General features: G+C 33.6%; 3 protein-coding genes and 1 long non-coding RNA gene across 4 annotated transcripts; all 4 read right to left on the reverse strand.

The window, feature by feature from the left end:
• Positions 1-18990: 18990 nt before the first annotated feature.
• On the reverse strand, positions 18991-19518 carry LOC114171162. The gene has a single exon (XM_028056369.1). The coding sequence runs from the start codon at positions 19516-19518 to the stop codon at positions 18991-18993; it is 528 nt and encodes a 175-aa protein (XP_027912170.1).
• Positions 19519-31543: 12025 nt separating this feature from the next.
• LOC114171163 lies at positions 31544-32194 on the reverse strand. The gene has a single exon (XM_028056370.1). It carries the CDS (start codon positions 32192-32194, stop codon positions 31544-31546), a length of 651 nt encoding a protein of 216 aa, XP_027912171.1.
• Positions 32195-32435: 241 nt separating this feature from the next.
• Positions 32436-33146, reverse strand: LOC114171164. The gene has a single exon (XM_028056371.1). It carries the CDS (start codon positions 33144-33146, stop codon positions 32436-32438), a length of 711 nt encoding a protein of 236 aa, XP_027912172.1.
• Positions 33147-67823: 34677 nt separating this feature from the next.
• On the reverse strand, positions 67824-68077 carry LOC114171146. Its single transcript, XR_003601363.1, has 2 exons — positions 67993-68077; positions 67824-67926 (listed from the first exon to the last, which is right to left on the reverse strand). It is a non-coding gene; the product is annotated as an uncharacterized LOC114171146 (long non-coding RNA).
• Positions 68078-72089: the final 4012 nt, after the last annotated feature.

The raw sequence follows: 72089 nt of genomic DNA on the forward strand, positions 1-72089 counted from the left end.
AATTGTAATCTTGATATCACCCTCAAACCAAGACATAACATATATGATTTAAAAATAGAAGAGTTTCTCTCTTCCTTTCCCTCTTTCTTTGATTGGATGGAGAGGGAGAGGATGACATCAAGTGAATTACAGTGTGTAGTTTGTGTTGTTCACTTTTAGTGGATTAAAGGTCAAAGTGGGTAGATTTAGAGTAATGTTTCTTAAAGTTTATGAGTGATTTGTTGGATGTGATAGATTCAAAATTATATTTAAATCAGCGAAAAAAAAGATTACCAAATTTTCCTTTATTTTAAAAATAATTTAAAATTATCATTACACAAGTTTGATTTGCCGAAGAAAAAATATTAAAATGTATAAATGAAAGTAACATATTTTAATAAAAAAATATTTACAAAATAATTTAATAAAAAATTTAATAATTAATAATTACTTTTTAAACCTTATTTTAGAATAATTTTAAAATTTTCGTTATTAATTATTTTTGTAAAAATAATTTCAAAAGTCATATTTTTACATCATTTTCATAATAAAGTTGAAAAATAAACTGCGGACATAATGGTAATCTTGATATCAACCTCAAACCATTGCATAACATAGATGATTAAAAAATAGAGGAATTTCCCACTTCCTTCCCTTTGTCTCCCTCAACGTTTTTTAGAGGGAGAAGGAGAGGATGAATTCAAGTGGATTAGAGTGTGAAGCTTGTCTTTTTCAATTCAAGGGGATTAAAGGTGAAAGATGGTGGAGTTAGAGTAATATTTGTTAGAGTTTGTGAGTGATGTGATGAATGTGATAGATTAAAAATAATATTTAAATCAAAGAAAAACAAGATTACCAAATTGTCCTTTATTTTAAAATGATTAAAAATTATCATTGTATAAGTTTGATTTGTTGCAGAAAAAAATATTAATATGTATGAATGAAAATAAAATATTTTTTAAAAAACTATTTATAAAATAATGTAATAAAAATTTTATAATTAATAATACTTTATAAACCTTATTTTAGAACAATTTTCAAATTTTTGTTATTAATTCTTTTTGTTAAAATAATTTTAAAAGCCATATTTTTACATCATTTTCATAATTAAGCTGAAGTATAAATTGCGGATATAATTATAATTTTCATATCACCCTGAAAAAAAGACATAACATAGATGATTTAAAAATAGAAGAATTTCCCTCTTTCTTCCCCTCATTCTCCCTCAAAGTTGATTGGAGGGAGAGGGAGAGGATGACATAAAGTAGATTAGAGTGTGAAGGTTGTGTTGTTCACTTTAAGGGGATTAAAGGTGAAAGTGTGTGGATTTAGTGTAAAAATGTTGAAGTTTATGAGTGTTTTGATGAATGTTATAGATTAAAAGTTATATTTAAATGAAGAAAAAACAAGATTACGAAAGTGCCCTTTATTTTAAAAATAATTAAAAATTATCAAGATACAAGTATGATTTGTCGTAGAAAAAATATTAAAATGTATAAATGAAAGTAAAATATTTTAATAAAAATAGTTATAAAATAATGTAATAAAAAAATTTATAATTAAAAATTATTTTTAAACCTTACTTCAGAAGAATTTTCAAATTTCCGTTATTAATTATTTTTGTAAAAATAATTTTCAAAGCCATATTTTAACATCATTTTTATACTTAAGATGAAAAACAAATTGCGAACATAATTGTAATCCTGATATCACCCTCAAACAAAGACATAACAAAGATGATTTAAAAATAGAAGAATTTCCCTCTTTCGTCCCCTCTTTCTCCCTCAAGGTTGATTGAAGAGAGAGGGAGAAGATGACATCAAGAGGATTACATTGTGAAGTTTGTGTTATTCACTTTAAGTGGGTTAAAGGTGAAATTGGGTAGATTTAGAGTAAAGTTTGTTAAAGTTTATGAGTGATTTGTTGGATGTGATGGATTAAAAATTATATTTAAATCAAAGAAAAATAAGATTACCAAATTGTCCTTTATTTTGAAAATAATTAAAAATTATCATTATATAAGTTTGATTTGTCGTAGAAAAAATATTAAAATGTATAAATGAAAGTAAAATAATTTAGTAAAAAAATATTTATAAAATAATGTAATTAAAAATTTTATAATTAATAATTACTTTGTAAACCTTAATCTAGAACAATTTTCAAATTTTCGTTATTGATTATTTTTGTAAAAATAATTTCAAAAGCCATATTTTTACATCATTTTCATAATTAAGTTGAAAAATAAATCGTGAACATAATTGTAATCTTGATATCACCCTCAAACCATTGCATAACATAGATGACTGAAAAATAAAGGAATTCCCCTCTTCCTTCCCATCTCTCTCCCTCAATGTGAATTGGAGGAAGAGGGAGAGGATGAATTCAAATGGATTAGATTGTGAAGCTTGTTTTGTTCAATTTAAGGGGATTAAAGGTTAAAGTGAGTGGATTTAGAGCAAAGTTTATTGAAGTTTGTGATTGATTCGATAGATTGATAGATTAAAAATTATATTTAAATCAAGAAAAAATAAGGTTACCAAATTTTCCTCTATTTATAAAAAAATTTATTAAAAAATTTTGTAACTTATAATTACTTTTTAAACCTTATTTTGTAACAATTTTAAAAATTTCGTTATTAATTATTTTTGTTAAAATATATTCAAAAGCCGTATTTTTACATCATTTTCATAATTAAGCTGAAAAATAAATAACGGACATAACTGTAATCTTGATATCACCCTTAAATCATTGCATAATAGAGATGATTGAAAAATAGTGGAATTTCCATCTTGCTTCCCCTCTCTCGGTCAAGGTTGATTGGAGGGGGAGGGAGGTGATGAATTCAAGTTGATTAGAGTGTGAAGTTTGTGTTGTTCACGTTAAGTGGATTAAAGGTGAAAGATGGTGGATTTAGAGTAAAGTTTGTTAAAGTTTGTGAGTGATTTCATAGATGTGAGAGATTAAAAATTATACTTCAATCAAGAAAAACAAGATTACAAAACTTTCCTTTAATTTAAAAAAAAATTAAAAATTATCACTATACAAGTTTGATTTGTCTTTGAAGAAAATATTAAAATGTATTAATGAAAGTAACATAATTTAATAAAAAAATATTTCTAAAATAACGTAATAAAAAAATTTATAATTAATAATTACTTTTTAAACCTTATTTTAGAACAATTTTCAAATTTTGGTTATAAATTATTTTTGTAAAAATAATTTTAAAAGTCATATTTTGACATCATTTTCATAATTAAGCTGAAGAATAAATTGCCGACATAATTGTATTCTTGATATCACCATCAAACAAAGACATAACGGAGATGATTTAAAAATAGATGAATTTCCCTCTTCCTTCCCCTCTTTCTCCCTCAAGGTTGATTCGAGGGAGAGGGAGAGGATGACATCAAGTAGATTACAGTGTGAAGGTTGTGTTGTTCACTTTAAGGGGATTAAAGGTGAAAGTGAGTGGATTTAGAGTAAAGTTTATTGAAGTCCGTGAGTGATTCGATGGATGTGATAAATTAAAAATTATATTTAAATCAAGAAAAAACAAGGTTACCAAATTTTCCTTTATTTTAAATATGATTAAAATTGTCATTATAAAAGTCTGATTTGTTGTAGAAAAAAAATTAATATGTATGAATGAAAATAAAATAATGTATTAAAAAATATTTATAAAATAATGTATTAAAAAATTTTATAATTAATAACTACTTTTTTAGCCTTCTTTTATAACAATTTAAAAATTTTCGTTCTTAATTATTTTTGTAAAAATAATTTCAAAAGCAATATTTTTACATCATTATCATGATTAAGCTGAAAAGTAAATAAAGGACATAATTTTAATCTTGATATCACCCTCAAATCGTTGCATAACAGAGATGATTGTAAAATAGAGGAATTTTCATCTTCCTTCACCTCTCTCTCCAAGTTGATGGGAAGGAGGGGGAGATGATGAATTCAAGTGGAATAGAGTGTGAAGCTTGTCTTTTTCACTTCAAGGGGATTAAAGGTGAAAGAGGTTGGATTTAGAATAAAGTTTGATAAAGTGTGTGATTGATTTGGTGGATGTGATAGATTATAAATTATATTTAAATCAAGGAAAAACAAGAATACCAAATTGTCCTTTATTTTAAATATGATTAGAAATTACCATTATATAATTCGATTTCTTGTAGAAAAAAAATTAATATGCACAAATGAAAATAACATATTACATTAAAACAATAATTATAATATAATTTGATAAAAAATTTAAAATTAATAATTACTTTTTAAATCTTATTTTATAACAATTTTAAAATTTTCGTTATGAATTATTATTGTGAAAATAATTTCAAAACCCAAATATTTATATCATTTTCATAATTAAGCTGAAAAATAAATTGCGGATATAACTGTAATCTTGTTATCACCCTCAAATCATTGCATAACAAATATGACTCAAAAATCGAGGAATTTCTATTTTCCTTCCCATCACTCACCGCCGAGGTTGATTGGAGGGAGAGGGGATCATGAATTCAAGTGGATTAGAGTGTGAAGTTTGTGTTGTTACTTTAAGTGGATTAAAGGTGAAAGAGGGTGGATTTAGAGTAAAGTTTGTTAAAGTTTGTGTGTGATTTGATGGATCTGATAGATTAGAAATTATATTTAAATTAAGGAAAAACAAGATTACCCCATTGTCCTTTATTTTAAATATATTAGAAATTATCATTATATAATTTGATTTGTCGTAGAAAAAATATTAATATGCACAAATAAAAATAACATATTTCATTAAAACAATATTTATAAAATAATGTAATAAAAAAATTTTAAAATTAATAATTACTTTTTAAATTTTACTTTATAACAATTGTAAAATTTTCGTTATGAATTATTATTGTAAAAATAATTTCAAAAGCCAAATTTTTATATGATTTTCATAATTAAGCTTAAAAATGAATTCTGGATATAATTGTTATCTTGATATCACCCTCAAATCATTGCATAACATATATGACTCAAAAATCGAGAAATTTTCATCTTCCTTCCCATCACTCACTGCCGAAGTTGATTGGGGGGAGAGGGATGATGAATTCAAGTGGATTAGAGTGTGAAGTTTGTGTTGTTACCTTAAGTGGATTAAAGGTCAAAGAGGGTTGATTTAGAGTAAGGTTTGTTAAGGTTTGTGAGTGATTTGATGGATATGATAGATTAGAAATTATATTAAAAACATGGAAAAACAAGATTACCAATTTGCCCTTCATTTTCAATATGATTAGAAAATATCATTATATAATTTTATTTGTTGTAGAAAAAATATTAATATGCACAAATGAAAATAACATATTTCATTAAAACAATATTTATAAAATAATGTAATAAAAAAATTTTAAAATTAATAATTACTTTTTAAATTTTATTTTATAACAATTTTAAAATTTTCGTTATGAATTATTATTGTAAAAATAATTTGAAAAGCCAAATTTTTATATCATTTTGATAATTAAGCTTAAAAATGAATTCCGGATATAATTGTTATCTTGATATCACCCTCAAATCATTGCATAACATATATGACTCAAAAATCGAGAAATTTTCATCTTCCTTCCCATTACTCACTGCCGATGTTCATTGGAGGGAGAGGGGATGATGAATTCAAGTGGATGAGAGTGTGAAGTTTGTGTTTTTACTTTAACTGGATTAAAGGTTAAAGAGGATGGATTTAGAGTAAAGTTTGTTAAGGTTTGTGAGTAACTTGATGGATCTGATAGATTAGAAATTATATTTAAATCAAGAAAAAACAAGATTACCAACTTGTCCTTTATTTTGAATATGATTAGAAATTATCATTATATAATTTGATTTGTTGTAGAAAAAATATTAATATGCACAAATGAAAATAACATATTTCATTAAAACAATATTTATAAAATAATATAATAAAAAATTTTTAAAATTAATAATTACTTTTTAAATCTTATTTTATAACAATTTTAAAATTTTCGTTATGAATTATTATTGTAAAAATACTTTCAAAAGCCAAATTTTTATATCATTTTCATAATTAAGCTGAAAAATAAATTGCGGATATAATTGTAATCTTGATATCACCCTCAAATCATTGCATAGCAGATATGACTCAAAAATCGAGGAATTTCCATCTTTCTTCCCATCACTCACTGCCGAAGTTGATTGGGGGGAGAGGGATGATGAATTCAAGTGGATTAGAGTGTGAAGTTTGTGTTGTTACTTTAAGTGGATTAAAGGTCAAAGAGGGTGGATTTAGAGTAAAGTTTGTTAAAGTTTGTGAGTGATTTAATGGATGTGATAGGTTAAAAATTATATTTAAATCAAGGAAAAACAAGATTACCTAATTATCCTTTATTTTAAAAATTATTAAAAATTATCATTGTATAAGTTTGATTTGTGTAAAAAAATATTAATATGTATAAATGAATATAAAATAGTTTATTAAAAAATATTTATAAAATAATGTAATAGAGAATATTATAATTAATAATTACTTTTTAATCCTTATTTTATAACAATTTTCAAATTTTCGTTATTAATTATTTTTGTAAAAATAATTTCAAAAGTCATATTTTTTCATGATTTTTATAATTAAGCTGAAAAATGAATTGCAGATATTATTGTAATCTTGATATCACCTTCAAATCATTGCATAATAGAGATGATTGCAAAATAGAGGAATTTTCATCTTCCTTGACATCTCTCTGTCAAAGTTGATGGGAAGGAGAGGGAGATGATTAATTCAAGTGGATTAGAGTGTAAAGCTTGTCTTTATCACTTTAAGGGGATTAAAGGTGAAAGAGGCTAGATTTAGAGTAAAGTTTGATAAAGTTTGTGAGTGATTTGATGGATGTGATAGATTAGAAATTACATTTAAATCAAGGAAAAACAAGAATACCAAATTGTCCTTTATTTTAACTATGATTAGAAATTATCATTATATAATTTGATTTCTTGTAGAAAAAAATATTAATATGCACAAATGACAATAACATATTACATTAAAACAATATTTATAAAATAATTTAATAAAAAATTTTAAAATTAATAATTACTTTTTAAATCTTATTTTATAACAATTTTAAAATTTTGGTTATGAATTATTATTGTGAAAATAATTTCAAAACCCAAATTTTTATATCATTTTCATAATTAAGCTGAAAAATAAATTGCGGATATAATTGTAATCTTGTTATCACCCTCAAATCATTGCATAACAAATATGACTCAAAAATCGAGGAATTTCTACCTTCCATCCCATCACTCACTGTTGATGTTCATTGGAGGGAGAGGGGATCATGAATTCAAGTGCATTAGGGTGTGAAGTTTGTGTTATTACTTTAAGTGGATTAAAGGTGAAAGAGGGTGGATTTAGAGTAAAGTTTGTTAAAGTTTGTGAGTGATTTGATGGATCTCATAGATTAGAAATTATATTTAAATCAAGGAAAAACAAGAGTACCCACTTGTCCTTTATTTTAAATATTATTAGAAATTATCATTATATAATTTGATTTGTTGTAGAAAAAATATTAATATGCACAAATAAAAATAACATATTTCATTAAAACAATATTTCTAAAATAATGTAATAAAAAATTTTAAAATTAATAATTACTTTTGAAATTTTATTTTATAATAATTTTCAAATTTTCGTTATGAATTATTATTGTAAAAATCATTTCAAAAGCCATATTTTTACATCATTTTCATAATTAAGTTGAAAAATAAATCGTGAACATAATTGTAATCTTGATATCACCCTCAAACCATTGCATAACATAGATGACTGAAAAATAAAGGAATTCCCCTCTTCCTTCCCATCTCTCTCCCTCAATGTTAATTGGAGGAAGAGGGAGAGGATGAATTCAAGTGGATTAGAGTGTGAAGCTTGTTTTGTTCAATTTAAGGGGATTAAAGGTTAAAGTGAGTGGATTTAGAGCACAGTTTATTGAAGTTTGTGAGTGATTCGGTAGATGTGATAGATTAAAAATTATATTTAAATCAAGAAAAAATAAGGTTACCAAATTTTCCTCTATTTATAAAAAAATTTATTAAAAAATTTTGTAACTTATAATTACTTTTTAAACCTTATTTTGTAACAATTTTAAATATTTCAATATTAATTATTTTTGTAAAAATATATTCAAAAGCCATATTTTTATATCATTTTCATAATTAAGCTGAAAAATAAATAACGGACATAACTGTAATCTTGATATCACCCTTAAATCATTGCATAATAGAGATGATTGAAAAATAGTGGAATTTCCATCTTGCTTCCCCTCTCTCGGTCAAGGTTGATTGGAGGGGGAGGGAGGTGATGAATTCAAGTTGATTAGAGTGTGAAGTTTGTGTTGTTCACGTTAAGTGGATTAAAGGTGAAAGATGGTGGATTTAGAGTAAAGTTTGTTAAAGTTTGTGAGTGATTTCATAGATGTGAGAGATTAAAAATTATACTTCAATCAAAAAAACAAGATTACAAAACTTTCCTTTAATTTAAAAAAAAAATTAAAAATTATCATTATTCAAAGTTACAAAATAAGTCCAAAATCAAGAAATTCTGGAAAAGAATAAATCAGGAGCTAAATGCACCCCCAGATTTTATTTGCACACTCCTTCTAAAGTGGACCAACAAAAACCTGTTCTGCACCCCCATTTTTCACTAAGTTGCACCCCTCCTACCACTTAAACCTAACTCACTCAGATCATGCCATGTGGCAATCCTCCACTTATTAAATTAACCAACCAGATAAAGACATGTGTCATGATCTAGCAACTCAAAATTCAGCCAATAACATGTTGCCACGTCATCACCTTCAACCTCCCAAACCCTAGCCTCCATCTCCTTCCATCACCATGGCAGCCGTCGCCGCCATCTCCTTGCCAGCCACCACCAATCTGCAGCAGCGGCGGCGCCACCATCTTCCTCCATCAAATCGCGACCATCTTCTCCGCGTTTTTGAGCCTCCGTTCCAGTAGTTCTGTGCAGCCACCGCGCCACCATGCCATCTCCATCGCAGCTGCAGCAGTGCCGCCACCGTTCTCGCCACCATCGTGCACCATTTCTGCGGCCACCACGCACCACCATCCGCGCGAACCAGCGCCGTCACGCACTCCGCCACGTTCTGCGCAGCAACAGCCACCGCGGGCCACTAGCGCATCTCCATCGCAGCTCCACACACCTGCAGCGTTCCAGCCATGGCAGCCGCATCCAACCTCTGCAGCATCTTCGTCAATCACAGGAACACCAGCACCTCCATCAGTTCGCACCTCCACCACTTGCCGGAAAACACAGAACCTGCATCACCGTGAGCACACAGCAGCCAGAAACAAACCTGCACCTGTTCGCAACACCGTCGCACACCACCAGCGCGAACCTGCGCAGCTCCGTCACGCACAACAGCCTTCACCGGAGAAGAAGACGAACCTGCACCAGTTTGCGTCAACCATTGCAGACGCGAGACAGCTTCACCATCTCTGCAGCAGCTTCAACATCCAACCTGCACCAGTGAAACGCGTGCCAGCAATAACCACCTCGCCTGAAAACGGCAGCAGCAGCCGTCATTGCACCTGCGCAGCCAAGGAAGGAAGGAGGAAGGAGCAGCAAACCCTAATTCTGGAGAGAGAGTACTCTGCGCCTCGTGTTAGCATCTGATAGGACAGTCAAACTGGTCAACTCTAGTCAACTAGTCAGCTCTGGTCAACTGGTCAAAGTCAGCAGTCAACTCTGGTCAAAACTGCAAATATGGTTAAATGAGAGGGACAAAATTGGAAATTGGACAGGAATTAAGTTGCTAATTAATTAAATAAAAATAAAAGATTTTAGCAACTGACAGATGAAGCCCAATGTCCAGTGGAAGCCTATATAAAGAGACTTAAGGGAGCAGAAGCGGGACAACTTACAACTTATAGCTTAGACACTTAAAACTCTCTGGTTTTGGCAGATACCTTCTCCACTACATCTCTCATTCTTTCTTTTATTTTGTTTCCTTCATATCATCATGTATTCCATCAAAGCCATGGAGGGCTAAGCTTTTAGGGTTGATTCCACTGTAATTTCTTAAATGGATTCTGAGGTTAGATGAATTTATGTGTTTGTTATTTTGATTATTGTTGTGGTTTTTGTTTATCTATGTCCTTTGCTTCTTAATCGAATAGAAAATAATGATTTTAAATCTACATGCATGCTAATCATATGAGTTAAAAGGTTTTTAAATTAAATTGAGACTTTACTTTGATTTTGTTTAGAAACTTTCATTTGATTAAATAAGTTTTTGCCAATAATTGAGACTTTAATTTGATTAGAGGTAATTACTTTAACTAAAATTAGTCAAGACTTTACTTTGATTAATTAAGTTTTCTATTTGGTGAAGAAACAAAGGAATAGACATGATTAGACATAGTTAAATTAATTGAGACTGTACTTTGATTGAATTTACTATGGATAATCTAATAATTCTCACTTTTAATTGAGACTGTACTTTGATTAAAAGTGAGGATGCCAACAAATGAATTGAGTCTTTACATTGATTGATTTGTAAATCAACAGCAATAATTAATTTAACAATAATCTAAGATAATCAATGAAGAATCTTATTTAGAAAAAGCAGTGGAATTGACCTATTTACTATTACTGTGTTTACAATCTTCCGTGTCATTTTCTTTGCATATCAAAACCCCCCTATTTTTATAGTTGCTAGTTTTAATTGCATTTTTAAGAATCAAATATTTGAGATCAATTTCGTATTCGTTGTGAGACGACTCAGGGTTATCTTAACCCTAACTATTTTGTTCACTACTAACTGCCAATACTGAAGTTGCTAAAGTAGTGGTAATTTGATCGCCTAACGACAGCGATATCAGTCCGTGAGTGATTCGATGGATGTGATAGATTAAAAATTATATTTAAATCAAGAAAAAACAAGGTTACAAATTTTCCTTTATTTTAAATATGATTAAAATTGTCATTATAAAAGTCTGATTTGTTGTAGAAAAAAAATAATATGTATGAATGAAAATAAAATAATGTATTAAAAAAATATTTATAAAATAATGTATTAAAAAATTTTATAATTAATAACTACTTTTTTAGCCTTCTTTTATAACAATTTAAAAATTTTTGTTATTAATTATTTTTGTAAAAATAATTTCAAAAGCAATATTTTTACATCATTATCATGATTAAGGTGAAAAATAAATAAAGGACATAATTTTAATCTTGATATCACCCTCAAATCATTGCATCACAAAGAGGATTGTAAAATAGAGGAATTTTCATCTTCCTTCACCTCTCTCTGTCAAAGTTGATGGGAAGGAGAGGGTGATGATGAAATCAAGTGGATTAGAGTGTGAAGCTTGTCTTTTTCACTTCAAGGGGATTAAAGGTGAAAGAGGTTGGATTTAAAGTAAAGTTTGATAAAGTGTGTGAGTGATTTGATGGATATGATAGATTATAAATTATATTTAAATCAAGGAAAAACAAGAATACCAAATTGTCCTTTATTTTAAATATGATTAGAAATTACCATTATATAATTCGATTTCTTGTAGAAAAAAATATTAATATGCACAAATGAAAATAACATATTACATTAAAACAATATTTATAAAATAATTTAATAAAAAATTTTAAAATTAATAATTACTTTTTAAATCTTATTTTATAACAATTTTCAAATTTTCGTTATGAATTATTACTGTGAAAATAATTTCAAAACCCAAATTTTTATATCATTTTCATAATTAAGTTGAAAACTAAATTGCGGATATAATTGTAATCTTGTTATCACCCTCAAATCATTGCATAACAAATATGACTCAAAAATCGAGGAATTTCTATCTTCCTTCCCATCACTCACTGCCGAGGTTGATTGGAGGGATAGGGGATCATGAATTCATGTGGATTAGAGTGTGAAGTTTGTGTTGTTACTTTAAGTGGATTAAATGTCAAAGAGGGTGGATTTAGAGTAAAATTTGTTAAAGGTTGTGAGTGATTTAATGGATGTGATAGGTTAAAAATTATATTTAAATCAAGGAAAAACAAGATTACCTAATTACCCTTTATTTTAAAAATTATTAAAAATTATCATTGTATAACTTTGATTTGTGTAGAAAAATTATTAATATGTATAAATGAATATAAAATAGTTTATTAAAAAAATATTTATAAAATAATGTAATAAAAAAATTTTAAAATTAATAATTACTTTTTAAATTTTATTTTATAACAATTTTAAAATTTTCGTTATGAATTATTATTTTGAAAATAATTTCAAAAGCCAAATTTTTATATCATTTTCATAATTAAGCTTAAAAATGAATTGTGGATATAATTGTAATCTTGATATCACCCTCAAATCATTGCATAACAGATATGACTCAAAAATCGAGGAATTTTCATGTAGATGATGAATTCAAGTGGATTAGAGTGTGAAGTTTGTGTTGTTACTTTAACTGGATTAAAGGTGAAAGAGGGTGGATTTAGAGTAAAGTTTGATAAGGTTTGTGAGTGATTTGATGGATATGATAGAATAGAAATTATATTTAAATGAAGAAAAAACAAGATTACCAACTTGTCCTTTATTTTAAATATGATTAGAAATTATCATTATATAATTTGATTTGTTGTAGAAAAAATATTAATATGCACAAATGAAAATAACATATTTCATTAAAACAATATTTATAAAATAATGTAATAAAAAATTTTAAAATTAATAATTACTTTTTAAATTTTAATTTATAACAATTTTCAAATTTTCGTTATGAATTATTATTGTAAGAATAATTTCAAAAGCCAAATTTTTATATCATTTTCATAATTAAGTTGAAAAATGAATTGCAGATATTATTGTAATCTTGATATCACCCTCAAATCATTGCATAACAGATCTGACTCAAAAATCGAGGAATTTCCATCTTCCTTCCCATCACTCTTTGCCGAGTTTGATTGGAGGGCGAGGGGATGATGAATTCAAGTGGATTAGAGTGTGAATTTGTGGTGTTACTTTAAGTGGATTAATGGTGAAAGATGGTGGATTTAGAGTAAAGTTTGTTAAAGTTTGTGAGTGATTTGATGGATGTGATAGGTTAAAAATTATATTTAAATCAGGGAAAAAAAGATTACCAAATTGTCCTTTATTTTAGAAATTATTAAAAATTATCATTGTATAAATTTGATTTGTGTTGAAAAATTATTAATATGTATAAATGAATATAAAATAGTTTATTAAAAAGATATTTATAAAATCATGTAATAAAGAATTTTATAATTAATAATTACCATTTAATCCTTATTTTATAACAATTTTCAAATTTTCGTTATTCATTATTTTTGTAAAAATAATTTCAAAAGCCATATTTTTACATCATTTTCATAATTAAGCTAAAAAATAAATTGCGGACATAATTGTAATCTTGATATCACCTTCAAACCATTGCATAACAGAGATGATTGCAAAATAGAGGAATTTTCATCTTCTTTCACCTCTCTCTCCGTCAAAGTTGATGGGGAGGAGAGGGAGATGATGAATTCAAGTGGATTAGAGTGTGAAGCTTGTCTTTTTCACTTTAAGTGGATTAAAGGTGAAAGAGGTTGGATTTAGAGTAAAGTTTGATAAAGTTTGTGAGTGATTTGATGGATGTGATAGATTAGAAATTATATTTAAATCAAGGAAAAACAAGATTACCAAATTGTCTTTTATTTTAAATATTATTAGAAATTATCATTATATAATTTGATTTGTTGTACAAAAAAATTAATATGCAAAAGTGAAAATAACATATTACATTAAAACAATATTTATAGAATAATCTAATAAAAAATTTTAAAATTAATAATTACTTTTCTAATCTTATTTTATAAGAATTTTAAAATTTTTGTTATGAATTATTATTGTAAAAATAATTTCGAATGCCAAATTTTTATATCATTTTCATAATTAAGCTGAAAAATAAATTGCGAATATAATTGTAATCTTGATATTACCCTCAAATCATTGCATAACAAAGATGACTGAAAAATAGTGGAATTTCCATCTTCCTTCCCCTCTCTCCGTCAAGGTTGGTTGGAAGGAGAGGGAGATGATCAATTCAAGTGGATTAGAGTGTGAATTTTGTGTTGTTCACTTTAAATAGATTAAAGATGAAAAAGGGTGGTTTTAGGGTAAACTTTGTTAAACTTTGTGAGTGATTTGATGGTGCGATAGGGTAAACTTTGTTAAACTTTAGGGTAAAATATTATTATATAAGTTTGATTGATCGTAGAAAAAATATGAAAATGTATAAATGAAAGTAACATATTTTAATAAAAAAATATTTAAAAGATAATGTAATAAAAAAATTTATAATTAAAAATTACTTTTTAAACATTATTTTATACAATTTTCATATTTTCGTTATCTTTACATCATTTTCATAATTATGCTAAAAAATAAATTGCATACATTATTGTAATCTTGATATCACCCTCTAACCATTGCATAACATACATGATTGAAAAATAGAGGAATTTCCCTCTTCCTTCCCTCTCTCCCCCTCATCGTTGATTGGAGGGAGAGGGATAGGATGAATCCAAGTGGATTAGAGTGTAAAGCTTGTCTTGTTCACTTTAAAGGGATTAAAGGTGAAAGTGAGTGGATTTAGAGTAAAGTTTGTTGAAGTTTTTGAGTGATTTGATGGATGTGATAGATTAAAAATTATATTTAAATCATAATTTTTTTTTATCAAATTCTACTTTATTTTAAAAATAATTAAAAATTATCATTATATAAGTTTGAAATTTTTGAGTGATTTTGATGAAGGATTGACCCCAACCAAGGATGCAGGCACATGCTTAAGAAGACTAAGCATGTTTAGAAAGGAAGTTCACTAATCCTTCATCCCTTTCATTTGTGTTTGTTATTTTTGATTCCCTAAGTTGACTTAGTTGAATCAACTTTAGTTGACTTGTTGACCTTTGACTAGGTTTGACATGTTGAATATACTTGATTTTACTTAAGCCAACATGCTAATCTATGTTTATTTGCTTTGTAGGTTAATTAGGAGTAAGAAAGCAATGCTAGGTGGTGCATGGTGATTGGGGAGCATAAATCATGTGGAGGAGAGAGCAAAGCAAAGGCATAAAGCATAAAGTAAAAGGCATAAAACAAGTGTACCTATGTACCTTTGGTCTCCTTTGTTTTCTGCACACTTTGCCCACTTTTTTGAGACATATGAGACATATTCTTTGTCTTCTTTTTGTGCTAGGACAAATTAGCCTTGCACACACCATAGTTAGCTCTTTTGTCTCTCATTTTTGTAACGTTATTTGACCTAGTTTCTAGAAGCTAGGGTTAGGTTTTTGTAGAGACATCCTTAGTTATATTTTATTTGCTTAGAGGCCCCTAAACTCTTCTATATAAGGGGTGCTCCTAGACATGTAAAAGGGTTGAACATTTTAAAGTAAAAACACTCTTATGTTTTAACCATTTGTGAGAGTTTCCTCCGTAGGGAGTGAATACTTTTAAGCCTTATCTTGCAAAGCAAGTGATGACACACATCCACCCATTTTCAAGGTTGTCATGGCTTCTAGCCTAGCCATGTAGTGGCGTGCTTCTCACATTTTTATCATTTCTTTCCTTCCATTATATGTTTTCTTCTTCCTTTAATTGTTCTTAGTTTTCTATGGTTTATGTGCTTTCCATTTCCTTTTTGTTTGAATCAATCCATCATCTTCTTGTTTTGAGCTTTGTGAAAGGAACCTTCACATCTAGATAGCATGCTATCTTAATGTCCAGTAGGGATTTCACTTAGTTTTCTTAATCGACTCACTCCATATTCAATAATCTTAAAAAGAAACAAGATAATCCTTCATCATTTGGTATCTAAAACCTGGGTTATCTTGAATATGGTGTTTTTCATGTGCTAACCTTGTCTTGTAGTAGGTATCTTTGTATGGTTCGAATCCACTTCCATTCCACACAAAAAACAGTGTTAGCAGAAAACTTGACCATTTTAAAACATTAAACTGCACCCGCTCATTGGTCCAAAAATTACATTTTTGGTGTCAAAAGAAAGCTCTTTGAGTCTAGTTTCCAGAAAAAAAAGGACCAACCCATTTGAAGTTCTGTGGAGAAAGTTATGATCAAATTAGTGAGCAAAGGTCAGATCTGCCAAGAATACGTGAATCAGCATTTTCAGGTTCTATTGTGGTAGTTTGGCTACGGTTTTTGCACCTCTTTAAGCTCCTAAATGTGGTTGGATAACATTCTCTGGATGCTTAGTCTTGAACCTCAAATCCATGAGTTTAAATGATAGCTACATGTTTGTGTCTTTGTGTATGTCATGTTGTCTTTAAATGTGCCTAACTTTTGTTACCCTTATAAAGGATGGAACAAGAGCTCATAAAAGGGAGGTGCAAATCCTCCCCCAAATCAAGTCAAGTTTCATCTACAAAGGCTTAAAGAATTTATGGTCAAATTCCCTCCAAGGAGGGGAGGATGATGAAGGATTGACCCCAACCAAGGATGGAGGCACATGCTTAAGAAGACTAAGCATGTTTAGAAAGGAAGTTCACTAATCCTTCATCCCTTTCATTTGTGTTTATTATTTTTGATTCCCTAAGTTGAGTTAGTTGAATCAACTTTTGTTGACTTGTTGACCTTTGACTAGGTTTGACTTGTTGATAATAGTTGAGTTTACTTAAGCCAACATGCTAATCTATGTTTATTTGCTTTGTAGGTTAATTAGGAGTAAGAAAGCAATGCTAGGTGGTTGATGAAGGATTGACCCCAACCAAGGATGGAGGCACATGCTTAAGAAGACTAAGTGTAACATCCCTAAAAGATATTACCTAAAAAAATATTTAACGATATAAAAAGAAGCTTGAAAGTCGCAGCTTTATTAATTTCCCGCCACGGGAATAAATCAAAGTATAATGTTCAATACGTCAATCATTTAATAATTATAAATAATTCCAAAAGTAATTACATGTTCCAACAAAAGTTTAAAACATCGTAAATCCCTAGCTCTAATTCCCAGCTAGTCCCTCTCTCCATCTCGAGTGTTAGCAGCATTACCTGTATCATCAACTGCTCCCGTGTAAAATTACACGATCATCGTCAAACACAGACAGAAAGGGTGAGCTCGACAATAAATATAAAATCACATAAAATTAAATAATAGAAACCACCCACTCTTATTATCATAATTATATCTTGGTTACATTCTCAACATACCCCAAGGTTTTTCAACCACTAGCATACAACAAAGTTAGTCATGGACTCAGGATTCCTGATGCTCACACGAACCTGCCCGCTCGTGGTCCTGCCTCTACGAACCTCCCCACTCGTAGTCCTACTCTACGGACCTACCCGCCCGTAGTCCAACACATGTGATTCATAAGCTACGTACCTCCCCGCACGCAGCATCTCTCAACTGTGAGCACTGAACATACGAACCTACCTCGCTCGTATCCCCACAGGAGAGTAATCGAGTATGAACCTCCTCGCTCATACCATCACATGTTATCCACCATCAATGAACCTACCCGCTCATGGCACAACATCTCCTGATCCACGTTTCATCAAAGCGTACAACCAATACACACAAACTGCACTAAATTCGCTTGGGCTAGAAGCCTTAGCTTAAGCGATCAGGCCTGTCTCGCTTAGGCTAAGCTTCCTCGCTTGAGCGAGCGTGCTGCCAGGGTTCACGTGCAAAGGCTCGCTTAGGCGAGATGGCCTCGCCTGGGCGAAATCTCTGCTTCGCTCAACACAAAACACTCACCTAGGCGACGAAATATTAGAACACACCCTCCTTAGTTGTGATTTCTCACTCAAGCGAGTACCTCTCGCCTGAGCGAGGTAGTCTGTCGCTCAAAACATGGGTTCCTCGCCTGAGCGAGATGTGTAGACACACCCCAAAACTTCGTTTCTGCTATTCTCGCCTAGGCGAGCCTAGTTAGCTCGAGCGGGAATAGCAAATATTCTCCCTGTCATGCGCGCAGAAACCTACACCCAAAAGCCCTAAAACCCCATTAAACTATGTCCAACAATACATCATATGATTCAACATTTTGTGCATGAATTGAACATCAAATTGGTCACTCTAATTGTGAAAACAGACCCTCAACACAACAGTACAGTAAATTCCCATAATTCCCATACAATGCATACAAATTGACCAAACCCGCATAGCAACCATTTCACCACTGATTCATACCATAAGAAGCACAAAAATTCATGATCAAACCAAATCATACATACAATCTCAGAGTATACGAAATTCATAAACAGAAAAACACACAAAGGAACTCCCCTAACCTGGAAATCCTTACTTCTAGTGGTTGCTCAACTTTGGCTTTGTGGTACCCAAAACCTTTTATTTTCTCTCCAAAATAAAATGCAGTTTTACTCACAATTCCCAACTCACCTTTTTCCCTCAAGTTCGTGCTCCTTCCCTCTCTCACGATTTTCAGTCTCCAAAACCCTCTAATTGCTTTGTTTTTACCCTTTTATATGACCCCTAATTGTGACTAATAAAAAGGAAACGAAAATTAGACTTAGTGATGCTTTGATTGCTACTCAAGGCCCATTACTTAGTGACTTTTCAGCCCCTCTTGGATGCCTTTTCTACTAGGGTTTTCTATGCCCTTTCACATGCAACCCACAATGATATTTAGCAAAAATAAAGGGATTAATTTCGTTTTAAACAGGATTTGAACACACACCCCTGAAATTCCAAGATCAAAGCATAACCAATTTAACCAAGTCATGTTCGTGTTAATTCCTCAAATTCTATAAGTATGTTATCACTAACATAATCCTACATATTAAAATTAATATAACTCAAAGAACACACAAATAGCATACCTAGGACTTGAACCCAAGTCCTTTCACACAATCAAGTACTCTCAACCACTTGAGCTAGTAGTTTTCCACATACAACAATTAGCATTAAATGCCATAAAGGCTTCTACTAATTACTAATTTAATTATTTAAATTTCCCGGGTTTTACATTCCCCCCACCTTTAAAGATTTTCGTCCTCGAAAATTGCACTTACCAGGAAAAAAGTGTGGGTAAGATTGCCTCATGCTATCCTCCATCTCCCAAGTCATCTCCTGAGTGATTGCATCCCAGAGGACCTTCAATGTCTTTATTTCATTTCCTCGCAGCTTTTTCACTTGCGAGTCAAGGATCCGCACCGGTCCAGCGTTCACCGTCAACTCTTCCCTGATATGAATATCATCTGACTCTAGTACGTGGGATGGATCTGCTATGTATTTTCGCAATTGAGACACGTGAAACACATGCAGATTCGCCAAGTGCGGTGGCAGGGCAATTTCATAGGCTACAACACCAATCCTTCTCAGTATCTGATAGGGCGCAACAAACCTCAGAGTTAACTTTCTTGATTTGATAGCCCTTCGTATTCCTGCCATCGGTGTTACTCGGAGGAACACATGATCCCCAGCTTCAAATTCTAAAGGCCTCCTCCTCTTGTCCGCATAGGACTTTTGCCTGCTCTGAGTTGCCTTCATTCTCTCCCGAATAGCTTTGACCTTCTCAGTAGTTGTTGTAAGAACTTTGGACCCAACTAAGCATGTTTAGAAAGGAAGTTCACTAATCCTTCATCCCTTTCATTTGTGTTTGTTATTTTCGATTCCCAAACTTGACTTAGTTGAATCAACTTTAGTTGACTTGTTGACCTTTGACTAGGTTTGACTTGTTGATTATAGTTGACTTGACTTAAGCCAACATACTAATCTATGTTTATTTGCTTTTTAGGTTAATTAGGAGTAAGAAAGCAATGCTAGGTGGCGCATGGTGATTGGGGAGCATAAATGATGTGGAGGAGAGAGTAAAGCAAAGGCATAAAGCATAAAGTAAAAAGCATGAAGCAAGTGTACCTATATACCTTTGGTCTCCTTTGTTTTTAGCACACTTTGGTCACTTTTTGGAGACATATGAGACACATTCTTTGTCTCCTTTTGTGCTAGAACGAAATTAGCCTTGCACACACCATAGTTAGCTCTTTTGTCTCTCATTTTTTGTAACCTTATTTGACCTAGTTTCTAGAAGCTAGGGTTAGGCTTTTGTGGAGACATCCTTACGTATCTTTTATTTGCTTAGAGGCCCCTAAACTTTTCTATATAAGGGGTGCTCCTAGACATGTAAAAGGGTTGAACATTTGGAAGTAAAAACACTCTTGTGTCACAACCATTTGTGAGAGTTTCCTCCCTTGGGAGTGAATACTTTTAAGCCTTATCTTGCATAGCAAATGGCGGCACACACCCACTCATCTTCAGGGTTGCCATGTGATGAAGATGTGACCACCTCATCAAGTTCCAAGGAGGCCAACCCTAGGAGGATCACTAGGAGCATGACAAAAGGGAAGGCATTATCCTCTCTATCTTTATTTTGCATTTCTTTAGTTTCAATTTCTTGAAGTTCGTTGTGGTTGACTATTTTGAGTTGACTTGTTGACCTTGACTTAAGGGTGGACTTGTTGACCCAAGATTAGCTTAACCTTAAACCAACATGCTATTAAATTCCTTAATTTACTTTTTGTAGGAATAAGAAAGGAGGAGGACTACATGGGAGACACTTGGCATCCTAAGGAAGAGAGAGAAGGAACAAGACTTTCTAGAAGCATCTAGAAAGGGGAGGCCCACATGTCTTGGACACCAGGTCTTCTAGAATGTTCTAGAACCCTCCTTTGGGAGCCTTGGCCATGAAGACTTGCAACCTAGGAGACTTGGACGAAATTTCTCCCATACCCTATGTTGACCTACTTTATAGAACATGCTAGGTTTCTTTTGTAACCTTCTACTTTGTTGTTTTCCTAAGGGCCCCCTAGACTTGTCTATTTAAGGGGACCTCTAACACTTGTAGAAGGGTTGAACATTTTGGAGAAATTATACACTTTGTGTTTCAACCTTTTGTGAGAGCATTCCTCCTTAGGGAGTGGATTTCTTTCAAGCCTTATCTTGCCTTGGCAAGTGTCGACATACACCACTCATCTTCAAGGTTGCCATGGCTTCTGCTAGCCTAGCCTTGTAGTGGCGTGAATTCTCCATTCCTCCCCTTTCCCTTACTTTTCATTTTATGTTTCTTTACTCTTCTTGGTTTATATTGTTTCTATTATATGTTTTCCCTTTTGATTTCATACTCTCCATCAATCCATTCTCTTCCTCTTTGGAACCTTGGAAAGGAACCTTCCCATCTAGATAGCTTGCTATCTTAATGTCCAGTGGGGATTTCCTTGGTTTTCTTAATCAATCATCACCATATTCATTAATCTTCTAAAAGGAACAGGATAATCCTACATCATTTGGTATCAGAGCCTGGTTGTCCTTGAATATGGTGTTTTCATGTTCTAACCTTGTCTTGTGTAGCTATCTTTGAATGGTCAACATAAAAACAATGCTGGCAGAAACTATTCACGATTTTAAAAGATTAAACTGCACCTGCTCAGTGGTCCAAAAATTACGTTCTTGATGTCAAAATAAAGCTCTGTTAGTCTAGTTTTTAACAAAAAAAGAACCAATGCATTTGGAGTTCTGTGGAGAGAGTTATGATTAAAATATTGAGGAAAGGTCAGAACTGCCGAGATCACCGCGAATCAACGTTTTTCAAGTTATGTTGGGCAGTTTTGGCTACTGTTTTTGTTACTCTTCTTACTCCTAAATGTTGTTGGATAACATGTCTTTGTGTGCTTAATCATTTACCTTCATTTCCAAAAGTTTAAATGCATGATAGCTACATGTTTGAGTCTTTAAATGTGCCTAACTTTTGCTTGAGTCATATGTCATATGTTAGCTTGAAGTTTTCTTGTTCTTGTTATTCTAAGTATTTGAATATTGCATTCACCTTATGTCTTGTTTGATGTATGCTCCTTGAACTTGATTTTTGGCCTAAAAATTTGGGAACTAAGTGTCCAAGCCACCCAAAACACCTTTCTCATCATTTTGTGAAACTAGTTTTTGAAAGAAGAAAAATTTTGGTACACTTTTACAATCTTACAGAGAGAAATATGGCTCTTTGATGAACCAAAATTGTGTTTCCACTAAGTGTTATGCTACTAGTTTTCATATTTGGGTGTTGGGTGATATTGGCTAATTAGTTCCATGTTTGATGAAGGCGTGACCACCTCCTTAGAAGCTCCCCCAAGAAGGATCACTAGAAGCATGTCTAGAGGGGAGTCTTCTATTCCATCACCTTTATCTTTGTTTTGCATTACTTTAGTTTGAATTCCCTAAGTTGGTTTCTAGTTGACTTATTTTGGTTGACTTGGTTGACTTTGATCCAAAGTTGACCTTTGACCAAGATTAGATTAACTTAAACCAACATGTTAATCCTTGTTTGTCTTGTTTTATAGGTAATTAAGAGAAAGTAGAGCATGGCTAGGTGGCACTTGGTGATTGGAGCACTTGGATGAAGTGGAAGAGAGAGGAAAGCAAAAAGCATAAAGCAAAAATAAAAGTAGACATGTACCTTGTCTCCTTTTGCCTTTGTGGTTTATGCCTTAGAAGGTCACTTGGTCTCCTTCCTCTTTTGGCCTAGAATCCTCATGGGAATGCCTCCACCAATCATCTCCCTTCACTTGGACAAGACTCACTCTCACATTAGGTTTAGGGTTTGCTAGTTAATCCTTTTTCATGTTTTTGTATTTGCTAAAGGACCCCTATCAACTCCTATTTAAAGGGTGCTCCTTGTCTTGTAAAAGGGTTGATCATTTTGTTATAAACTTTGTGCATTCAATCACCAATTTTCGTGAGCTCTCCTTCCTAGAAGTGAATTCACCTTTGCCTTATCTTGCTTGCAAGTGGCGGCACCATCACTCATCTCTAGGGTTTTGTTGGCTTAGATCCCCCCTATGAGTGGCGTGTTTCTTCCATTCTTCATCTTCTATGCTTTCCATTTTTAATTTTTCTTCTTTCATTTTGCTCTTTAAGTGTTGTTATTGCCGTGTGTGTTTAAGCTTGAATCCAACTCTCTTCTTCCTTTCATGAGCTTGAGAAATGAACCTTCACATCTAGATAACATGCCATCTTAAAGTCCAGTGGGAATTTTCAAAAAGCTTTCTTAAACAACTTCACCATATTCATAACTCTAAAAGGAAACAAGATAATCCTTCATCATTGCTTAAAACTTGGTAATGATCTTTCTTGGTATATGCATGATTTGAGACTTGGTGATGCATAGTTCAAGTATTTTTCCAATAGAGTCTTTTCATGTGCTTTTCTTGCTTGTTTTGATTTAAAGTTTTCTTTGTTTTGTCTTAGTAGTCTTCTTCCTTTGCTTTCCTTTGAGTGTAGTGGCCAAGCCACTTGAACTTGTCTTGAAAAGGTTTCCAAAAACTTTGAAAGCATTTCACTCCTTTTTGGTGGATTTGAGTGTAGCCTTGCCTTGTTGCTTTGGGGGAGAGTGATCAAAACACTTGGGTTGTTTATTTTGACCACACTTGGTCACAAGTTTCTTATCATTTATTAACAAACTTCTTTACTTGTCTCGAATTTTTGGAGTTGTTTTATAGGAAAACATGGATTTGAGTCCGGTTTTGGAGGATGTAAGAGAGGGAGAAGGTTCGGCTTCTCCATACTCACCTCAAGTGGTGACTCCCGTGGCACATCAAGGGACCATCATTGATGTCACTAGCCTCCTCGAACAAATGGAGCTTAAAAGGCAAGAAGATAGGGAACAACAAGAGAGAGCCTTTCAAATGTTCATGCAACAACAAATGCAACAAATACAACAAGTGCAACAACAAATTCAACAAGTGCAACAACAACAACAACAAATCCAACCAAGAGAGGAAAGAAGGGCAAGGAGGTGATCTCCTTCCGTGGACTCCTATGGAAGTGAAGAAAGAAGAAGAAGGCCCGAATGGGGTGGAGAAAGAAGGCACCAAGTGCAACATCAAAGGCAACCTCCTCCCATCAAAATCCCAAAGTGCAAAGGAGAACATGACCCCAATGCTTACATGGAGTGGGAACACAAAGTGGATCAAAGTTTTAGCATTCATAGAGTTAGTGATCAAGAGCAAGTAGACTTGGTAGTTTTAGAGTTTGAAGAGTATGCCATGACTTGGTGGCATCAAATTTGTATGGACAATTATAACCAAGAGCCACCCGCGGCTTCTTGGATGAACATTAAAGTTAAAATGCGCGAATGTTTTATACCTTCCTATCATAGGATGAAGACTCTTTTGAAGCTCCAAAGGCTTCAACAAGGGTCTATGTGTGTGGAAGAATATTTCAAATTGATGGAGTCCATGCTCTTAAAGGTAGGACTCTATGATGAGCATGAAGAAGAGAAAGTCACTAGGCTTGTGAGTGGTCTAAGGAGGGAAATTCAAGATGTAGTTAATAAAAAAATATTTAAAAGATAATGCAATAAAAAAATTTATAATTAAAAATTCCTTTTTAAACCTTATTTTATAACAATTTTCAAATTTTCGTTATTAATTATTTTTGTAAAAATAATTTCAAAAGCCATATTTTTACATCATTTTCATAATTAAGCTAAAAAAATAAATTGCGGACATAATTGTAATCTTGATATCAGCCTTAAACCAAAACATAACAAAGTTGATTTAAAAATAAAAGAATATCTCTCTTCCTTCCCCTCTCTCCCTCAAGGTTGATGGGATGGAGAGGGATAGGGATGTCAAAAAAATCCGTACCCCTTGGTATCCGCGGATAAAACCCGTAACGGGTAGGAAATGGATTTTAAAAATGGATACCCGCTACCTGCGGGTACGGATATTTTTGATACCCACATGTTAACGGGGCGGGTACGAGTATCATAGTATCCGTACCCGTGGATACCCGTACCCGCTAAACTTTAATTCAACAAAGTACCCTCATATATATATATATATATATATATATATATATATATGTATATATATATTAGTAAAAAGTATTCTAGCCTCATTTTTTTCTAAGTTGAAAATCTTGTCTTCATTCTTCAAATTTCAAGTATTGATACGTTGTCTTCTTCCAAGTACACCCTTGACATTCTTATCTTTCCTTTATTTGAAATTGGGCATATACATCAAATCCAAGATAGACAATGACGTCTATGATATGCTTGTTGTCAAATGATGGAATCAAAATAAGAATACTTGGCACATGGCAATTGAGGTTTATTATTTGTTTATTTTGTTTATTTTTTAGGAATCAATTGGAAAAATTGGACTTTTTGATCTAAACATTAATTAAAGAACTTTCATTTTGTTGAACGTCATTTTATATTTACTTTTATAATTATTTGGACTTGTATGAACTTGAGTTTCTTTGAACTTTATTTAAAATTTATGACAGTGATGTATTTTATTTTATTTTATTTGAATTTATGATTAAATATTTGTTTTTTAAATAATTTTGTAAATACCCGTGGGTATCCGTGGATACCCGCGGATATGAAAAAAATAGACGGGTACCCGCATAATGGATACCCGACGGATATGGGTATGGGTACGGGGCAGATATTTATCCAGCGGGTAGGGTACGGGGGAGCTACTACCCGTATCCTACCCGCCCCGTTGACATCCCTAGAGAGGGAGAGGATGACATCAAGTTGATTAGAGTATGAAGTTTGTGTTATTCACTTTAAGTGGATTAAAGGTGAAAGTGGGTGCATTAAGAGTAAAGTTTGTGAAAGTTTGTGAGTAATTTGATAGATGTGATAGATTAAAACTTATATTTAAATCATAAAAAACAAGATTACCAAATTGTACTTTATTTTAAAAATAATTAAAAATTATTATTATATAAGTTTGACTTATCGTAGAAGAAATATGAAAATGTATAAATGAAAATATCATATTTTAATAAAAAAATATTTAAAAGATAATGTAATAGAAAATTTTATAATTGAAAATTACTTTTTAAACCTTATTTTATAACAATTTTCAAATTTTCGTGATTAATTATTTTTGTAAAAATAATTTGAAGAGTCATATTTTTACATCACTTTCATAATTAAGCTGAAAAATAAATCGCGGACATCATTGTAATCTTCATATCACCTTCAAACCAAGACATAATGTAACATCCCGTTAGGATATAACGGTTATATAAATGAAATGAAGAAAAATAAAATACTCAGCGCATTTAATAATACCTCGTTTTCCCAAAGCGCGGGAAAACTCAAATTTTATTAAACGATCGAATAAAGTTTATTAACATCTACTACAAAACCAAAATCATAATGTTATAAAATCACCCATCAGGGTTTACAACTATTTTCAAAAGTAGTAAATAAATGTAAGAGTTTCCCAAGTCGAACCCCTCTCCGCGACTAAGTTGCACCTGAGCCACCTGCATCATCAACATCTGCTCCCGTGTACTACGTACAAGATCATCGCCAAACACACGCAGATAGGGTGAGCTTAGCAGATAAATCATATATACAAGGCTACAAACATATATATCAACAAACACACGTATCACAGTACTTAACTTAACTTCCAATATTGTTCTACACTTTTATTCCGACTATCTGACCCTCAAATCGGGTTATTCGTATTCTACATCGTTTAAGGATTACTTGAAGGTGACTTGCTGCCTCACCTATCGGCCACAACCGATAGAGCATGTGCATGAAAACATGCTACGGATCATACACCGCAACGCCAGGTAGAGTTCCCATATACGAACATAGTCCGTATCGTCCCAAGACTACCAAACTCGTCAGCCAACAACTGAGGAGGGCAATCTATCTAGACCCATCTGTACTGGCCACAACCAGTACACTCACAACTCAAGAGATGCTATTCCGAGCCACAACTCGAGGAATACCACGTGTTTAACCCCTATCCCGAGCCACAACTCAAGGGATACGTTCCGAGCCACAACTCAATACAACAACACTCCATTTGAATTCCCTATCATGAATATTCATGGTTCACAGATTCTAGCTCCCAATGCACTTCTCACTAAATGAATCATAACAATTCTCATAGACTTGACTAGTCACAATGTACCTGCATCACTTAGAGTACCTTACTTGAAACCATTTTCCCACTCTAGATTCACGTACTCTTATTGCAATTTAGTATAACCCACCCTTTTCGCTAAACAGTACCTATGTTCATACGATACTTGTCCCCATTTCCTTCCCCTTTTATAACTTACTTAAATATACAAGTTTATCTCGCTATATTTTATAAACTTATTTCCACTATACTCAGATTTACATTACCACCTTCCAACGAGACCTTTCAAGATCCAATATTGCACTCACACAGTTTTATGACTCATACCAAAACCTCAATTACAATTATCCCTTGTTATTCTAATATACTCATACTCGCATACCCTATCCACCGTCTATGTAATTTCATTTCATAAACTCCCCATCCCTATGACTCCGAACTTCAACTAAATGCACTCATTCTCACACCAAGCTTCCACTGACCCTCAACTCCCGCTCGATCACGAAAAACACCCCCTCTGCACTGTCGCCGACGTCGCCTGGCGGTGCATCAGTTCTAGAACTTCCCAAACTCCTGCACTACACCAACCAGACTCCAAATCTCGCCCACTTCTTGCAATTTGACATTCATAACGTCCCTTATTTGACTTTACCGATTCCATAGATTTTCCTTTCAGAATTTCCACACAAATGAACTTTACATTACCAGATTTCCCAATTTTATTATCTTAGTACCTAGCTGCACTGTTTCATTACTTATACAGATCATTCAAGCCGAAAATCAACAAATACCACTTCTACCATCTTATAACTAACTTTCCCCACCTTATTCATCTATCAGAAATCTCCCAGAAAGCACAAAACCAGAAAATCGAGTCAGTAGACTCGCGTCGCCTGGCAGAAATTCATCACCGCCAGGTAGCTCATAAAAATAAACCCAGAATTTCATCCTTCATTTGCCTCACCTGGCAGTACCGGGTTCCACCGCCAGGCGCTGCCCCCAGAAACACCCCAAACAGACACAGTTGGCATGAGCCGCCTGACGGCTAAGCATAGCCCGCCAGGCGGTTTCTAGAAATTTTCCAGAAATCCGAATTTCAGAATCAGAACAAGAATCATACATCACTATCATCATACAGTTCATGGGATTTAATAAAAACAATAAGGCAAACGGAGTCCAGCTCCCCTAACCTGGATCCTTTCGCTTAAACTTCGACAATTTGTAAGGTTCACCTTCGATCACCCACCTTCCTCGCTTCCTCACAATTCAGCACCGCAACTCTCCCTCAAGTCTCACAACTCAGATTTTCGTGCTTTCTCTTTGGTATGCTTTCCAACTTGTCAAACCTTAGCTCTTAACCTAATTTTCCCTTTTAAAGTGTGCCTAAAACTAAGTGATTAATACCAAAACGAAAATGGCATTGAATAGGACATAATGTGCCATTCAACTCCCCCTACGGCTGCCTTTCCAGCCTCCTTTGGCTGCCCACTCACTTAGGTTTCCTTTCCACCTTTCCATATTCAAGTCAAAGCCAAAAATGCCCAAAAAAATATAAAGCTTAATGTAAATTCTCCAAGGCTTGAACCCATAACCATGCAATCGCCAAATCAATATCAAACCATTTAACCAATTCATATTTCATGCTAGAAATCACAATTCAATCATCATATCATACCAGAACATGTTTTCATAGAAAATAATAAAACAATAACACAAAAGTTAGCATACATAGGACTCGAACCCAAGTCCTCTCACACAATCAAAGTACTCTCAACCACATGAGCTAGCACTTTTCCACATCATACCAACCATAATTTAATGTCATAATTATTTCCCCTCCCGAATTTATTAATTAATTAATTATTTAATTAATTAAATTCTACGTGTCTTACAATACTCCCACCTTTAAAATTTTTCGCCCTCGAAAAAGAGAACTTACTAGGGAAGAGATGAGGATAGGACCGCCTCATGACATCTTCCATCTCCCATGACATCTCCTTTCCTCTGAGCTTTTTTATTTGAGAATCCAAGATTCTCATTGGTCCGGCTCCAATGGTCAAGTCCTCCCGTATCTGCATATCACCATCCTCCAGAACATGCGTAGGATCGGCTATGTATTTTCTCAGCTGTGACACATGGAAAACATTATGCAAGTTTCCCAAGTGTGGTGGTAATGTTATCTCACACACTGCAGGACCAATCCTCCTCATAATCTGATATGGTCCGATGAATCGAGGTGTCAACTTTCTCGATTTAAGTGCCCTGCCAATACTTGTAGTAGGAGTCACTCTAAGAAACACGTGGTCCCCTGCCTCAAACTCAAGCGTCCTCCTCCTCTTATCTGCATAAGACTTCTGCCTGCTCTGAGTCGCGCGCATCCGATCCTGAATCACCCTTACCTTCTCGGTGGTCTGCTGTAAGAATTTTGACCCAAGAACCACTACCTCGCTATCCTGCTGCCAACACAATGGTGTCCTGCATCTCCTACCATACAGGGCCTCGTAGGGAGCCATTCCAATACTTGAATAATAACTATTATTATAAGTGAATTCTACCAGCGGCAGTACATCACTCCAAGTACCCTAATGGTCCAAAACACATGTCATCAGCAGGTCCTCCAACGACTATATAGTCCGCTCAGACTATCCATCTGTCTAAGGATGATAAGCGGAACTCATTCGGAGCTGAGTACCCAGAGCGTTCTGCAATGACTGCCAGAACCTCTAGGTGAACCTCAGATCTCTGTCCGACACAATACTCGCCGGCACTCCATGTAACCTGACAATCTCCCAAACATACAAATCCGCCAGCCTATCCATATTCATCTTCTGATTAATCGGCAAAAAATGAGCACACTTCGTCAATCTGTCTACTATCACCCAGATTGAGTCGTGCCCTCTCACCGATCTCGCAAGTGTGTGACAAAATCCATGGAAAGGTTATCCCATTTCCACTGTGGAATGTCCAGAGGCTCTAACATACCACCCGGTCACTGATGTTCTATCTTCGCTTTCTGACATACCAAGCAAGAAGCTACGTAATCAGCCACTTTTGTCTTCATACCCGTCCAACAGAAAGAGGCTTTCAAATCTTTATACATCTTAGTCATACTAGGGTGTATGCTAAGACGACTCTTATGCCCCTCATCTAGGAGCATCTTCTTTAGAACTCTGCTGCTAGGAACACACACTCTCTCCCGAAACCGTAGGATCCCATCTCTGCCCATCCGAATATCCTTCCTCTTCTCAATGCCCAACTCACCAATGATTTGTTGTAGCTCCTGATCCTTACCCTGTTCCACTCGAAGCTCATCTAAGAACTCATTCGTGATCCTCAGCATACTGCATCGTATCTGTCCAGGCCCCATATCCAACCCCAGATTCATGTCCCCCAACTGCTCTATCAACTCTAACTCTCTAATCATCATAGCTGATACATGAATTCTCTTCCTACTCAGGGCATCCGCTACGACGTTAGCTTTACCAGGTTGGTACAATAGCTCAAAGTCACAGTCCTTTAAATACTTCATCCAACGCCTCTGTCTCATATTCAGCTCCTTCTGATTAAACAAGTATTTTAAACTTTTATGATCGCTGAATACCTGAAACTGCGCCCTATATAGATAATGCTTCCATGTTTTGAGAGCAAACACGACTGCCGCTAACTCCAAGTCGTGTGTCGGGTAATTTTTCTCATGAACCTTCAACTATCTCGATGCATAGGCTACATGCCGTTTATCCTACATCAACACACAGCCTAACCCCTGATACGAGGTCCCACGGTACACCTCAAATATTTTAGTCGTGTCAGGGATTGCCAGTATCGGTGCGATGGTCAGTCTTCTCTTCATATCCTCAAAGCAAGCTTCACACTCATCTGTCCATGAGAAGGGTTGATCCTTTCTCGTCAACTGTGTAAGGGGTTTCACCATTTTGGAGAAACCCTCCACAAATCGTCGACAATACACTGCCAAACCCAGAAAACTTCGCACCTCTGAAACTGTCTGAGGCCTCTCCCACTTCACCACGGTCTCGATCTTAGCCGGATCAACTGCAATTCCTTGGGCTGAGATCACATGGCCCAGGAATTTTACCTCCTCCAACCAGAACTCACATTTTGATAACTTGCCATACAACTGGTGTTCTCTGAGAATCCCCAACACCACTCTTAGATGCTCTGCATGCTCTTCTATGCTCTCAGAGTAGATCAGGATATCGTCGATACACTACCACAAACGGATCTAGATATGGCTGGAAAATCCTATTCATATAGTCCATGAATATAGCTGGCGCATTGGTCACCCCGAATGGCATCACTACATACTCGTAGTGGCCATAATGTGACCTAAAGGCAGTCTTATGGACATCCTCTGGCCTGACAAGGATCTGATGATATCCAGATCTCAAGTCTATCTTCGAGAACACCGCAGCTCCCCTCAGCTGATCCAACAAATAATCAATCCTTGGCAGCAGATACTTATTCTGTATCGTTAACTTGTTTAGCTGCCGGTAATCAACACATAACCTGGAGCTACCATCTTTCTTTTTCACTAGCAGCATCGGTGCTCCCCACGGTGATGCACTCGGTCGGATGAACTTCTTCTCAAGTAGATCCTCGATCTATTTCTTTAGTTCGGCTACCTCAGCAGGTGCCATCCTGTACGGTGCCTTAGAAACTGGCTCAGCGCCAGGGATGAGATCAATGGAGAAATCCACATCCCTGATAGGTGGCAACTCTGAAATCTCATCCGAAAATACATATGCGTATTCCTCCACTATCGAAATCCTGCTGATTTTCTCTGCTGTACTCATCTTCTCCGCATGAGCCACTATCATATAGCATGTAGCCCCAGCCTCAATCTCCCTCACTGCCTGATTAGACGAGATAAGTTCCAACCCCACTTTATCTGGAAACACTACCCTGCGCCGTCCACAATCAATGACAACATCGTTGCTCGACAACCAGTCCATGCCCAGTATCACATCCAGACCCTCTATCGACACGCAAATAAGATTCAGAGTGAACCTGCGGCCTGCCACCTCCATAGGACACCCCACGCACATAGAAGTGGTGGATACCTCTCCAGATGCTGGCGTAGCGACTATCAATTCGCATTCCAGCTTTCGCATAGCAAGTCCGAGCCTCCCCACGCATTCATTAGACACGAATGAATGAGTGGCCCCCAAGTCAAATAACACCACCACCTCGTGGTCACACAACAAACACATGAACTCCAATAAATTACCTGATTGGGTTGCCTCTGTAGTCATCAAGGCGAACACACGCCTTGGTGCTCTAGGCTGATCTCATAGAGGTTTCTTAGTTGGCGCACCTCCAGCTGGTTTTCGGTTAGGACATTATCATGCAAAGTGTCCAGTCTGATCACACACGTAGCACTTACCAGTGCCACTGCCTCCACCTGTACTACTGGCAGGGCTCCTACAATCTCTCCTCAAGTGCTCCCCGCCACAATTATAGCACTGTAGCCTCCTGGAGGAAGTCGGTGGCCTGCTATAAGGTTTCTTCTGTTGACGAGTGTCTGTCACAGCCTTTTGTGGTCGTGCTGCTCGGCTGGGCCCCAATGTCCAGCTGCTCAACTGTTTTGGCCTGTTCGACCAAAACCGGGAACTCTCTGATTCTGAGAGGTACCAAGAATCTGCGTAGCTCATGTTTTAGTCCCCCCTCGAACTTCCTACACCTCCAATCCTCAGTGACCACCAGAGTGTAGAAACGTGCAAGGTACTCGAACCTCTCAATGTATGCCTCCATAGTCATGGTTCCCTGCTGCAACGTGAGGAACTCTGCTTCCCGCTCATGCCTCGCACTGTCCGAGAAATATTTCTCCAGGAACCTCGTCCTGAAGGTAGCCCAGGTCACCTGCTCCTCATGGATCTGCATCAACTGCTGCATCCCCTGCCACCAGTACTCCGCGTTTGCCACCAGGAGAAATGTGACAAACAACAACTTCTGCTCATCCGTGAATTCCAACACCCGACAGATCTTCGCACACTCCCGCATCCAGGCATCTACCTCATCAGGAGTGACCTTGCTAGAGAACTTGGTCGGTCGGTGTTTCATGAAATTCTCCATAGATACCGGCCTGGTAGGTGCCACTACAGCTCTGGGTGGCGCTGCTATGGGCTGCATCGCGTCCACCATACGATGGATCGCCTGAGCTATGTCGTCAGCTCCAACGGTGTTCCTCCTCCCCCTGTTAGCCATAGCTTGTGCGCGCCACATATTATAGCTATTCACACACACAGCTCAAATTAGGATTTCATATCCAAAAATAAAATAATAACACAAATAGTTAGTCACGCAAGCGTAACACGGTATGCTCACTCCCCATAGACCCCAAAAATCATTTTGAAAACCATTGCTCTGATACCAAATGTAACATCCCGTCAGGATATTACGGTTTTATAAATGAAATGAAGAAAAATAAAATACTCGGCGCAATTAATAATACCTCATTTTCCAAAAGCACGGGAATAAAGTTTATTAACATCCACAACAAAACCATAATCATAATGTTATAAAATCACCCATCAGGGTTTACAACTGTTTTCAAAAGCAGTAAATAAACGTAAGAGTTTCCCAAGTTGAACCCCTCTCCGCGACTAAGCTGCACCTGAGCCACCTGCATCATCAACATTTGCTCTCGTGTACCACGTACACGATCATCACCAAACACACGCAGATAGGGTGAGCTTAGCAGATAAATCATATATACAAGGCTACAAACATATATATCAACAAACACACGTATCACAGTACTTAACTTCCCACATTGTTCTACACTTTTATTCCTACTATCTAACCCTCAAATCGGGTTATTTGTATTCTACATCGTCTAAGGATTACTTCAAGGTGACTTGCTGCCTCACCTATCGGCCACAACCGACAGAGCACGTGCGGGAAAACATGCTACAGATCATAGACCGCAACGCCAGGTAGAGTTCCCATATACGAACATAGTTCGTATCGTCCCAAGACTACCAAGTGAGTGAATTTAGAGTAAAGTTTGTTGAAGTTTGTGAGTGATTTGATGTATGTTATAGATTAGAAATTATATTTAAATCATAACAAAACAAGTTTACCAAATTGTACTTTATTTTAAAAATAATTAAAAAATTATCATTATATAAGTTTGATTTATTGTAGAAAAAATATTAATATGTGTAAATGAAAATAACATATTTTATTACAAAAAGATTTATAAAATAATGTAATAAAAAAATTTATAATTAATAATTACTTTTTAAACCTTATTTTAGATCAATTTTCAAATTTTCGTTATTAATTATTTTTGTAAAAATAATATGAAAAGTCATATTTTTACATCATTTTCATAATTAAGTTGAAAAATAAATTGCGAACAGCATTGTAATCTTAATATCACCATCAAACCAACACATAACATAGATGATTTAAAAATAGAAGAATTTCCCTCTTCCTCCCCCTCTCTTAATCAAGCTTGATTGGAGGGAGAGGGAGATGATGAATTCAAGTGGATTAGAGTGTGAATTTTGTGTTGTTCGTGGATTAAAGGTGAAAGAGGGTGGATTTAGAGTAAAGTTTGTGAGTGATTTGATGGATGTGATAGATTAAAACTTATATTTAAATCAAGGAAAAACAAGATTACCAAATTGTCCTTTATTTTAAAAATTATTAAAAATTATCATTGTATAAGGTTGATTTGTTGTAGAAAAAAATATGAAATTATATAAATGAAAGTAACATATTTTAATAAAAAAATATTTAAAAGATAATGTAATAAAAAATTTTATAATTAAAAATTACTTTTTTAACCTTATTTTATAACAATTTTCAAATTTTTGTTATTTTTACATCATTTTCATAATTAAGCTGAAAAATAATTTGCGGACGTAATTGTCATCTTGATATCACCCTGAACCCAAGACATAACAGAAATGATTTAAAAATAGAAAAATTTCCCTCTTCCTTCCCCCTCTCTCTCCCTCAAGGTTGATTGGGTGGAGAGGGAGAGGATGACATCAAGTGGATTACAGTGTGAAGTTTGGGTTGTTCACTTTAAGTGGATTAAAGGTGAAAGTGGGTGGATTAAGAGTAAAGTTTGTTAAAGTTTGTGAATGATTTGATGGATGTGATAAATTAAAAATTATATTTAAATCAAAGAAAAACAATATTACCAAGTTGTACTTTATTTTAAAAATAATTAAAGATTATCATTATATAAGTTTGATTTAACGTAGAAAAAATATGAAAATGTATAAATGAAAGTAAAATATTTTAATAAAAAAATATTTAGAAGATAATGTAATTGAAAATTACTTTTTAAACCATATTATATAAAAATTTTCAATTTTTTTTATTTTGACATCATTTTCATAATTATGCTAAAAAATAATTTGTGGACATAATTGTAATATTGATATCACGCTCAAAATAGACATGATTGAAAAAATAGAAGAATTTCCCTCTTCCTTCCCCTCTCTCCCTCATCGTTGATTGGAGGGAGAGGGATAGTGATGAGTGTGTATTTTTGCCCTCATTTAATGTTGAATTCTAGGTATTTTAATTGAATTTGTGTGCTTAAAGATTGATTTAATTGGGATTTGCTATAATTGGGTTTATTGAGCATCAGATACAAAACCATGTTAAAAATAACTTTTTAGTTGCATAAATGTTCTTGGGATATTTTGAGGTGTGTTAGTGCAGTTGCATCTAACTTGAGCTTATGGAAGTGTGAAAATAAATTGCTTAAAGCTTCATGACACCTTAAAGATAAATTTAAGAATAGGAAATTATCAAAATCACAAAAATCCAAGCTAATCATTCCATGAAGACGACAAGAAAAGCTTGAGAAAGTGAAGAAGTTTGGCTAAGCCAAGAAGAGAGCAACAAAAATTGGACCTTGCGGTTTGCTTGATCTTTATGATAGAAGATAATTTGGGAAAACTATATCTTAGATATTTTATTTGCTATTTTTAAATAATTATCTTATTTAATTATATCATAAAATATTAAAAGATAATAACTACCAAATCTTTTTAAATATGACAAGATCTTGTTGAATATTTTTAGTTCCACAACAAACAAATATATCTTCAAGATACTGATATATTTAGAAGATAATTTAAGGAGATTACAAAGGGTTGATTTGGAAAATTAGTACAAATACTATTTGGTGATAATTTATCATATATCTTTAATTAATTAATGAATTTAATTATATTAGATATTGATATTATCAACCAATTATATTTGTCAAATAGTCTATATATCTCCAAATATATTTAAATATTTATCTTTAACTTTATTTTAAAATATATTTGAGAGATTTTATCAACAGAAAAGCCCAGTCCAATTCCTATATAAAGACACCAAGTTCGGGAGTTTGGAGTTTAGGAACCTTTAAGGGGCCTAATTTCGTTTCCTTTCTCTCTCTATTCTTCTTCTATTTCTATTTTGTATTTCATGGAGTTCTAAACTTCTTGGGTTGATTCCATTGTAATTTCTTAATTGGATTCTGAGGTTAGATCAATTAATTTGATTTTTCTTTTGATTCTTGTTGAGATTTATTTTCATCTATGTCTTTTGGTTCTTAATTTAGTAAAAGTAATGATTTCTACGTTGTAGCAAGTTAGCACGGTGTTAAATCTACATAACACAACAATCGTAGGAATCCAAGGATTTTTAAATTTTAATTGAGAAGTTACTTTAATTAATTTTAGAAACTTTCATATGATTGAAGGAGTTTTTGCTAATAATTAAGAAGTTACTTTGATTAAAGGTAAAAACGTAGATTAGAATTAATCAAGAAGTTACTTTGGTTAAGTAGCTTTTTACTAGATATAAGAGGTAAAAGAATGGAGATGATTAGGATTAGTAATATATAATTGAGAAGTTACTTTGGTTAAATTTACCAAGCTTAATCTACAAAGTTCTTGCTTTTGATTGAGAAGTTACTTTGGTTGAAAGTAAGGACGACAACAAATTATTTGAGAAGTTACATTGATTAATTTGAGGTCTTAAACAAGAAATCAATAACAATAATCTTTAGGAAACCAATGATGAATCCTATTTTGAAAAAGCAGTGGAATCGACCTATTTTTCTTTACTATTGTTACTATCTTATTTTATCTTTTTATATTTATCTTTCATATTTTTTTATTTTATTTGACTAACTCTTTTGTATAGATATTATAAGAACTAACTTGTTAAAAATCAATTTCGTGTTCGTTGGGAGACGTCTTAAGGTTAACTTAACCCATACTAATTTTTTATCTACTTTCTTAACAATATTGAAGTTGTTATAGATAAGTAGTATTAATTTGATCGCTTGACAACAACGTTATCAAATTTGGCATCGTTGTCGGGGATCACGGTTAGAATTTTTATCATTTTAGTTCTTATTTTGTATTATTTTGATTTTTTTTTGTTTATCACTAACATTTTTTTTATCTCAATTTTTGTTTTCTAACATTTATTTTATTTTTTTAGTTATTTTCTTTAGTTACTTTATTTTTTTGAAGCATAATTTTTGTTTGAGGATTTTTGTTGGGAAATTTGTGAAACTAGTTGGGAAACACTTTGGCTAAGGAAAGACAAGGTACTTAAGTTGTCCATTGAGATGCACCTCTCTTTCCTGGAAGTCTACTCAACAAGGTTTCAACTTATTTCTTTTCAGAAAACCTCTTTCAAAAATGAAAAATAATTTTTCATATGAAAATAATCAATAGTGTGATTTTCAAGTGAATTATAATTATTATCCACAACAACCACATGATCCATATAATTATCAGCAGCAAATTGTTGCACCTACTTCTGAACCTGATTTAAGTAGGTTAACTATACGTCAACTGAATGATCTATATCTTAGATCATCTTTTGTGGAATATGAGCAACCATCATACCATGAGCAGCAACCATATTCTGTGTGTCCACTCCAACCATTATATGTTCCATTTGGTTCTCAACAACAACAACATGCACCGTCACAACAAGTTGCAGTAATCAATGGACCATCCTATAAGGAAGTTGTGTTATTAATGGATGGACTGAGAGAGAAATTAGACACCACAAATGAAAGGTTGCGAGTTGATTAACGATGCAAAGATATTAAGCAAAAATGGTATGGAAATGATAAAGTATTGTATGACATAATGGAGGATGCAAGTAACAACAACTCTTTAGAATTACTTTGTATTGTCAATACCACCCTCCAATGCCATCCAAGATTTGCTGAAACCTTGGAATTTAGAGCACTTCATCATGAAATAGAAGATATGCTTCTAAGGTTGGCCATTAGAGCTAAAGAAATGTCAGAAGATTTAAGTCAGCTAATGAAAGACAAAGCTATGGAGGCCACCTTAGAAAAACATATGAAGACGATAGTTGAGTAAAGGGATGAATGATAATGTTAAGGAGCATGAATCAAAGGATGGAACAATTGAGCACTGATGTGAACGAGTACACGATTCAAATGTTAGATCAACCAACACCAGAATCACATCACACTGATATATCTGCTGATAGATATAATGATGCTCATAGTAATATGTCTACTGATGAACATGTCAATTTTGCTAAAGATGTTGGTGATGAAGAAATTGAAGATTCTCACACATACATATCTACTGATGGATATGTTGATGATGCTCAATGTGAATATAAAGTTTTATTTGTTGAAGATGTTATGAGTATAGATGATCTTTTTGAGGAGCAAATTTGTGAGAATAATACAATGAAGGAACCAAGTGCAGTTGAACAGCCAACGATATTCGAAGATGTAGCTGAAGCATCAACTATTGCAACTTTCTTGGTTAATGATGAAGCATCAGATTCAACTACTTCAAGTGCAGATTTTTGCTCACAAGGTGAGATTATGAGGATTACTGATGATCTTGTTAACCATCTGAATGCACCTGATGATGCTCAAATTGAGTTGAAGTCACACACTCCACACATCAAGTTTGTTGATGTGAATGATGGAAATAAGTTTTCAGTGGTTATCTTTGTTGACATGGCTGCAGAAAAAGAAGAAAGGTTGCTGCAACAGGAAAAGAGGTTAGATTCAAAATTCTTTTGAAATCATTGTTGATAAAAAAGTTAATTTGCATGCATGTTTGTTTTTTGTTTCTGTTTTTAATTTTAAAAATATTAAAAAAATTTCCAAAATATATGTTTTTGTTTTCTTTAATAAAATTGTACAAGCTGACTTGTACTTTATAAAATTAAAAAAAAAATTTGACATATGGCCAGATGAGCCAAAAGTCACAATTTTTCGTTTCCTCCCCAAAATAATTCCATCAAAGACATTTTTTTTTGAAATAAGTGTGGGGGAGACAAATTGTACGTAGGATTTTTCTTTTTTTTTTTTTCAATTTTTTATTTTTGTTTTCATTTAAAAAGAAAAAATATTTGTGATTTCTTTTTGAGAAAATTGTGAAAGTATTAACTTTTTACTAAGTGAAAATTTTAAAGAATATGTCTCATAAGAAATCCACAAAAAATATTTCCCTACTTTCAATAAAACATATTGACATTGGATTTTGGGATTTAATTCAGTAATTGGGATGATTATAATTCTGGAAAAATAAAAATCATGTTGATATGGGTGTATTGTTTCAGTGATTTGCTAATTGAGTTGATTTGAGAATTTCTTGATTAAATCTTTTGTGAAAGAGTTTTGACCTTGTGAGTCTTGAGCCTTAATGCAAAGGATGGATTGCCATGTGTCATTCCTATTTTTTCTTGAGTGACTTGCTCATGTTTGTTTATACTCCAATGTTTAGCTTGATTCTTTTGTTTTGCAACTTAGGTGAATATGCATGATTTGATATGACCGAGGTATTTCTTGTTTTTAGCTACTTGGCCAAATAAGCCCACGTTGGTATTAATCCATTGGTAGCCCCTTTGAGCTTTAAACCTCTTTTTTCTTGTTTTAAACCCATTATAAACCCTTAAAAAGAAAAAGACCATGTTTTTCCTTATCTTAGGAAGGAAGAAATGAGCTAGTTGATTATGATAGGATTGGTTGAGAAATAAAGTGTGTGGGTGAGTACCTCACCCACAAATTAATAAAAATGGCAAAAGGAAAATTTGTTGATGAAAATTTGCAGACATAATTGTAATCTTGATATCACCCTCAAACCAAGATATAACAGAGATGATTTAAAAATAGAAGAATTTCCCTCTTCTTTCCCCTCTCTCCCTCAAGGTTGATGGGATGAAGAAGGAGAGGATGACATCAAATGGATTACATTGTGAAGTTTGTGTTGTTCACTTTAAGTTGAATAAAGGTGAAAGTGGGTGGATTAAGAGTAAGGTTTATTCAAGTTTGTGAGTGATTTGATGGATGTGATAGATTAAAAATTATATTCAAATCAAGAAAAAACAAGATTACCAAATTGTACTTTATTTTAAATATAATTAAAAACTATCATTATATAAGTTTGATTTATCGTAGAAAAAATACGAAAATGCATAAATGAAAGTAACATATTTTAATAAAAAAATATTTAAAAAAATGTAATAAAATATTTTATAATTAAAAATTACTTTTTAAACCTTATTTTATAACAATTTTGAATTTTTTTTATTTTGACATCCTTTTCATAATTTTGCTGAAAAATAAATTGCGGACAGAATTGTAATCTTGATATTACCTTCAAACCATTGCATAAAAGAGATGATTGAAAAATAGACGAATTTCCCTCGTCCTTCCCTCTGTCTCCAACATCATTGATTGGAGGGAGAGGGATAGGATGAATTCAAGTGGATTAGAGTGTGAAACTTGTCTTGTTCACTTTAAGGGGATTAAAGGTGTAAGTGAGTGGATTTAAAGTAAAGTTTGTGAGTGATTTGATGGATGTGATAGATTAAAAATTATATTTAATTCATGAAAAAACAAGATTACCAAATTGTCCTTTATTTTTAATATGATTAAAACTTATCTTGAAATAAGTTCGATTTGTTGTAGAGAAAATAATAATATGTATAAATGAAAATAACATATTTTCCTAAAAAAATATTTAAAAAATACTATAATAAAAAATTTTATAATTAATATTTAATCTTTAAGCCTTATTTTATAAGAATTTTCATATTTTTTTTATTTTGAAATTTTTCATAATTATGCTAAAAAATAAATTACAGACATAATTGTGATCTTGATATCACCCTCAAACCATTGCATAACAGGGATGATTGAAAAATAGAAGAATTTTCATCTTCCTTCTCCTCTCTCTCCATCAAGGTTGATTGGCGTGAGAGGGAGATGATGAATTCAAGTGAATTAGGGTGTGAAATTTGTGCTGTTCAATTTAAGTGGATTAAAGGTGAAAGTGGTTTGATTTAGAGTAATGTTTGTTAAAGTTTCTGAGTGATTTGATGGATGTGATGGATTAAAAGTTATATTTAAATCAAGGAAAAACAAGATTACCAAATTGTCCTTTATTTTTAAAATAATTAAAAATTATCATTATATAAGTTTCATTTATCGTAGAAAAAATATTAAAATGTATAAATGAAAGTGACATATTTTAATAAAAAAATATTTATAAAATAATGTAGTAAAAAATTTTATAATTGAAAATTACTTTTTAAACCTTATTTTACAACAATTTTCAAATTTGCATTATTATCTATTTTTGTAAAAATAATTTCAAAAGCCATATTTTTAAATCATTTTCATAATTAAGCTGAAAACATAATTGGGGACATAATTGTAATCTTGATATAACCCTCAAAGCATGGCATAACAGAGATGATTGAAAAATAGAAGAATTTCTTTCTTCTTTCCCCTCTCTCTCCCTGATGCTTGATTGGAGAGAGAGGGAGAGGATGACATCAAGTGGATTATAGTGTGAAATTTGTGTTGCTCACTTTAAATGGATTAAAGGTGAAAGTGGGTGGATTTGGAGTAACGTTCGTTAAAGTTTGTGAGTGATTTAATGGATGTGATAGATTAAAATTTATATTTAAATCAAGGAAAAACAAGATTACCAAATTGTCCTTTATTTTAAAAATGATTAAAAATTATCATTGTATAAGTTTGATTTGTTGTAGAAAAAAAATATTCATATGTATGAATGAAAATAACATATTTCATTAAAAAAATACTTATAATATAATGTAAAAAAAAAATTTACAGTTAATAATTACTTTTTAAACCTTATTTTAGGCTAATTTTCAAATTTTTGTTATTAATTATGTTTGAAAAATAATTTTAAAAGCCATAATTTTACAACATTTTCACAATTAAGTTGAAAAATAAATTGCGGACATAATTGTAATCTGGATATCACCCTCAAACAATTACATAACAGAGATGATTGATGTAAGATCCTAGAAAATGGCGTTTTAAAAGTGATAGTGGTTTAAAAATAGTGAGACTCGATTATTTTAATATTAAAAGGTTTTAGTATAAATAGAATTGTTATAAACGAGTTTCATTATTTTAAAACACACCATCTCTCTAGAAACCACTTTTCTAGAGTTCTTTGACTTCTCTCTAGAGGTTCTGTCTCTCTGGTCATCTGATTGAAGAACCGAGACCGTAGGATTGATCCTTTCGGCGAGCTCTTCAAATTGGGCCGATCATTTCTCTGTTCGCGTAAGTTGAGTTTCCGCTCTTTTTTTTAGTCTTTTTCTGTTTTCTGTTGCATGCAAGCCCTCTTCCGCTTGCATGCGATGTTTTAATCATCAGTATGAGTCTCTGTTGATCAGTGATCATAACGGTATGTCCTGATTGTTCTTGTGATGTTTCTATGTGTAGATAGAGTAATCTGTGGAGTTAGAGGTGTTGACGTTTTTAAGGCGTTGACGTTTATAAAGTTGTCTAAACAGGATAACAGGTAAGGGAAGTTAACTGTTTTACTTGAATTTCATCTAGAAATCATTCTAATGACTTTGAATTGCATGATTGATTGTTGTATGAGTGCTTGAATTGTGTAATTGAGTGTATGCTTGGATTGTGCTAGATTTCTTTACTGTTGCATGTGAGAATAGATTGGGAATCTGGTATTTTCGCCTAAGCGAGCATCTCTCGCCTGAGCGAGAACACCAGAAACTCATCCCCTGTTTCTGCGCGAGATGTCGCCTAGGCGAGCCAGTCTCGCTTGAGCGAGAGTCACTCTCATCTAAGCGAGACATCTTAGCCTGAACGAGAATTTGCCCAAAGTTTGGGTTGTTCTCTGTTTTGAGCCTCGCTCAGGCGAGAATGACTCGCCTAAGCGGGAGAGCCTTTTTGCCTAGGCGAGACCTTCTAGCTTGGGCGAGAACCCCTACAGTTGAGTTTTATTTCTTTGTTTCTAATGGATGAAGCTATGTTTGAATGTTAAAATATGAACTTAGTTATGATATGCATGAATTGTTATGACTAGTAATATGTGTGGTGAAATTGCATGAAGTTGGAATATGAGAAGAAGTGGTTGAACTAGGATTTCAAGGGAAATTCTAAGAGGAATGTTTTAGTGTATGTAAGGACATAAGGACTCAGTTTTGGTTGGTATCCTGAGGCTCCTAGTAACCATTAAGACTCATGTAGAGTATGATGGATTACATCGGGGAGAGTAGCAGGAGGTCCTGGTCTATGAACCTGATCCGTCATAGAGGTGATGGGACTTACCTTGGGAGTGGTTGGGTGATAACCCCTTGTGTCCAAACTCTGCAGAGTTTGGGAACCATCGCAGGTGCAAGCCACCAAGAGATCCGATGTCACTTACATAATCCAGATATTGAATCTAGAGTCATGTATATGTGTTATGGTGGTCTATATGATTCTAGTGATAATGAGAAAGATTGCATGGTTTCTGTTTATAATTGAACTGCATGATTCCTTAATCAGATTAACTTACCCTTGCTTTTTGTGTTCCTGTCTTGTGTTGTATGTTTCCTTTTGCGATGATCACCTATTCGGTGGGAGCAGATGTGGTTGCAGTGTCAAAGGCACTTCTGGAGGATGAAGAGCCATCGTGTTAGTGTTGAAGAGGAGGTTTCCAGTGGGAGCTTTAGTAGTGGTCAGTAGTACAGAGTTTATTAGTTTAGTTTAAGTGTATAAGTGATATATTTTTATAGTCATACCTTTTGTAAGACTGTATTAATATATTATGTACACTGCATTATCTGTTTTGGAACTATTATGAAACTCCCTATTTTTATTAGTTTTAAGCTGCAGAAATTGGGATGTTATAATTGAAAAAAAGAGAAATTTTCATCTTCCTTCCCCTCTGTCTCCATCAAGGTTTATTGAAGGGAGAGGCAGATGATGAATTCAAGTGGATTAGGGTGTGAAGTTTGTGTTGTTCACTTTAACTGGATCAAAGGTGAAAGTGGGTGGATTTAAAGTACAGTTTGTTAAAGTTTGTAAGTGATTTGATTGACGTGATAGATTAAAAATTATATTTAAATCAAGAAAAAACAAAATTACCAAATTGTCCTTTATTTTAAAAATGATTAAAAATTATCATTGTATAAATTTTATTTGTTGTAGAAAAAATATTAATATGTATGAATGAGAAAAAAATATTTTATTAAAAAAATATTTATAAAATAATGTAATAAAAAGTTTTATAATTAATAATTACTTTTTAAACCTTATTTTAGAACAATTTTCAAATTTTCGTTATTAATTATTTTTGTAAAAATAATTTGAAAAGTCATATTTTTACATCATTTTCATAATTAAGTTGATAAATAAATTGCAAACATAATTGTAGTCTTGATATCACCTTCAAAACAAGACATAACAAAGATGATTTAAAATTAGAAGAATTTCCCTCTTCCTTCTCTTCTCTCTCCGTCAAGGTTGATTGGATGGAGAGGAAGAGGATGACATCAAGTGGATTACAGTGTGAAGTTTGTGTTGTTCACTTTAAGTGGATTAAAGGTGAAAGTGGATGGATTAAGAGTAAAGTTTGTTAAAGTTTGTGAGTGTTTTGATGGATGTGATAGATTAAAAATTATATTTAAATGAAAGAAAAAGAAGATTACCACATTGTACTTTATTTTAAAAATAATTAATAAGTTTGATTTATCGTAGGAAAGGTATGAAAATGTATAAATAAAAGTAACATATTTTGATAAAAATATATTTAAAAGGTAATGTAATAAAAAATTTGTAATTAAAAATTACTTTTTAAACCTTATTTTACAACAATTTTCAAATTTTCGTTATTTTTACATCGTTTTCATAATTATGCTAAAAATTGAATTGCAGACATAATTGTAATCTTGATATCACCCTCAAACAGTGGCGGATCTTGGCCAAAATTTCTGGGGGAGCCAAAGTAATATGCTCAATTTATATATTTAATATTTTTGTCACTAATTCAATAGAAATTAATACATAATTTAATATAGTTATCATTATAACAGAAAATACATATATCCAAATAATATTGTCATTCATTTTTTTCATATTCTTGAACTTATCAAATAATTGAATCATAACTACATTTTTAACTATTTTTTATTCAATGTAAATAACCATATTATGTGCAAAATATTCATTTTTCATTTTACTAATATGCACATATCAATTCAAAAGTCATCACAAGCTTTCATTTGATCATTATTATGTTTATGCGATGAACAATCTTATTGTCTTGTTCTCATCTTCACTTCTTTTTTATCAATTTTAAAAAATAAATTTATTCTTTTATTTGTGTTTTATTAATATACCTATTTATAAAACAAGTTTAAAACTAAAAAATAATTTATTATAATCTAATAAAAAATTGAGGGACATAAATTATTAAAAAAATTATGATAATCAAATTACAATTAAAAACCCTCTATAGAAAATCACATAATACATTATTTGCTCTTTTATATTCAAAAATGAATATACAAAAGGATAATAAGATAAAAAAAATAGGGCTAAATATTAAACAAGTATTGCACTACTAAGTGATTTTTTCCTTTAAGAATAAGAGAAGATATGAAGAAGATGAGGACAAAATAATGAGTTTATGATTATTTTTTTTTTCTTAGTAACAAAAGTAATGAGGTAAGAAAAAACAATTTTTCTATGTAAAGAAAAAACAAAAAAAAAATGTAAAGAATGTACAACACGTGAAAAAACAACACGTGAAAAAACAAAAAAACAATGTAAAGAAAAATAAAAAATTATCTTAACAATTTTTGTCTTCATTATATTTAATTTTATATTGCACTATTTATTAATATTAAATATTATACTTTATAAAACAAATAAAAAAATATCTAATTTGATTTTTATTAATTTTTAGTAGATTACTATCTAATTTAAAATGATACACATAATTTAAACATAATTTACAAAACTTAAAAATATATATAATTTAAAAAAATTTAAATACATAAAACATAAAAAAAAGTTAAAAAAGTTGGGGGGGGGGGGGGGGGGGCAGTGGCTCCCGTCCGCTTCTTCGTGTTTCTGTTGTTCACTTTAAGTGTATTAAAGGTGAAAGTGGATGGAGTAATAGTAAAGTTTTTTAAAGTTTGTGAGTGATTTGATGGATGTGATAGATTAAAAATTAAATTTAAATCATAAAAAAACAAGATTACCAAATTGTACTTTATTTTAAAAATAATTAAAAATTTTCATTATATAAGTTTGATTTATCATAGAAAAAATATGAAAATGTATAAATGAAAGTAACATATTTTAATAAAAAAATATTTAAAACAAAATGTAATAAAAAAATTTCTAATTAAAAATTACTTTTTAAACCGTATTTTATAACAATTTTTAAATTTTGTTAATAATTATTTTTCTAAAAATAATTTTAAAAAGTCTTTTTTTTATATCATTTTCATAATTAAGCTGAAAAATAAATTGTGGACATAATTGTAATCTTGATATCACCTTCAAACCAAGACAAAACAGAGTTGATTTAAAAATAGAAGAATTTTCCTCTTCCTTCTCCTCTCTCTCCTTCAAGGTTGATTGGATGGAGAGGGAGAGGATGACATCAAGTGGATTACAGTGTGAAGTTTTTGTTGTTCACTTTAAGTGGATTAAAGGTGAAAGTGGGTGGCTTAAGAGTAAAGTTTGTGAGTGATTTGATGGATGTGATAGATTAAAAATTATATTTAAATGAAAGAAAAAGAAGATTACCAAATTGTACTTTATTTTAAAAATAATTAAAAATTATCATTATATAAGTTTGATTTATTGTAGGAAAAATATGAAAATGTATAAATGAAAGTAACATATTTTGATAAAAATGTATTTAAAAGGTAACGTAATAAAAAATTTATAGTTAAAAATTACTTTTTAAACCTTATTTTATAACAATTTTTAAATTTTCGTTATTTTTACATCGTTTTCATAATTATGCTAAAAAATAAATTGCGGACATAATTGTAATCTTGATATCACCCTTAAACCATTGCATAACAGACATGATTGAAAAATAGAGGAATTTTCCTCTTCCTTCCCTTCTCTCTCCCTCATCGTTGATTGAAGGGAGAGGGATATGATGGATTCAAGTGGATTAGAGTGTAAGCTTGTCTTGTTCACTTTAAGGGGATTAAAGGTGAAAGTGAGTGGATTTAGAGTAAAGTTTGTTGAAGTTTGTGAGTGATTTGATGAATGTGATAGATTAAAAATTATATTTAAATCATAAAAATACAAGATTACCGAATTGTACTTTATTTTAAAAGTAATTAAAAATTATCATTATATAAGTTTGATTTATCGTTGAAAAAATATGAAAATGTGTGACATCCCATTTTAATAGATTACACTACTAAATAAAATATCACACAGATATAATAACGAGAAGCACTTAGATGAATATGAAACGTAGAGGAGATAACTATTACAGTCATCCGGAAATACTTAACAGGAATCTTAGGCATACCACATAGTCCTAAGCAAAAGAAAATTTAAAGGAGTGCAACAGCTTTGCAAAAGGGTCGCCACTAAGGCAACTAACACAAAAGGCCTCCTGGCCCTGAGACTATTCCTAAGACCTCTAAACAGGAAGTCTAGGCCGCACCGCTGCTTCTCCCAGATCCATCACGAACCTCCCTCCCATCTGCTCCCACCAGAAGGTGATCATCGCAAGAGAGAAATTACAACAGAACACAAACAGAAATGCAAGGGTAAGCTAGTGTAATACAATACTTATCATAGTATAAAGGAATAAATGCATAAACATTCCCAGGCATACAACACAGAGGCACAATATTCATGGTATGGCAATCAAACAAGACACTATGACTCAATTATCCGGATACATATATTAAGATCGGATTCACCGGATGCCTGCGCTCGTGGTGGCCTCTACTGCTCTGCAGAGCCATTGCCAATGGGTTTCACCCTACCACTCACGAGGTTAGCCTTTAAGCGTCTAAGGCCATTATCCTGCCAAAGACTAGGGCCTCCCGCTACTCTCACCACTTGGGTCAGTTTGCTCTACTTGAGACTCACTGACCCTTTAGAGTTTCGGGATGCAATCCTTACTTGAATCCTTATCTTAATATATACACTACACGCCACCATAAAGTCTCCCCATGGGACTCATGGAATTACGCCTATCTCATCATCACAATCATGTTTCTCATACAATTCCCACCTCTTTTTGGTCATTCATCCAATTGTCATGTTAAAGCATCACGAAGCCACAAACTCATGATCAATCTCATGCCAAGCATGCCTATTTCGTTCATAAGAATTCCAAAACACCCAAGTATAATCACGTACATCATTTTAGGAGGAAAAAGTCTAACCCATAATTTCAACAAATCACCCAAACAGTTAAGAAACATGTCACACCTTCGCAAACTCGCTCAGGCGAGACGCTGGTCTTACTGACGCAGCGAATTCTCGTTCAGGCGAGATGAGCAACGTGGGGTTTCCACGATTTCTCGCTCAGGCGAGATGGGCAACGTGGGGTTTCCACGATTTCTCGCTCAGGCAAGATGGGCAACGTGGGGTTTTTCACGATTTCTCGCTCAGGCGAGACCTCCTCGCCTGAGCGAGACATGGCGTCGCTCAGAACGCGGACAGGTCGCCTAGGCGAGTTCTCGTGGCAGTGAGTACTCTGATACTCTCGCCTAGGCGAGACAAGCTCGCTTGGGCGAAAATAGCAGAGTTCACCACTGTCAACTCACATGCAGTGGCGGAAACCGCCCAGATCTACTCCCAAACACACATGCAAGACAGAAAAACGACATAGGGCCACATCCAGAGCATAGCCAACCATTTATTTCACGATTTCAACACCATTCAAGCACCCACACATAGAACAGAACATAAACATGCCACAATAACTTTAAACTAAAGAAAAACTAGCTCCCCTTACCTCGATATTGATCACTAAACGCAAACCGATCTGAACTAAGGGGTACTACAGCTCTAGAAATGAGCTGAAACAGGAAAAGAGGACAAAATGAAGTTAAGAGTCGTAACTCTAACTCGAACCATGCGTTTTAAACGGAGTAAAGAGGAGAAGGAACGAACCCTGAGCTCTAAAGGTCAGCTTTCCTGGAGAAAGGAAGGGGGTTTGGTAGCTCGGAGACGAACGGAAGTTGTGCCCTAGCGGAGCACCTTGCTGGAGTTTGGAGAGGAAGAGGGGAACTGCTGCCTTTCTGAAACAGAGAAGATGTGAGACTGTGAGGGGGCTGTAAGGGTAGGGTGTCCTTCAGAAGGGCTGTCCCTTGGGCCTACGAAGGGCCAGGCCCATTACATGAAACTGGAAAAGAAAAGAGGGCTTACAATATCTCCCCAACAACAAAAATTTTTCGTCCTCGAAAAATTCGACTTACCAGAACAGATGCGGATATGCACTCCTCATGTCCTCCTCAAGCTCCCAAGTAGTGTCACCTGTCCTCCGGTCCCAGATGACCTTCACAAGACTAGTGGCTCTTCCCTTCCGCTCCTTCACTTGGCGGTCCTCTATAGCCACGGGCTGTACCACAACCTGAAGATTTTCCCTGACTTCCACATCCTCCGCCTCCAAAACATGCGATGGGTCAAACACGTACTTCCGTAGCTGTGAAACATGAAAGACTGGGTGTAGATTAGCCAACTGGGGTGGCAATGCTATCTCATAAGCTACGGGCCCTATCCTTCTCAAGATCTGATATGGACCCAGAAACTTAGGAGACAGCTTCTTTGAGCGATAGCCCTCCCCACACCAGTGGTTCGGGTCACTCTCAAGAATACATGCTCCCTAGCCTTAAACTCTAGGGGTCTTCTCCTCCTATCAGCATAAGCCTTCTGTCGACTCTGGGATGCTTGCAACCTGTCTCTCACCAACTGCACCTTCTCTGTGGTCTGTTGCAACAACTCAGGTCCTACCAAAACTGACTCACCATCCTGGTACCAACACAAAGGAGTCCTACATCTCCTCCCATACAAGGCCTCATAGGGTGCCATCCCTATACTTGCTTGGTAACTGTTGTTGTAGGTAAACTCCACTAGCGGTAACACATCGTCCCAACTGCCAAGGTGATCCAAGATACATGTCCTCAACAAGTCCTCCAAGGACTGAATCACTCTCTCTGACTGGCCATCCGTCTGAGGATGATAAGCAGAACTCATCCTCAACCTGCTACCCATAGCCTCCTGCAGTGCCTGCCAGAACCTGGAAGTGAACCGGGGGTCTCTGTCAGACACTATGCTACTAGGTACTCCATGAAGTCTCACTATCTCTCGGATGTAGAGTTGGGCCAACTTGGTCATTGACATTCTGAGATTAACAGCCAATAAGTGAGCACTCTTCGTTAAGCGATCCACCACTACCCAGATAGCATCATGTCCTCTCACGGTGCGAGGCAAGTGGGTAACAAAATCCATAGCTATGCTATCCCACTTCCACACCGGAATATCCAAAGGTTGAAGCGTTCCACCGGGTTTCTGATGCTCCACCTTAGCCTTTTGACAAGTCAAACAGGCCGCTACGAACTGTGCCACTTCCTTTTTCATGCCCTGCCACCAAAAGTTCTCCTTGAGGTCCTGGTACATCTTAGTCATGCCAGGGTGCAGACTAAGATGACTCTTGTGTCCCTCCTCAAGGATCAACTTTCTCAACTCTGCATCCTCTGGTACACAAACTCTGCCTCTGAACCTCAACACACCATCTCTGCCCAAGGCAAACTCCTTGGCCTGATCCGTCCCCAGTAACTCCTTTACCTCTTGTAGACTAGCATCCGTGGCTTGTCTTTCTCTGATTAAGCCCAAGAAGTCACTAGATATGACCAAGGTGCTACACCTGATGAATTCCGGCTCCAACTCATACTGTAACTTCATGTCTCTGAAGTTCTCTAGCAACTCCAACTCCTTCATCATCAAGTGTGCCACATGTACGGTCTTCCTGCTCAGTGCGTCCGCCACCACATTCGCCTTCCCTAGGTGGTAGAGAAGCTCGAAGTCGTAGTCCTTCAAAAACTCTATCCACCGCCTCTGCCTCATATTCAGCTCTTTCTGGTCGAAGAGGTACTTCAAGCTCTTGTGGTCACTAAACACACGAAACTGTGCACCATACAAGTAGTGCCTCCATATCTTCAAAGCAAAAACCACCGCTGCTAACTCGAGATCATGAGTAGGGTAGTTCTTCTCATGAACCTTCAACTGCCTAGAAGCATAAGCCACCACCTTCCTCTCTTGCATCAAGACACATCCAAGGCCCTGATGAGAGGCATCATAGTAAACCTCAAAGGGTTTACTCACATCTGGGATTACCAACACTGGAGCACTCGTCAACCTCTGCTTAAGCTCCTTGAAGCTCTCTTCACATCTATCAGTCCATGCAAACGGCTGATCTTTCCTGGTTAGCTGTGTCAGGGGTGCCACTATCTTGGAGAACCCCTCTATAAATCTCCTGTAGTAGCCAGCTAAACCCACGAAGCTTCGAATCTCGGTCACTGACTTGGGACATTCCCACTGTATCACGGCCTCTACCTTAGCTGGATCCACGGCTATCCCCTGAGCTGATATAATGTGCCCCAAGAACTGCACCTCTCTCATCCAAAAGTCACACTTGGACAACTTGGCAAACAGTTGTTTCTCTCTCAAGATACCAAGCACTATCCTCAGATGCTCGGCATGTTCCTCCTGCGTCCTGGAGTAGATGAGAATGTCGTCTATGAAGACCACGACAAACTGATCTAAAAACGGACGAAAGATCCGGTTCATGTAATCCATGAACAAAGCCGGGGCATTAGTCACACCGAATGGCATGACCACATACTCGTAATGCCCGTATCTGGATCTGAAAGCAGTTTTCTCAACATCTTCTGCCTTCACTAGAATCTGATGATAACCCGACCGGAGATCAATCTTGGAGAACACCGACGCCCCATGTAACTGATCCATCAAATCATCTATTCTTGGCAAGGGGTACTTATTCTTAATAGTCAGCTTGTTCAGCTGCCTATAGTCCACACACAACCTCGAGCCGCCATCCTTCTTCTTTACCAACAAGACAGGCGCTCCCCACGGCAAAGCACTCGGCCGTATAAACTGTTTCTCAAGCAATTCCCTTATCTGTTTCTTTAACTCCACCAACTCCGCTGGGGCCATGCGGTAAGGAGCTATCGATACAGGTCCGGCTCCTGGTACCAAATCTATAGAGAACTCAACCTCTCTTCTCGGAGGCAAACCTGGTATCTCTTCGGGGAACACATCCTCAAACTCTCTAACTACTGGTATCACTGATATCTTTTCCTCTTTCTCAACTTCTATTCTGGCGAAGACCATGAAGTACTGTGCACCGTCCTGGATTTCCTTCATGAACTCATTAGAAGACAACAACTCGGGCTCCTTTGAGTTTGAGAACAACAGCTTCTTCTCCCGGCAGTCGATTAGAACGCGATTGGCAGAGAGCCAATCCATTCCCAAGATCACATCTAACCCTTGCAGAGGGAGGCATATAAGATTGACTTTGTATACGCGCCCCTCTACCTCAACTGAACATCTAGAACACACAGAAGAAGTTCTAACCAACCCAGATGCCGGAGTAGATACCACGAGATCAAACTGTAGTTCACACACCGGCAGACCCAACTCCCGCACACAAGACTCTGACACAAATGAGTGTGTCGCTCCAGAATCAAAAAGAACACAACAGGACTTGCCAGATATCACACAACAACAAATCACAAGGTTACCTGAACCTGCTGCCTCTGACCCAGTCGTCGCAAAGACCCTGCCTGCAGCCTGAGGCCTGCTGCCTCCTCCTCTCTGCTGAGTCTGGCCTGAACTCTGACTCGGAGCCTGTGGGGAAGGTCGTGCTACTGCCCCTCTCCTAGAAGGACAATCCCTGCCGAAGTGGCCTACCCTGCCACATAGGTTGCATCTGCGGAAACCTGGAAGTTGTGGGCAGAAATTCTTCGCATGCGGTCCTCCACAATGGTAACACTGTATCCGGCCGGACGGGGAAGAGAAACCTCCAGATCCCTGTGGTTGTGGATGGGGTCTAGCATAAGGTTTCCTCCTTTCTTCAACTCGTGGCCTGGACCTAGATGGTCCGCTAACTCTCTGCTGAGGCTGCTGCTGAGCTTTTACTTCTACCTTCATGCGCTCCATGACCCTGGCCTTTTCCACTAAGGCCGCAAAGTCCTTGATGGACAGTGGAGCTACCATCAGGCGGATGTCTCCTCTGAGACCATTTTCAAACTTTCTGCATCGCCACTCTTCATCTAGTGGCATGGTGTAGAAACGCCCCAAATGCTTGAACTGCTCGGCGTACTCGGCCACTGACTTGTTCCCCTGTGTTAGCTGGAGGAACTCTACCTCCTTAGCGTACCTCACGCTGTCAGGGAAATACTCAGACAAGAACCTCTTCTTGAAGGCTCTCCATGTGATATCCTCGTGCTTCTCTTCCATCACCAGCTTCATGCTGGCCCACCAATGCTCAGCCTCCCCAGTGAGCATATAAACAGTGAAAGCAAGCCTGCTCTCATCGGGGCACCTCTTGGCATCAAAGATGCGCTCCATGTCCTTCATCCACTGATCCGCCTGGTCGGGACTTTTCTTGCCATCAAACTTGGCAGGTTGGTGCTTCAAGAAATCTTCCAAACTCCATTCAGGGGGTGGAGGTCGGGGATGAGGACCATACACCTGAGCACCAGCAGCATTCTCCCCTAACTGACGGAGAGCATCCACATGCTGCCTCTGTGCGTCCTCTGCAGCCTGCCTAGCAGCTTCCATCTGCTGCATCATGAAGTGCTGCTGCTCAAGAGAGGCTTCTTGGCGCTGCATCGCCGCCTCATGCTGTTGCATCATAGCATTGCTCTGTTGCGTCAAGGCTGCAGCCATGGCCTCGATTGCCCTAGCCAGATCTTGCCCATCGCCCTGAGTCGGTTGAGGAGGAGCTACACGAGGGGGTGCCATATCACTGGACACACAGAAAGCACCATTAGAAACTGGATTAGGCTGGAACTCATCTAAACATGACAAGAAAGACACAACGAAAGCTAAGCAAACACATAGCCCACACACACTTAGGAACGAAGGCTCTGATACCATAAAAGTGTGACATCCCATTTTAATAGATTACACTACTAAATAAAATATCACACAGATATAATAACGAGAAGCACTTAGATGAATATGAAACGTAGAGGAGATAACTATTACAGTCATCCGGAAATACTTAACAGGAATCTTAGGCATACCACATAGTCCTAAGCAAAAGAAAATTTAAAGGAGTGCAACAGCTTTGCAAAAGGGTCGCCACTAAGGCAACTAACACAAAAGGCCTCCTGGCCCTGAGACTATTCCTAAGACCTCTAAACAGGAAGTCTAGGCCGCACCGCTGCTTCTCCCAGATCCATCACGAACCTCCCTCCCATCTGCTCCCACCAGAAGGTGATCATCGCAAGAGAGAAATTACAACAGAACACAAACAGAAATGCAAGGGTAAGCTAGTGTAATACAATACTTATCATAGTATAAAGGAATAAATGCATAAACATTCCCAGGCATACAACACAGAGGCACAATATTCATGGTATGGTAATCAAACAAGACACTATGACTCAATTATCCGGATACATATATTAAGATCGGATTCACCGGATGCCTGCGCTCGTGGTGGCCTCTACTGCTCTGCAGAGCCATTGCCAATGGGTTTCACCCTACCACTCACGAGGTTAGCCTTTAAGCGTCTAAGGCCATTATCCTGCCAAAGACTAGGGCCTCCCGCTACTCTCACCACTTGGGTCAGTTTGCTCTACTTGAGACTCACTGACCCTTTAGAGTTTCGGGATGCAATCCTTACTTGAATCCTTATCTTAATATATACACTACACGCCACCATAAAGTCTCCCCATGGGACTCATGGAATTACGCCTATCTCATCATCACAATCATGTTTCTCATACAATTCCCACCTCTTTTTGGTCATTCATCCAATTGTCATGTTAAAGCATCACGAAGCCACAAACTCATGATCAATCTCATGCCAAGCATGCCTATTTCGTTCATAAGAATTCCAAAACACCCAAGTATAATCACGTACATCATTTTAGGAGGAAAAAGTCTAACCCATAATTACAACAAATCACCCAAACAGTTAAGAAACATGTCACACCTTCGCAAACTCGCTCAGGCGAGACGCTGGTCTTACTAACGCAGCGAATTCTCGCTCAGGCGAGATGAGCAACGTGGGGTTTCCACGATTTCTCGCTCAGGCGAGATGGGCAACGTGGGGTTTCCACGATTTCTCGCTCAGGCGAGATGGGCAACGTGGGGTTTTTCACGATTTCTCGCTCAGGCGAGACCTCCTCGCCTGAGCGAGACATGGCGTCGCTTAGGATGCGGACAGGTCGCCTAGGCGAGTTCTCGTGGCAGTGAGTACTCTGATACTCTCGCCTAGGCGAGACAAGCTCGCTTGGGCGAAAATAGCAGAGTTCACCACTGTCAACCCACATGCAGTGGCGGAAACCGCCCAGATCTACTCCCAAACACACATGCAAGACAGAAAAACGACATAGGGCCACATCCAGAGCATAGCCAACCATTTATTTCACGATTTCAACACCATTCAAGCACCCACACATAGAACAGAACATAAACATGCCACAATAACTTTAAACTAAAGAAAAACTAGCTCCCCTTACCTCTATATTGATCACTAAACGCAAACCGATCTGAACTAAGGGGTACTACAGCTCTAGAAATGAGCTGAAACAGGAAAAGAGGACAAAATGAAGTTAAGAGTCGTAACTCTAACTCGAACCATGCGTTTTAAACGGAGTAAAGAGGAGAAGGAACGAACCCTGAGCTCTAAAGGTCAGCTTTCCTGGAGAAAGGAAGGGGGTTTGGTAGCTCGGAGACGAACGGAAGTTGTGCCCTAGCGGAGCACCCTGCTGGAGTTTGGAGAGGAAGAGGGGAACTGCTGCCTTTCTGAAACAGAGAAGATGTGAGACTGTGAGGGGGCTGTAAGGGTAGGGTGTCCTTCAGAAGGGCTGTCCCTTGGGCCTACGAAGGGCCAGGCCCATTACATGAAACTGGAAAAGAAAGGAGGGCTTACAAAATGTATAAATGAAAGTTACATATTTTAACAAAAAAATATTTAAAAGCAAATGTATTAAAAAAATTTATAATTAAAAATTACTTTTTAAACCTTTTTTTATAACAATTTTCAAATTTTTGTTATTAATTATTTTTGTAAAAATAAGTTAAAAAGTCTTATTTTTATATCATTTTCATAATTAACCTGAAAAATAAATTGCGGACATAATTGTAATCTTGATATCACCCGCATAACAGAGATAATTGAAAAATAGAGAAATTTCCATCTTCCTTCCCCTCTCTCCACCAAGATTGATTGGAGGGAGAGGGACATGTTGAATTCAAGTGGATTAGAGTGGTAAGTTTGTGTTGTTCACTTTAAGTGGATTAAACGTGAAAGTGGGTGGATTTAGAGTAAAGTTTGTTAAAGTTAGTGAGTAATTTGATGAATGTGATAGATTAAACATTATATTTAAATCAAGGAAAAACAAGATTACCTAATTCTACTTTATTTTAAAAATGATTAAAAATTATGATTGTATAAGTTTGATTTGTGTAGAAAAATTATTAATCTGTATAAATGAAAATAAAATATTTTATTAAAAAAATATTTATAAAATAATGTAACAAAAAGTTTTATAATTAATAATTACTTTTTAAACCATATTTTACAACAATTTTCAAATGTTGGTTATTAATTATTTTTGTAAAAATAATTTGAAAAGTCATATTTTTACATCATTTTCATAATTAAGTTGAAAAATAAATTGCAGACATAATTGTAATCTTGATATCACCTTCAAACCAAGACATAAAAGAGATGATTTAAAATAGAAGAGTTTCCCACTTCCTTCCCCTGTCTTTCCCTCCCCTCTCTCCCTCAAGGTTGATTGGATACAGAGGGAGAGGATGACATCAAGTGGATTACAGTGTGAAGTTTGTGTTGTTCACTTTAAGAGGATTAAAGGTTAAAGTGGCTGGATTTAGAGTAAAGTTTGTTAAAGTTTGTGAGTCATTTGATGGATGTGATAGATTACAAATTATATTTAAGTCATAAAAAAACAAGATTACCAAATTGTACTTTATTTTAATAGTAATTAAAAATTATCATTATATCGGTTTAATTGATCGTAGAAAAAATATGAAAATGTATAAATGAAAGTAATATATTTTAATAAAAAAATATTTAAAAGATAATGTAATAAAAAAAATTCTAATTAAAAATTACTTTTTAAACCTTATTTTATCACAATTTTCAAATTTTGGTTATTAATTATTTTTGTTAAAATAATTTAAAAAGTCATCTTTTTATATCATTTTCATAATTAAGCTGAAAAATAAATTGTGGACATAATTGTAATCTTGATATCAACCTCAAACCAAGACATAACAGAGATTATTTAAAAATAGAGGAATATCCCTCTTCTTTCCCCTCTCTCCTTCAAGGTTGATTGAAAGGAGACGGAGAGGATGACATCATTGGACATAGTGTGAAGTTTGTGTTGTTCAATTTAAGTGGATTAAACGTGAAAGTGGGTGGATTTAGAGTAAAGTTTGTGAGTGATTTGATGGATGTGATAGATTAAAAATTATATTTAAATCATAAAATACAAGATTACCAAATTGTACTTTATTTTAAAAATAATTAAAAAATATTATTATATAAGTTTGATTTATCGTAGAAAAAATATGAAAATGTATAAATGAAAGTAACATATTTTAATAAAAAATATTTAAAAGGTAATGTAATAAAAAAATTTCTAATTAAAAATTACTTTTTAAACCTTATTTTATAACAATTTTCAAATTTTCGTTATTAATTATGTTTGTAAAAATAATTTGAAAAGTCATATTTTTACATCATTTCAATAAATAAGCTGACAAATAAATTGTTGACATAATTGTAATTTTTATATCACCCTCAAACCAGGACATAATAGAGATGTAAAATTAGAAGAATTTCCCTCTTCCTTCCCTTCTCTCCCAGGGGCGGAACTTAAGCTTGACAGAGGGGAGCCACGTTCCCCCAAGGTTTTTTTTCTTATATATATATATATATATATATATATATATATATATATATATATATATTATTTATATAATTTAATTTTTTAAAATTTTATTTAAATTTAAAAATCAGGTTTTTCTTTTTGTAATTTATTTTACTTCTTCATTTAATTTCTTTATTTTCGGTACCTCCATCTCTTTTTCTAATTTTTTTTATTCCAATTTTCATCATCAATCTCTTATCATTTTCAAAATCAAACGGCAACATAACAAAATTGAGGAGTTAAGAAACATTTTGGACCGAACAATTATTTCTTTTGAGTAAGTTCATTTTTTACCCTTTTTGTTTTCGAAACAATATGTTTTCCTCTTGTTTGTGGCTTTTCTACGCTCTAGGCATATCTTTATGATCATAAAATCATGCTCTAATTGTTGATCAAACTCTCTTTGTGTAGATAGAACTATTTTAGCTTTTGAAGTTATATAGGGAAAGAACAATATTAGGAATCTACTTTAAGATAAGGGAAACTAATTATTTACAAGGTGTTAATTTTCTTAATATATTGAGTCTTAGTTTTGAGATTTAATTTGGGATATTCATAATTTATCTTTTCCTAAATAGGTGAGAGGTGACAAATTTTTATTAGAAAAATTATGATAAAAAGTAGAAGAATTGTTTCTTTTTACAAGAGGAATATTTGTGATGAAAATGAAAAAAATGCATTTACATCATCTAAACTTGAAAAATACCTAACATTGGATAAACTCTCTAAGTTCTAGAGTTACATATAATGAATTTGAAATGCTTAGAACGTGATCTGGGTAAACGTCCTCAAACTTGGAAATACCTATCAAATCAAATTAATGAGGTACGAAGGACTTATCTAAAATGGGGTCCATATCAAATGCATCTAGAAAACTATCCATTATCTAGTAAAGATGGTTACCAAGAAGATATCAACACACATGGTTTAGCTTATTTCCTTCATGGTTAGAGTATTCGGTATTTGCTATTAAAAGATGTTGCATATTGTTTATCATACTATCTTTTTAGTAAAAAACCAAGAGGACGACCTGACTCAAATGTTTTCATTGTTACATTGAAGTCTAATTGACATTGAGTTGATTGTCATCAACATGTTTTATCTTTTTTTTTGAGTGTTTTTTTATAGGTTTTAAAAGTTTTTATAGCAAGGACTATGATAATCTATATTGCAAGAGATATTACAACAAACTTCATTTTTTATTCAATTATTCAAGTTTTTAAAAGTTACCTATAGTAACTTTTGTTGTTTTTAATATATGATTGTTGATAAATAAACTTTATGTTACACTTTCATATATATATATATATATATATATATATATATATATATATATATATATATATTATCATATTTTTTTGGATTCTATTATCATATGTGCTTGTTTTTAATAAAGAAAATAATGTGAGGAAATAATTTTTTTAAATATAAAAAAATTTATGTATAAAAAATATAATTTGCCCCCCCTAAAATTATGGTCTAAGTTCCGCCACTGCTCTCTCCCTCAAAGTTGATTGGATTGGATGGAGAGGGAGAGGATGGCATCAAGTGGATTATAATGTGAAGTTTGTGTTGTTCACTTTAATTGGATTAAAGGTGAAAATTGGTGTATTAAGAGTAAAGTTTGTTAAGGTTTGTAAGTGATTTGACGAATGTAATAGATTAAAAATTATATTGAAATCAAAGAAAAACAAGATTACCAAATTGTCCTTTATTTTAAAAATGATTACAAATTATCGTTGTATAAGTTTGATTTATCGTAGAAAAAATATGAAAATGTAAAAATGAAAGTAACATATTTTAATAAAAAAATATTTAAAAGATAATGTAATAAAAAAAATTATAATTAAAATTACTTTTTAAACCTTATTTTATAACAATTTTCAAATTATCGTTATTTTTACATCGTTTTCATAATTATGCTAAAAAATAAATTGCAAACATAATTGTCATCTTGATATCACCCTCAAACCAAGACATAACATAGATGATTTAAAAATAGAAAAATTTCCCTCTTCCTTACCCCCTCTCTCTCCCTCAAGGTTGATTGGATGGAGAAGGGAGGATGACATCAAGTGGATTACAGTGTGAAGTTTGTGTTGTTCTCTTTAAGTGGATTAATAAAGGTGAAACTTGGTGGATTAAGAGTAAAATTTGTTAAAGTTTGTGAGTCATTTGATGAATGTGATAGATTAAAAAATATATTTAAATCAAAGAAAAACAAGATTACCAAATTGTACTTTATTTTAAAAATTATCATTATATAATTTTGATTTATCGTAGAAAACATAGTAAAATGTATGAATGAAAGTAACATATTTTAATAAAAAAATATTTAAAAGATAATGTAATAAAAAAATACTTTTTAAACCTTATTTTAAAACAATTTTCAAATTTTTGTTATTTTTACATCATTTTCATAATTATGCTAAAAAATAAATTGCGAACATAATTGTAATATTCATATTACCCTCAAAATAGACAAGATTGGAAAAAATAGAGGAATTTCCCTTTTCCTTCCCCTCTCTTTCCCTCATCGTTGATTGGAGGGATAGGGATAAGATGAATTTAAGTGGATTAGAGTGTGAAGCTTGTCTTGTTCACTTTGAGGGGAATAAAGGGTTAAAGTGAGTGAATTTAGAGTAAAGTTTGTTGATGTTTTTGAGTGATTTGATGGATGTAATAGATTAAAAATTATATTTAAATCCTAAAAAAACAAGATTACCAAATTGTACTTTTCTTTTATATTTATCATTATATAAGTTTGATTTGTCGTAGAAAATATATTAAAATGTATAAATGAAAATAACATATTTTAATAAAAAAATATTTATAAAATAATGTAATAAAAATTTTATAATTTATAATTACTTTTTAAACCCCATTTTATAAAAATTTTCAAATTTTTGTTATTAATTATTTTTGTAAAAATAATTTCAAAGGCCATACTATTACATTATTTTCATAATTAAGATGAAAAGTAACTTACAAACATAATTTTAATCTTGATCTCAACCACAAATCATGGAATAACATAAATGATTGAAAAATTTGTTAAAGTTTGTGAGTGATTTGATGGATGTGATAAATTAAAAATTACATTTAAATGAAGGAAAAATAAGATTACCAAATTGTCCTTTATTGTAAAAATGATTAAAAATTATCATTGTATAAGTTTGATTTCTTGTAGAAAAAAATATTAATATGTATGAATGAAAATAAAATATTTTATTAAAAAAGTATTTATAAAATAATGTAATAAAAAATTTTATAATTAATAATTACTTTTTAAATCATATTTTAGAACAATTGTCAAATTTTTGTTATTAATTATTTTTGTAAAAAAAATTTGAAAAGTTGTATTTTTACATCATTTTCATAATTAAGCTAAAAAATAAATTGCGGATATAATTGTAATCTTGATATCACCCTTAGAGATCATTGAAAAATAGAGGAATTTCTCTCTTGGTTCCCCTCTCTCTCTCAAGGTTGATTAGAGGGAGAGGATGACATCAAGTGAATTATAGTGTGAAGTTTGCGTGGTTCACTTTAAATGGATTAAAGGTGAAAATGGATGGATTTAGAGTAAAGTTTGTGACTCATTTGATGGATGTGATAGATTAAAAAGGATATTTAAATGAGGGAAAAACAAGATTACCAAATTGTACTTTATTTAAAAAAAAAATAAAAATTATCATTATATAAGTTTAACTTTCATAGAAAAAAATATTAAAATGTATAAATGGAAATAAAATATTTTATAAAAAATATTTAGAAAATAATGTAATAAAAAATTTTATAATTGATAATTACTTTTTAAACCTTATTTTAGAACAATTTTGAAATTTTTGTCATTATTTATTTTTGTAAAAATAATTTTAAAAGCCTTATTTTTACATCATTTTCATAATTAAGCTGAAAAATAAATTGCGGACATAATTGTAATCTTGATATCACCCTGAAACTATGACATAACATAGATGATTTAAAAATAGAAGAATTTCCCTCTTCGTTCCCCTCTTTCTCCCTTAAGGTTGATTGGAGGGAGAGGGAGATGATCAATTCAAGTGGATTAGAGTTTGAAGTTTGTGTTGTTCACTTTAAGTACATTAAAGGTTTAAGAGGGTGGATTTAGAGTAAAGTTTGTGAGTGATTTGATGGATGTTATAGATTGAAAATTATATTTAAATCAAGGAAAAAAAAGATTACCAAATTGCTCTTTATTTTAAAAATGATTAAATTTTATCATTGTATAAGTTTGATTTATCGTAGAAAAAATATGAAAATGTAAAAATGAAAGTAACATATCTTAATAAAAAAATATTTAAAAGATAATGTAATGAAAAATTTTATAATTAAAAATTACTTTTTAAACCTTATTTTATAACAATTTTCAAATTTTTGTTATTTTTATATCATTTTCATAATTAAGCTGAAAAATAATTTGCAGACATAATTGTCATCTTGATATCACCCTCAAACCAAGACATAACATAGATGATTTAAAAATAGATGAATTTCCCTCTTCCTTCCCCCTATCTCTCCCTCAAGGTTGATTGGATGGAGAGGGAGATGATGACATCAAGTGGATTATAGTGTGAAGTTTGTGTTGTTCACTTTAAGTGGATTAAAGGTGAAACTTGGTGGATTAAGAGTAAAGTTTGTTAAAGTTGGTGAGTGATTTGATGGATGTGATACATTGAAAGTTATATTTAAATCAAAGAAAAAAAAGATTCCAAAATTGTACTTTATTTTAAAACTAATTAAAAATTATCATTATATAAGTTTGATTTATCGTAGAAAAATATATGAAACTATATAAATGAAAGTAACATATATTAATAAAAAAAATTTAAAAGATAATGTAATAAAAATTTTATAATTAAACATTACTTTTTAAACCTTATTTTATAACAATTTTCAAATTTTCGTTATTAATTATTTTTGTAAAAATAATTTGAAAATTCATATTTTTACATCATTTTCATAATTAAGCTCTAAAATAAATTGCGGACATAATTGTAATTTTGATATCACCCTCAAACCAGGACATAACAAAGATGATTTAAAAATAGAAGAATTTCTCTCTTCCTTCCCCTCTCTCTCCCTCAAGGTTGATCGGATGGAGAGGTAGAGGATGACATCAAGTGGATTACAGTGTGAAGTTTGTATTGTTCACTTTAAGTGGATTAAAGGTGAAAGTGGGTGGATTAGGAGTAAAGTTTGTTAAAGTTTATGAGTAATTTGATGAATGTGACAGATTAAAAATTATTTTTAAATCAAAGAAAAACAAGATTACCAAATTGTACTTTATTTTAAAAATAATTAAAAATTATCATATCGTAGAAAAAATATGAAAATGTATAAATGAAAGTAACATATTTGAATAAAAAAATAATTAAAAGATAATGTAAAAAACATTTATAACTAAAATTTTTGTTATTTTTACACCGTTTTCATAATTATGCTAAAAAATAAATTGCGGACATAATTGTAATCTTGATATCACCCTCGAACCCTTGCATAACAGACATGATTGAAAAATCGAGGAATTTCCCTCTTCCTTCCCCTCTCTACCTCCTGTTGATGGGAGGGAGATGGATAAGATGAATTTAAGTGGATTAGAGTGTGAAGCTTGTCTTGTTCACTTTCAGAGGATTAAAGGTGAAAGTGAGTGAATTTAGAGTAAAGTTTGTTAAAGTTTGTGTGTGATATGATGGATGTGATAAATTAAAAATTATATTTAAATCATAAAAAAACAAGATTACCAAATTGTACTTTATTTTAAAAATAATTAAAAATTATCTTTATATAAGTTTAATTTATTGTAGAAAAAAAATACTAATATGTGTAAATGAAAATAAAATATTTTCGTTATTAATAATTTTTGTAAAAATAATATGAAAATTCATATATTTACATCATTTTCATAATTAAGTTGAAAAATAAATTGCGTACATCATTGTAATCTTAACGTCACCCTCAAACCAACACATAACAAAGATGACTTAAAAATAGAAGAATTTCCCTCTTCCTGCCCCCTTTATCCCTCAAGGTTATTTGGAGGGAGAGGGAGATGATGAATTCAAGTGGATTAGAGTGTGAAATTTGTGTTGTTCGTGTATTAAAGGTGAAAGAGGGTGGATTGAGAAAAAAGTTTGTAAAGTTTGTGAGTGATTTGATGGATGTGATAGATTAAATATTATAGTTAAATGAAGGAAAAACAAGATTACCAAATTGTCCTTTATTTTAAAAACGATTACAAATTATCATTGTATAAGTTTGATTTGTTGTAGAAAAAATATGAAAATGTAAAAATGAAAGTAACATATTTTAATAAAAAAATATTTAAAAGATAATGTAATAAAAAAATTTATAATTAAAAATTACTTTTTAAACCTTATTTTATAACAATTTTCAAATTATCGTTATTTTTACATCATTTTCGTAATTAAGCTGAAAAATAATTTGCAGACATAATTGTCATCTTGATATCACCCTCAAACGAAGACATAACATAGATGATTTAAAAATAGAAAAATTTCCCTCTTCCTTACCCCTCTCTTTCCCTCAAGGTTGATTGGATGGAGAGGGAGAGGATGACATCAAGCGGATTACAGTGTGAAGTTTGTGTTATTCACTTTAAATGGATTTATAAAATAATGTAAAAAAAAATTATAATTAATAATTATTTTTTAAACCTTATTTTAGAACAATTTTCAAATTTTTGTTGTTAATTATTTTTGTAAAAAGAATTTGAAAAGTCATATTTTTACATCATTTTCCACTACAAGAAAAAATATTTTTAACGGAGGTTTATTTTTACATTACCCAAGGTTAAAACCTCTACTAAGTTCTTTACCCGGAGTTTCGATTTCTCCCGCTAAACCACCCCTAGAGAATGTTTTAGCCAGGGTTTTGACGAACCCCAAGAAGCACCAATCAATAACGGAGGTTTTTTATCCTCTTGTATTTAACATAGGTGTTAAAACCTTAGTTAAGTTTTATGGGTTTAAAACCCCCGGTTAATTACCATGATTTTTGAAACCTCCGTAAACAATCATGGATTTTGAAACCTCCATAAAATACTATAGGTTTTAGAACCTCCATAAAATAACATAGGTTTCAGAACCCCCATAGAATACCACGGGTTTCAAAACCCCCTAAAATACCCTGGACTTCAAAACTTCCGTAAAATATTATAGGTTTCAAAACCTCCGTAAAGTACCACTGATTTTTAAATTATTATTATATTTTTTTACTCATTTATCATTTATGTATTGATGAAGGATTATCTTGTCCCTTTTTAAGTTGATTGAATATGGTGTGAGTTGATTAAGAAAGCTAAGTGAAATCCCCACTAGACATTAAGATAGCAAGTTGTCTAGATGTGAAGGTTCCTTTCACAAAGCTCAAGAGAAGAAGATGATGGATTGATTCAAAATAAAAAGGAAATGGAAAGCACATAAACCATAGAAAACCAAGAACAATTAAAGGAAGAAGAAAACATAAAATGGAAAGGAAAGAAATGGTAAAAATGTGAGAAGCATGCCACTACAAGGCTAGGCTAGAAGCCATGGCAACCTTGAAGATGAGTGGATGTGTGCCGCCACTTGCTATGCAAGATAAGGCTTAAAGTATTCACTCCCTAGGGAGGAAACTCTCACAAATGATTGAGACACAAGAGTGTTTTTACTTCAAAATGTTCAACCCTTTTACATGTCTAAGAGCACCCCTTATATAGAAGAGTTTAGCGGCCTCTAAGCAAATAAAAGATACCTAAGGATGTCTCTACAAAAACCTAACCCTAGCTTCTAGAAACTAGGTCAAATAAGGTTACAAAAATGAGAGAAAAAAGACCTAACTATGGTGTGTGCAAGACTAATTTCGTTTTAGCACAAAAGCAGACAAAGAATGTGTCTCATATGTCTCCAAAAAGTGGCCAAAGTGTGCTAAAAACAAAGGAGACCAAAGGTACATAGGTACACTTGCTTCATACCTTTTACTTTATGCTTTATGCCTTTGCTTTACTCTCTCCTCCACATCGTTTATGCTCCCCAATCACCATGCGCCACCTAGCATTGCTTTCTTACTCCTAATTAACTTACAAAGCAAATAAACATAGATTAGCATGTTGGCTTAAGTCAAGTCAACTATAGTCAACAAGTCAAACCTAGTCAAAGGTCAACAAGTCAACTAAAGTTGATTCAACTAAGTCAACTTAGGGAATAAAAAATAACAAACACAAATGAAAGGGATGAAGGATTAGTGAACTTCCTTTCTAAACATGCTTAGTCTTCTTAAGCATGTGCCTCCATCCTTGGTTGGGGTCAATCCTTCATCATGTATTCATATATATATTTTTTCAATCACAATTATTTTCATTTATTCTATTTTTTTAATCTATATTTAATGAAATTATACATAAATAGATATAAACTCATCAAATTGACAAATTATTTATAGATGACTAAGTGTATATCAAAGTATAACAAATATACGAATTCAAATTCAAATTCAAGTACAATATTAGTCAGCAAAAACTATCATGAAGTACTGCAATGGTTCTCAAACCATAAAATGATTCAATTAACTTCCACATTATATTATATTCTTCAATTATCACATATGATTTTCCTTATGTCCAGAAGTTGTTGTATTAGTTGGCACACTTCCTTGATCACAAACCTACAATAATTACAAATTTAAACTCTGAAAAATAAAAGAAGTTATGTAGTCTTAAACATTACCGGTGTAGGATTGGACATAGTCAACTCAGGAGGCAATTGACCCTGATAATTTTGAGAAAAGAATTTCATGATTGCATCAAGTGTTTTGTCACGTTCTTCATGTCGTTTATTTTGTTCATCCAATTGTGACTTTAATGCAGTGACCTATATTAAAACAAAATCTATTATTAAAATAGTAAAAAACACATAAACATTATAAAACACTCAATCTATCAACAAAAATATACTACATTTCTTACTCCTACTTATAGAAAACAATCCAAAGCAACACAACAACAACATTAATAGTGTCCAATAATATTCAACACAACAACATTTACAACCTTGGCATGACAATCCAAAGCAAACAACATCATATTGCTACACATGAAAATGAATGTTCAATAACTTGATTTTGCAATTCCGAATAAGAAGGACAAGATGAGGATGTCCCAAAATGAAAATTCCTAGTATATCAAAACACACGAGAAGGGCAAGGTCCCAATCCCATTCCTCGGACATGACCACAATGTTCTTTACTTCCCAAAACATGAGCTAGTGAATCTTCAATTGATATATCTTGCGAAAGGGAAGATGTATTTGTCTCATATGCTTTAATTCAATGAAGGTAACATTCAATTTGATTCATTATTTTTCTTTAGAAAACTTATGCTTACTCCAATCTCTCTTGCTCCATCATTCACAAATTCCCCATTAGCATGTTTATGTGTTGCTATCCAAACTTCTCCCCTACTAACTTTGCGACCAAGCTCTTGCTCCTATAAAACTTAAGAAAATCATGAATCATATATGATATAACAAAAATGATTGAAGAATAAAGTTACCATCTCATCCTTCTTTCGTGCAATGCTCTTCGATCCACCTGTGTGAGGAACTGTTTGCTTCTTTCTATTATCCTTATTTTTTTGGGCAATTTCCTAAGCATATATGTAGAAAATTACTCAAAATAAGTAAAGTAACACTTAAAAGAATAGAAAAGATAGTTGTTATTACCTTTGTCCTTGAATTTAAACGGTAGTCAACAAAAGAAGCCCATTGGTCTCTATTCATTCCTTCTAGACACATTGTAATGATTTCATCTCTATTACGTGTTCCATCATCTTTTTGTTGCCATAGTTCACTACAAGAAAAACCATTATTACCGACGGTCAAAATCTGTCGGTAATGGCCAAAATCCGTCGCTAAATCAACATTACCGACGGATCATCGACGGTCAAAAATTCGTCAGTAAAATGCTTGTCTGTAAAATTTTACCGACAGAAATCATGTTCCGTCGGTAATTACCGACGAAAAAATCCGTCGGTAAATCTGTCGGTAATTACCGATAGAAAAATCCGTCGGTAATTACCGACGAAAAATATCCGTCGGTAATTACCGACCTAAATATCCGTCGGTAATTACCAAAAATTCGTCGGTAAATTAGTTACACTATTCATCTTCTTCATCCTCCCTCTTTCAATTTTTTTTTCGTTTTTTTTTCGTGGTCGCCGTCACCGTCGCCGCCGTCGTCGCCGTCGCCGCCGCCGTCGCCGCCGCCGCCGCCGTTGTCATCTTCTTCTTCTTCTCCTTCTTCTCCTTCATCTTCTCCTTCTTCCTCTTCTTCTCCTTCTTCCTCTCTTCTTCTTCTTCTTCTCCTTCTTTTCTTCTCCTTCTTCTTCTCTTTCTCCTTCTTTTTCTTCTTCTTCTCCTTCTTCTCTTCTTCTTCTTCTCTTCTTCTTCTTTTTCTCCTTCTTTTTCTTATTTTCTTCTTCTCCTCGTCTTCTTATAAGGTGAGATTTGGGCGGGAAAATTCCCGCTTCTTTTACCGATGGATAAATCCGTCGGTAATTCAAATTAGGACAAAAAATTTCCCGCTTCTTTTACCGACGAATTTTTCCGTCGGTAATTCAAATTTGGGCAGAAATTTTCCCGCTTCTTTTACCGACGGAAAAATCCGTCGGTAAATTTGTCGGTAAAAAAAATTTGAATTATCGACGGATTTTACCGACAGATTTTTCTGTCGGTAAATGAAATTTTTTTACCGACGGATTTTTCCATCGGTAATTAAAATTTGAGAATCCGTCGGTAAAATCCGTCGGTAATTCAAATTTACCGACAGAAGTATATCCGTCGGTAATTTCAATTTTTTTTGTAGTGGTTGTTGTCTGTACTCACTCCATTTTATGTTAAGTGATTTCAAGATATATGTCACATGAGCATTAGATTCCACTAGAAACTTGGCCTTCAAAATTATTACACAACTAGTTTAACAACTATTGCAATATAACAAGAATAAAAACATATAAAAAAAATTATAGGTCAATTACTTGAATGGTTTTCTTAAGTATATCTTCTTTGTAATCATTGGGAATCTTCCTCCAACTTTGATAGCTGATTGGAAAGGCATTAACATTTCTTACAACACGACCTAAAAACCTATTCAACAATGCTCCACTATCATCAATTGGTTGGTTGTCACTATTCCATTTCACAAGAATCCTTTCACTAGGAGATAAAAACCAAAAATCATTCAATGTTAATTGTTTTCTATCTTGTGTGCCTTCATCATCTATCAAAATACATGTGAAATATATTGTTAGTTTAAGACAAACATAAAACACAAATACTATATGGCTTGGACAATTACACATAAAAATCAATAAATTAACAATCTTACCAATGACATTAACAAGCCATGACCTTTTACGTGATACATGCTTTGATTGATTACTTTGCATCTCAATATCCACATTTTCTTCCCCTTCACTATTAGAGTGTAACCTTGGTGTTGGTTTAGATGTAGAATCATGCATAAACTCATTTCTAGGTTGATTATTAAATTCAAATTCAAATTCATGTGCGGAATTGGTCTTGGTAGTGGAGAACAACCTCTTCTTCAAACATTCTACAAATTAACTCAAGTCACTAAATAAATAGATAATACATGAAATTTAAAAGTACCAAAAGATATGCAAATGAGACATCTTACTAGATTTAGATGTTGAAAGCATTGAATTCATGTGAGGTAAGGGTGGAGGTTGCTCATTATTATTCTCTATAGGATGGGAATTCATGTGACGTGCTGCATAATAATTAGATTAATACACGAAAAAAGTAAGATACTTTTTAACATGGAAATATAACCATCATACCAAATTGAGATGCAAATTGAGGTGTTATGCTGGACTGTGGCGGAAACGGAAGTTGAGGTGGATTACTAGGCCCTGGAGTATGAGTAGGTGAAACTTTTCAATTCTTACTATAGGTGAAACCCGTGGTGAAACTTAGTCAACTTACTTGGGCAAGATGGATGAGACGCAGGTGGGCACATTATAGATGATGGTTGGCCACTTCTATTTTGGGTAAGGGCTGAAACTTTGCCATTAGTCTTCTTCATGTATATTTTCTTCATCATCAGGAATTCTATAAACAATAACATTAATACAAGTCAATTCACATTCATTAAATTATGATTACCTAATATAATGCATGTATAAGTAATATTGATGATAATTTAAACAAAAACTAGTATAAAAATGTTCAATTTCAGTATGACCTTGTTAATGGTATATTCCCTTCTCCATCTGGAAATAAAGTTTCCAAATTTTGTTGTTCAAATGGTTCACATTCATGGAAAGTGACATCATTATCTCCACCAATGTCATATAAGTCTTGTGGCTTTAGATGCACAGGAATGCTCCAATTTTTATCTAATTCATCCACTACATAATAAACCATTTGAGCTTCTGCAGCCTGAATGTATGGTTCGTCATCATCATTATCACCAATGTGTATTAAACGTCTAAAGTTTACTAATCTAAATCCCAAGTCATCTGTTATAATCCCTCTAGAAGTAGTTGTATTAGCCCACATACAAGTAACAGAGAATCGACCATTATAGTTTATCTCAATTATGTCTACCAATTTTCCATAATAAGGTACACCCCCAAATTGCATTTGATTGTCAATGCTACTTGCATAGCTCCTTGTCACAAAAGTACCAAATATTCCACTATTTTGTGTTTTAAGTCCATCATCTCTCTCTAACGTACGAAACTTGAAGCCATTAACATTGTAAGCATTGTAACGCTTTGCACAATCAATTGGACCCATAGCTAAGAGCTTTAAATCATCTGAGTAAGGTCCATTTAAGTCATTCTTTATCTAAAAAAAAAAAGAAAAATATGATCAACATAATTGGATATCTTTAATATTATCAAATTTAAGAATGTAAATTAGACATACCCGACGAGAAAACCATTCCACAAATTCTCTATGAACCCTCTTATCTATCATAGAGGATGATCGTGTACGACTTCTTAACTGTCTTCGTACAATTTCTCTAAATTCTCTAATTTAAATAAATGAAATAATTACATGGTTAGTCCTCAATGTAGATGAATTATAAAAAGTTGTAAAGATAAAGTACTTAATGAAGAAAAGGGTTAACTTGGGCACAATTAGTCAATACATGACGATGTGCTTGTAACTTTTCCCTTGTTGATAAAGAGAAGTAAGTAAAACCCCCAACTGGTTTTCCAACTGGTGGAAACAAACCACTTACACTAGATGCCATGGTGTCAGGTTCGTCATCAACACGCCTTATTCGATTAAATATAGCCTCAATTCCATCTAAATATCTAGAACAAAAGGTTAAGGACTCTTCAGCTAGGTAGCCTTCAGCTATTGAGCCTTCTGGTTGAGCCTTGTTACGCACATAAGACTTCAATTTTCCCAAATATCTCTCAATGGGATACATCCACCTATATTGGACAGGTCCTCCAATCTTGGCATCTTCCACCAAATGCACAATCAAATGAACCATGACTGTAAAATATGCAGGAGGAAACAACATCTCCATGTGACATAATGTAAGAACAACTCTATTTTGCAATTGGTTAAGTTCATCCACTTTTAAAACTTTATTGCACAAGTGCTTAAA

Source organism: Vigna unguiculata, unplaced genomic scaffold, assembly GCF_004118075.2.
Source record: "Vigna unguiculata cultivar IT97K-499-35 unplaced genomic scaffold, ASM411807v1 contig_122, whole genome shotgun sequence".
In the NCBI taxonomy this organism is placed as follows: Eukaryota; Viridiplantae; Streptophyta; class Magnoliopsida; order Fabales; family Fabaceae; genus Vigna; species Vigna unguiculata.

Bases quoted from the DNA above. Each gene is read 5' to 3' on its own strand.
- LOC114171164 (XM_028056371.1), bottom strand. From the start codon at position 33,146: ATGGCTAACAGGGGGAGGAGGAACACCGTTGGAGCTGACGACATAGCT.
- LOC114171162 (XM_028056369.1), bottom strand. From the start codon at position 19,518: ATGAAGGCAACTCAGAGCAGGCAAAAGTCCTATGCGGACAAGAGGAGG.
- LOC114171163 (XM_028056370.1), bottom strand. From the start codon at position 32,194: ATGACTACAGAGGCAACCCAATCAGGTAATTTATTGGAGTTCATGTGT.